Below are 72089 nucleotides of genomic sequence, written 5' to 3' on the forward strand. Positions count from 1 at the left end.
ATTTATGTCTGACTTGATTGCTGTCATATGATCTTAGTTACGATGTTTTCTATATATTATACATGTATGAATTACGCTGGACAAATATGCATTCCATGTGTTTGTTGAAATATTTGAATGAACTTGAAATTATGATTTTGTGCTTGTCATGATATCTAATATAAGATTCATGTTTGTTATATGCATTATAGCCTATGTCGCGTAGGAAATTGCTATAGTTCATGTCATAACTAATCTAGTCTATATATTTGGAAATGTGTAGGCTAAGTGTTTGATAAAATGTCTAAATGAAAAATTGTTTGATGAATTATGTTTAATAAGGGTGTTGAGATAGGATTCTCAATTATCTTAATTATATGTATGATTTCCTTTAAGTGACCTTAATTTCAACTACGCAAGTTATGGATGAATTATAATGTTCGGTAATATGTTCAATGTGTTTGATAAAATACTCAAATGAATGTTGTACTTGGATCATTGTTAAATGCTTATATGATTGTCACATGTATCTACATGCTACATTTGAGTATGATTGGGACTACAGTGTAGTCCAGGCAATCTGTAACGGTTCCCAATTAAGTGGCCGAATTAGTCTTGCCACATTGGATACGTTCGATGAATTCGAGCCGTTCAATGATTGTCGACAGTGGTTAGGCCACGTGGAGTGCTTATGCGCTCCATGTCAATTAATTCAGTGTGCGCTCGTACCAATCGAACTTGTCAAATAACCCGATTGGCTTATTGTGTGTTTACCATGTATGAACACTATCACTTGAATGTAAGGTACCACTTACCAATGTAAAATCCGTTTCAACCATGGTATCACGATCTGCTAAGACTCATGAGCTGGGCATGGTGATATGGGACATCGTGGTCGAGTTATCGGCCTACACTGGGGTGACGAGCCTCCCCATAGTATCTAGTGAGCAACCCAAACTCGTGAGCCAAATATGGTGGTATGAGACACTGTATTCGAGCTATCGGCCTACATTCAAGTGACAAGCCTCCCTTAGTGACCTCGAGTATAAACACTTGGATTTATCTATCCACTACTTTCATTAGGGGTGATGCCATACAACTTGCCTATCATATATGATTAACTAGGATTGATGACCCTAGATGGATCCCCACTTAGATTAATGATATAAAGGGAGGTACCTTAGCTTCCCAAACCTGCTGTATGAATAAGCCTAATTAAGTACTTGGTTAACACGACCATACACCGCATTGCATGTGCTTTGGCGAGGAAGCGCGCATTTCGGGAGTTTGCCATGCGCGAATGGTTGATGAAGTCGCTGAGAGAGTGTTGGCAAGGGCTTGCATGATTGATGCATATCATCCCTGCATTAACCAGAGTAGTTAGGAAATGCTTGTTGTATTGCTTTATCATTACTGCTTGATTGAATTGATAACATGTTAACCTTTGCCTTATAGTACCACTGAGTTGATCACTCACTCCCACTCTGGGACAATATTTTAAAACACCAACCGGACTTTATTTTAGTTGTAGATGACGATGAGGCTTACGTGATGGAGCCGGATTTCTTAGACGAGGAGGAGTTCTCCTACGTGCAACTCTCAGGCGGGTCTGTGTAGACCTAGAGCTGTGTCGCCGGGATTATAGGGTTATAGAATAGTTGGACAATTTATGTTTTACTATTTCATAGATTTTGAAAATAATATATGTAAACATTCAGCCCAGTTACATACTTATACTCTGAAGGTTGTAAATCGCTTACTTGTTCAAATATGCATGTTACAGTCTTCCGCTTACTTAATCAAATTATCTCTGGAGTATGATATGTCATTTTGGTGTAATCCCACTCATGTTTAATGCACTAATATGGACAACATTTAAACATCATTATCTATGTCGCATAAGTGATGCATTGGATCTCGAGAATTGAGCTTTGCTCGATCGTCGAAATCCGGGGCGTTACAAAACGTTTGACCAACGATTATATCAATCGGGTCATCAAGTGGATATGAATGCAGTGACATGTCTGCATTAGTATAACCAATATTCTCGAAAGGCACAATGGGAAGCTTGATGATGAAGTCTGATGTTCGAGCCTGTTCGGGCAAGGGAATGTCGCTTCCATTTACGTTTCTAGTGTTGGATGTTAAGGGCAAGTCTACACTTGTAAATAAAGGTGATGCCGTATATTCACTTCTGAGATTCACGTCAGCCGACGCCCTCAGTTGACTTGTTATCAGGTTTGATGTCTGAGCTGGCTCGGGTATTGGAGTGTTGCTTAGAGAAACTTGTGAAAGTGATGTCATGTCTTTATATTTTCATCCATGTTCCTCACCTAAACTTACGACAGCTGGGGCGTCATGTTCGAACACATTATAAGCCACCAGGTCTTCGAGTATTGCCTCATTAACGCGTTGCGTTGTCTCGATGAATAGAGGGATGTAGTATTCGGATGCTTCAGCTGTGCTGCTAAGAATATTCTCACATCTTCATCGTTTTCAATTATAACTAGAGGGGTTGATTCATTTGTGCAAGGGTACAATACTTTCAACCTTATATCGTAATGCTCAGGTCTAGTCTTCACAACTCGGTGCATTTTTTATACAAGTTGTTCATATGTAGTGTCAACTCCCACGACAGTAGGTTTCGAGTAACCACCCTTGTACATGTATCGATTATTTTCGCTAACTCCCCACCATATGAAGATATGATCATTACCGAAGCTATTTTTTGAAAACAAACATAATAATATAACTTGTTTAGTATTCACATGTATAAGGTGGATTTGACTAAGTAGTATGAAATCCACTATTATACCATCTCAAATATGATCAACTTAGCGGTCAAATTTTCAAAGTTCTCAAATATGCCACTCAGTTCGCTATGATTTTCCCTCGCTTCGTAGTCAATTTCACTCACTTCTAGGGGAGGTTCACTCACTTCGCATTGAATTTCACTCACTTCTCAGTCCTGAAGTGATTGAAAATGAGTGTGTGTCTGATTTTTGGGCTCAATTGTAATTACCATGTAAATGGGTAACAATAATTCACCTAGGTAATTACCACATCTTTCCTAATGCGGATGTGACAACTTACTTTTTTAACACTTAAATCGAGAAATTTACAAAATCAATGTGGGGGCCCACCGTGATGTACGTGACATATCCACATCGCTCATTTGTTATGCTAGCTAAATTTAGGGCATGAGCAAAAAAAATGGGGCAGATCCAAAGCTCAAGTGGACCACACCATTGGAAACAGCGGGAATCAAACACCTACCATTAAAAACTTTTTAGGGCCTTTAAAAGTTTTGCATATAGCTAATATTTGTGTTTTCCCCTTATCCATGTCTATGTGACCCTATGAACGGGTTAGATGATGAAAACACCCAAATGTGGGCCCAGTTAAGGAAATAACTTTCAATGGTATAAGAATTAAGGTCATTGTTTCCTTTCGTGTGAGCCATTTGAGTGTTGGATCAGCCTCGTTTTTAGTTTGATGCCTTAAAATGTTATAATAAAATAGATGGACGGTGTGGATATATCATATACATTATAGTGGGGTCCACATATTCAATTCCATGCATTTTTTTTGTGAAGGGAATTGATCGTGAAGTGAAGGGGAATCGCCGGAATTGACCATGAAATGCATGGAATTGACCGTGAAATGAAGAAAATTGACAGTAAAGTGCATGGAATTGACCATGAAGTGAAAGGAATTGACCGTGAAATGCATGGAATTGACTATGAAGTGAAGGGGGATTGACCATGAAATGAATTGAATTGACTGTGAAGTGAAAGGGATTCGCATGGAATTAACCGTAAAATGCATGGAATTGACCGTGAAATGAAGTGAATTGACCGTAAAATGCATAGAATTGACCGTGAAATGAAGTGAATTGATCGTGAAATGCATAGAATTGACCGTGAAATAAATGTTTTATTGAAATTTTAAATCGTAGTGGTAAGAAATTTGTAATTTCAAAGAAAGTAACAAATGTATTCAATATATAACATTCACAGTCATATTACAAAAAAATGCACTACAAATTTACAGTTGTATTACAAAAATGCACTACAATTTGACTGGTAAAATATGTGAAATTGACCAAGTAGTGCATGAAGTTGACCGATCAATTGAGTATATTGACCGGAACAAAGTGAAATTGACTGCGAAACTTTGTCAAATTAACTACGAACTTCTTTGAGTTTATTGGATAGCCATGTAAAATTGACTTAGCAATGCATGAAATTGACCACAAACTTCTAGGTAAATACTTAAGAATTTACCGAGAACTTAAACTTCAAGGTAATTGACCGTGAACTCCAATCACTCCCTGACACTCAGTGAAATCCATGTTTGAGGAGAAGAATAAGAGTGTGTTAATGTGAAACATGTTTTTTGGAGAAAGGTCTTCAAGATATTATGTTTATCAATGCATTGGCATCCGCTTAGATAAAGAATGCACTTAGGCTTGAGTAGAATGCAACATGAAAGATATAACCTGGCAGTATGATGGAGATTTAGTGAAGAAAATGGATGAATTTAAGAAATAGGGATGATACAGGTGAGTCTAACGTGTATTTGGGCATAAAGGAGAGAACGGAGGGAAATTGATTACACATGGGGCTTATTCTTGAGAGGTAAAAAGGAGTGGGCTTAAAAACGTAAATGGCCATAAATGGGTCGTACAGTTGTAAATTTCTCAGCTCCTATTATTTCTGGAAAGAATTATCTGGATTCTTCCTTGAGTTACTTGATACCGTGGCGTCGTAGGGTGCTCGATACGCAGGAACTCTATGTACCATACATAAACTAAAGTTAAACCGTCCAAGTAGAAGAGTCCACTGTCGCCGAGTTACGATCTAAAAATCAGATTGGCCCACCAATCCTAACTTCCGATTTGTGTCGGAGTTGTTGTTTAAAATAAGGCCATTGGGTTTTTTCAATTTTAACCGTCCAATAAATGTCCACAATTCTAGGAAAAGTAACTTTCTTTGTTCACGAAACATCTAAGCTGGTTTCCGTAATTTGGACGGTTTAGTTTGTATCACTTGTGTGCCACGTAAGCAATTCCTCAGGTATTTGGATCTGCTGCGTCTGCGTATCATCCATCACGCTCCGCCAGAGTAGCAAGGCTTTTCCTTTCTTCTTTTCACCAAGAGAGAGAGAGAGAGAGAGAGAGAGCGAGTGGGGGAAAGAAATGGATGCCTCGAAAATCACAGAGCTGAAGCTGTTCGTGGATCAATGCAAATCCAACCCTTCGATTCTCAACGATCCTTCTCTTTCTTTTTTCAAGAACTATCTCCTTAGGTACTTATTTATTTATTTATTTTTAATATATTTTAAAATATTTTGAGCTTGATCTTCCATTGCACTCGGAAATTTCATGAAAATTGCATTATTTTCATTTTTTTCAGCCTCGGCGCTCGGATTCCACAAAACCCAAAACAGGTAAGAGATGTTTCCTCCCCAAATTATCTCTCTCTCTCTCTCTCTTTAATTTTTTTTTATGTTATTTATTTATTTTAAATATTTGGGTATAGTTTTATTAAGTTGGTATTGCTTAAAAATGATTTTTTTTTTTCGTAAACCATAGATTACCAGTTTGGGTTTTGGATTAGTTTGCTCGAAAACAGATTTTTGAATATCTCCCTCACCCCCACTCGTAAACCATAGATTACCAGTTTGCTATGCTTTTGAAGTTCCTTAAGATCTCCTCTCCTCTTTCTTCTGATAAACTCACCCGTGATAGTTCACCACCATTTTGAAAATGGTGGTGACTCATCCTCCTCATATTTGACACTCATGTACGGCTATCCAGACTCGAAAGTTCCAGACCATCCAAATTGTGTACACATTGCGGATGGAACATATCTCTAAAATCACACTGATGAAGTCGTCCAAACCATTCAATTGGTGGCTATCAAATGAATGGTCAGGGAAAAATCAGATGCGTATAATCATCTAAGAGCAATTTTGGTTATACCCCATCCATATTTGGGCCAGCTATTTGGACAGCCTGGATTCCTGTATAGCCATGCTATGTGAACAGTTGAAAAGTCACCGCCATTAAAAAAATGTGGGTAAACTATCATTAGAGTTTAGGCCAAGGAAAATACAAACAACTGGGTAGACAACAGTGTATGACAGCTGTCCGCCAAAAATTAGTAAGCTGTGGCAACTCATCCACTATCCAGTGAACACATGCGATCCAGGCCGTGCAAAGTGTGGGCCACACCATGAATGCAGCATATCACACAAATCGCCTCAATCAGACATTTCCAAACATTTGATTTTACCACACTTTGGATCACTGACCACATTCTTTTTTCCCATCTGATAGACACCAATTGGATAGTTAGGGTCATCCAATCGATGTGATTTTGGTCCATCTGCAATGGGGCCCACAAATTAGACGGCCTGGATTGACATATGCATGTATGCAATGCGTCTAACCATCAATGACAATTCCAACTTAGTTTATACAGGATACAATAAAATTACTTAACAAATAAAGGCACTGTTTGGGGTCAAGAAAATGAGAATGTGAGTTTGGTAAATCCATGAAGTTGTTAAATTCATGGATTTGTATTGGATTTGGATTTAGCAAATTCCAAAGTCCATTGTTTGGGAATCAAACTACAAATCCATGGATTTAGGGAGGCATTTATTGTTATGGTAGCCGGTAGAGCATTTATTGCAAAGGAGTTAACTTTTTTTTTTTTTTTTTCCTGCCTTTAAAAGTATCTTATTTTGAGGATTTATGAAGTCTTTAGTTGTTTGGGGGATTTGGATTTTCCCGAAGTCCATGGATTTATGGAGGTATGGATTTGGGAAATCCATGGATTTGGCAAATCCCGAACAAAAGACAAATAGGGGAAATTTGAAATCCATGCATTTGACAAATCCCTGCCCTATATCCCTCAACTCAAACAGCCCCTTAGTTAAAAAATTAGCAAGCTGATCCTCATATTTTTGATATGACATTTTCATGTCTTTGAAGCACGCTTCATGAAGGAAATGAGAATCGACTACCCTTTGTTTTGGACGTTTATGACAAACCAATTGATGGAGTTATGAATTACAACCAGTGTTTGAAGTATCGGTATCACTACAAGTTTCACTGGCCGGGGATTCGGAAACAATATCAATGATGCCGATAATATCACTTATAACTAGAAATGTGGGAAAACATGGGAAAATTGTAGAATTTTCATTGAAACTTTAGGAAATGCTAAAATACACATATTTGCATATTTAGAAATAAAAAATTTGCAAAAAGAATGTATACACAATAAGTTTCCATTTAATGGGGGCTTAAAAGCATGTGTCGTCATAAGAAACAGTCTAACCATCCGATCGATCCCATCTAACTATCCAATCATCCATCCAAACATCTATTGATATTGCAGAATATCAACAACTCACAATATTTTGCCAAGAAATCATCAACAACTGGAAAGGAAATGAAAGATTGTGGTCTTGATATCGAGCATGTTGCGATAACGTTCATATTGAGATATTATCAATATTAGCAACGACAAATTGAAAATTGCATACAATAATGTACTCAAAAGCAGGGTCCCATGCTAAACTTGGGTGTGAAGGATGCTCTGGTTTGGTGCTTTAGCAAATCTAGGAACTTCTTCGTTCGGTCTCTCTTCCAATCTCTCTCTTAGTTGAGAATGAGGGAGGAACACTTTTTCACACAGTAATGGTCTTATGGGGCCCCACCTGAGATTGTAGATTTCACTTGGGTCACGGGGAGAAGGAAAATCCTTATGATCGACAATTTGCAGAAGAGGAATGATTCTACCGAATTTTGTCCACTATGTTTGGTAGCGGAAGAATCTATGGATCATTTCTTTATTCACTGTGCTTTTGCTCGTGCTGTTTGGTCTAGTATTTTCTGATCCTTGGGCATGTTTTGGGTGATGCCGGGCCTGGCATGGTGATCCGAGAGTTTGCTTGGGCTCTCAAAGGTGGAGGCTATCCTTGTTGGCTTCCTTATAGTCGATTTAGCTTGAACGAAATAATTGGGTCTATTGGAATCTCTTTGCATCCGCTGATTAGGTTTTTATTTGGGTGAGGAATTTAGTGTATGAGTGCCATTAGTGTGAGAGTTTTAGGCCAGGATTGGAGCGTTTTGGCTGCTTTTTGTTCTAGTGTAGGTTTCGTTTCTTTTGTTTTTTGCTTTTGCTTTGTTTTGTTTTCCTTTTTGGTGCTTTTGCGTTGATAATTTTGCATCATCTTTCAAAAAAAAAAAAAAAAGAAAAAAAAAGAAAAAGAAAAAAGAAAAGGTAATCTTTATCCTATTTAATATGTACTCCTCTCATTAGAATTTCTTCCTTCTTCTTTTTCTTGTGACATTTGTATTAGGGCTGAAAGTCGGGCGGGTTGGGTCGGGTTGGTGCTCAACCCTAGCCTAACCCAAGGTTCCTATACCTCAACCCTAACCCAACCCAACCTAACCTTGGGTTGGGAATTCTCAACCCAAGCGGGCTCGGTCGGGTTGGTTGGATTGGGCTGGTTGATACATGCTAATATTTTCGTTATTACATTAGTCTATTATATTTCAATACATGTCTTGTTTTTTGTACCTATAAATTTATTAATTATATATGTAGTTATTAATCATAAAAAACTTCATTTTTTCTAAACAAACATGCTAAAATATAGGACAACCACTCCTTTCAAAGTCATGTTGTGTAGCACGCAATCTATTTGGAAGAGAGAAATCCGGCATATCTTGTTAGCTCGAGTCATCAGAAATGTTTCCCATTGGTGTTGGAATTTCCTGTGCCTTCAGCACACACGATCCGCACTAATTATAATTTATAAGTAACTTGTATATATCGATCGGGTTTGGGTTGGGTCGGGCAACCCGAAACCTCAACCCGAGCCTGACCCAAGTTTTGTCTGGTTAGTGTTTATATAGCCCAAGCTCGAGACCAAACCCCATACATCCTGCCTGAGGCCACCCCAATGGCGGGTCAGTCACGGGTTGGTCGGGTTGAACCCGCCCAACTTTCAGCCCTAATCTGTATCTCACAATACAATCAAGCACTTCTGAAAGAATAGAAAATAAGGACTTGGAAAGTTGAAGCATTTGAACTAGGGTTGTTCCATATAAGATTTGATGATAACAATTTATTAATTATATTTCATTGAGAATGGAATTAGACCAAAAATATTTGGAACATTCATCTCTAAGAAGTGCACTTGCAACTTTAAGGAGATGTCTATTATTTCTCTCGGTAGCAACATTCATTGGGGTGTGTACGGACACGTTGTTTTAGATTTAATACTACTGTTCAATAATTAGTCTTTGAAATTTGAGGAAATATACTCCTTGTCATTGTTTGACCATAAGACTTGGATTTTTGCATCAAACCAAGTGGAAACTATTTTATGAAAAGTAGTAAAAATGGCCATTCAAAGAAAAAGAAGAATAAAGATGGAGAAAAACTTCATCATTTAGATTTTATAAGATAGATCACCATAAGTGCAATCGCCAATAAAGGACAGTGCTTGAAATGAAATAAGGACACTGCTAGGAACATGTCCACACATCAGTTTGAAATGAAAAAGGAATATTGAATTTTTTATTGATACTAATTGGATAACTGATTCTATAATCCTTTGCCAACTGGCATTACTTACATTGAATAGCAGTCATATCATTTGAAGCATTCAATAAAGGAAAAACCTATGAAACCCATAATTGTCATGGGTTTGTTTTGGTTGCTTGTTGTGACATTTGCATTTAACATCTAGAAGACTAGTTTGACAAGGCATGTTGTCAGACTTCCAGGTTTTATCTTTAGCAGACACATTTCTCCACTCAGATTTGGCATGCATGCATGTTGGGACTTGCCACACCTATTGATTGATAGAAAAATTTAGCTCACCTACCATTGGTTCTTCACTGCAATTAGTTCAATCCATATGGGTGTCATTGAAAGAAAAGGTGCAATTGCTAATATGCTGTTGCGCTTGATATTGTTTCCCAATTTTGTGTACTGCTACAATGTTCAGGAGTAATGTATTTGCCAGAAGCAATAACATGTATATCCGTATGACCACCCCCCTCCCGCGTTGTTCCAAGTTGAAGTATAACATGTTAATTGAGTTTCAATGAATTCTTCATTTTTGGCACTAACTTGCTTGATCACAGAGCATGTCTGATGAAGGCAACAATGACATGGTAGAAGAAGACAATGCCAAGGATCGAAAATCCAATCAATCTACTGAAAATGATGATAGTATTGTGGATGAGATTGTTGAATCTGATATTGAGTTGGAAGGTGAAGTTGTAGAACCTGATAATGATCCTCCACAAAAGGTGTGTTTTACGTTCTCGATGGATGATATGAATACCACCATCAAGTCTTAAGCTCATATATGTGGCGCTAAGGTGGTCCATGGTCCATCTGATGGGCCCTTCTTTGGACTGTCCATGCTTCAAATATCCCAATGTGACAATCCTTACCCTATAAGTGGCAGCCTAAAAATAGATCCTTAAGAAAATATACGGCAACAGCATTCATCAGAAAAACACAGAACACCGGATGGAAGGTATCTCCTGAGAGAGTTCTGGTGCATGGGTTGTCCAAGTTGGGTCCCTGTGAAGCCAAAGGTCTGGATCAATATCTGTGCTCCACTTGTTCAAACTGAAGGCCTGTGGGTGCTGTTCATAATATCAGGCTGAGGATTATGTGGTTCCTTTATAGTTAAAGGGCCAGTTTGGTAGACACCTAAAATTGATTTTGTCTCATTTAGTTTATCATAATTATGTAATTATTTTCAATCCTTACCAAAAAGATATATGATCTCTAATACATAGTTCAGATTTCCTAAAATGAGATGAACCCAATTTTAGCTGTCGACCAAACAAGCCCAAAGGCTGTTTTTGTTGTCCAGTATTACTTAGGCAAATTTGTTGAGATAATACGAGTTAATTCTGCTTTTAGATGGGAGATCCTTCTGTTGAGATTACAGAAGAAAGCTGTGATGCTGCTCAAATGTCGAAAGCAAAAGCCATGGATGTGATTTCTGAAGGCAGGCTATAGAGTTGTTCTTATGGCCATTTCTGATGTTCTTGGATAATGGTTCTGTTTTTAACTTGAGATGCATGCATATCAGGTAAGCTTGATGAAGCGATTGAACATCTAACAGAAGCTATCATTTTGAATCCAAGTTCGGCAATCCTATACGCCACTAGAGGTAAAGTTTGGTTCTGTAAATGGAGGAATTATTGGGATGCATCAGGACATGCGGTGACCTGGTGCATTGGTTTGTACTGGTGGAGCCCATTGTTTATTCATCCAGATTGTTGCACCATGCCTCCCAGTCCCAGATGGGGAGATTCTAACCCGTTTTGATGGTTAGGATTCTTGTAATTTGGATGATTTCTGGGGCATCCTCCATCCATGGTGGGGTGAGTCCACCAGATTGTTGGTATGTGTGTACTTGTGTGGTCAATATGGCCCTTCTATTGCCTCCTCCCCCCCAACCAAAAAAAAGGCCTTTCTATTTTTCTCTTGGTTTGTACTTGTATCCTCTCTTATGAAACTGTCGCACGAGATAAGGATGGAAGCTAGCATCCTGCGACTGAAAAATCAGAGATTTGAGGGCAGTTTCTCCCGGTTGTGGAACAGAAAAATCCGAACATTGAATGTCTATATATTGCAGCAAATGAGAGAATGGAAGTGTAAGAGAAGAAATAGGAAAAACTTCCATATACAACGTTTGCGAGAAATCCATCCTTGCTTGGTGATCCACAGCCTAAGGTAACAACCATTGTCTCTTCTGCATTTCAGTTATCATCTGGTCTGTGCTACTGGTTTTAGCACAGATCGACAGTTTGGATTATCAAACAAACAGTCTCTATTTGAACAGCAGCGGGCGCTATGCCGTCCTGATGCATCATAACCCAATAATTCGTCTTGTAATTTGACTGCACTGCAACACAATCAATTTTCACCATTTGTTTGTTTCTAGCTATTTTCATTCTCTTTCAATCATGCATCCCTCTGCTTATTTGCAGCCAGTGTTTTTGTCAAGATGAATAAACCAAATGCCGCAATCCGGGATGCGGATGCAGCATTGCAGGTTTGTCTCTCGCCATCCTTTCAAATGAATTTTTATGGAAATGATATCCGTCCTGTGTGAGAAACTGTCCTCATATATTACCTACTTTTATCTATCTTAGATAAATCCTGACTCAGCAAAAGGATACAAATCTCGAGGCATGGCAAGGGCCCTGTTGGGACAGTGGGAAGAGGCTGCGAGTGATCTCCACTTAGCATCGAAATTGGATTATGACGAGGAGATAAGTTCTGTGCTTAAAAAGGTAAGAATATAGACGCCTTGCATTGTGATGGATTGAAAGAAATAACATTTTCTTTAACAAGCAATGGTATAGGTGGGCCCACCATTTGGCAACTTAAGTCACTGACTCAGTGGATCCCATCATGAAATATTGCGATGAGCCATCTCCAATATCAGACATCCTTGACATCCCATGAGAATGGAAACTATAATCAGTAGTCCACATTTAGTGGGACATTGTTAGAAGGATCATCCAATGGGAGAATTGGTGTTTCTCCAATCCACCATGGGCCTAACAGGTGATAGGGTTGTCAAATAAGATCATTACATGGTTTGGGGCAAATAAGATCATTTCCATGGTCGGGGCCCACTTGATGAATGTCTTTAGATCACACATGCCTAGAATAAACAACACACACACACGCATGGATATACATGCATGCATACGTACGTATGTGTATGCATGCATGTATGTATAATATGAGGCCGAGTTCTGTATTCGCTTCGAACAGGAACTCCCCTATTTGGAGCTTACTTTGTATGTGGGGCCCATGGTTGGTCTATCCAAGCCACTGATCTGACAGTCCCTATCATGGATGGACCATTCCCCCAGAATCTCCCAAATTGGATGGTCCCAACCACTGAATCTTTGGTCTTTCTTCCATTGTATATGGTTTGTTTGTTCATGCATTTCTTTTTAACCATGTATTTGCATACCAACAATGGGAAGGTTAGAGCTGATCAATTGAGAGGATATTCTGGGAATGGTCCATCCATGATTGGGGGTGATCAGATCAATGATGTGGATATACTAACCATGGGCCCCACATCTACAAAGTCCAAAGAGGGAAGTTCCTTATTCAAATGAATAGGGAACTCGGCCTCACATTAAATATATATTGTTTATTCTAGAAATGAAATAAGGTTTTCCAAGCCCTAGGCATGTAAAGGAGACCATTTACACGCCGTGCATGTGTCACAGTGGCACATGCATGTGTGATCTAAATACATGCATCAAGTGTGCCCAACCATGTAAATGATCTTATTTAACCATAACCAACGAGAAACCTAGATCTAATGACCAATTGGGTACCCAGATCCGATCACATCCGGGTCTGGGTTTTCAAGAACGAGACCTGAACGCTGTTAGCCTGGGTATGGGTACTATAGGACCCAATCTGAACCCGACCTGAACCCGACCCGTTGACAGCCCCAACAGGTGAACGATTGGATCACCAGAAGGTGAGCCCCACATACAGTATTGGACCGAGCAAATTGCTTTACCTCATATTATTTCGAAGATAGGGCACGTGGAAGGTTTTTATTTACTAATAATGCATTAAATCTGCAGGTTGAACCTAATGCACACAAAATCGAAGAGCATCGCAGGAAATACGAACGCCTCCGCAAAGAGCAAGAACTGAGGAAAGCTGAACGTGAGAGACAACATCAGCAAGCTGAACTTAAGGTAACTGGATGTTACCTTCGTTGAAATGTGTGTCAGGGAAGTTCTCTTTTATTACCGTTATATTCTTACTGCAGGCTGCATATGAAAAGGAGAAAAAGAAAGAGCATCCTTCTGGAAATAAAGCATCCGTAGGTTTCTTACTTCGTTTTGGTTGATGTTCTTTGTCTTCCTTATCTTGTCATTCCTTTGCACAGGATAAGGTATATACAGTGCTTATGTATACCATATTTCTTTGGACTTGATGTTTTTACAAGTGGGGCTCATAGTTTAGTAATTCAAACCATTGATTTGATGGGCCTTACCACGATGGTGCACCAAAAATCCCCCAGTTTGGAAAATCTTAGCTGTCGGATATTTGGCATATTTTTTTCTCCGACTGAATTTGAACCGTTCTTGTTTTCTTATGCATCTGTTTCTTGTCCACATATTGAAGAGGTTGGATTTTTCTAATCTACGAGGAGCATTTCTAGTGGACAGACCATGGTGTGGCCTATCTTATTGAGGGTTTGGATCACTGAAGCGTGGGCCTGAATCCTGAAGATACTGTACAAACCTAAGTATTTGTAAAATACCACTTTTTTAAAAATACCTTTAGTATACACTGTTATTCTAGAATCTTTACCGAAATGTATGTAAAATTCTCTCTTCAAAGCAGGACCCCAAAGGCATGGCTGCTCTACAAGATGGTACGTGTTTTGCATGCTGTTCTTGCTTTTTGTTTCACTGCTCCCTTTTTTTGTTGACGTTTTAAATTATGAACTACTTAATTTATTCATCATAAGATAAATTAGCTTCTTTTACTGACAAGAATTTGTTACTTGGTACCATGTATTTTACCTAAATTGTTTAATGTTGCCATAATTATGGAAGTAGTTGTGGATTCAATTGGTTTGTGCCTACATTTGGGAATCTTTTGCTTCTTCCCGTGTCAAGGGTTTTTTGTGATGGCTTCAGAAATTACAGTTCGTACTTTTGACAACCTTCAAAAGAGGAATATGGTTCTTCTAAATTTTGCTTCTTGTCTAGGAAATACGTGGAGTTGGTAGATCATTTTTTCCTTAGTGTGTGGTAGCTTAGGAAATTGGGGCATATTTCTTTTACCTATCTACATCCTGGCGTCGATCTCTATCTTTTTTGGAGGATGGTTAAGGGCCAATTTAAGCTTAGAGGAAAAATCCTTTGGATGATGCTTCCACTCATGGTTATTTGGGGCATTTGGAAGGTGTGAAACAAAAGAATCTTCGAGAACCACTTATCCATTTATCAAAGGGAACGAGAAAATCAACGCTTTTATTTAGCCTTTTACTTATGAGTTGGGACCTATTGTAGAGGAATTTAAAGGGGGGAGATTAGAGTGCTTATGACATGCTTTGTGATTGATGAGCATGCATCTATGATTATCAGTGTCCGCTAGAATGTTGATATGTGACCCTCTACGTGAAGGTTAATGGCACTGTGAACACCCTTTTGCGCAAGGGTACACATTGAATGAAGCCCTCACTTTGTCGTCTTTCTTTGTTTTTCTGTTCTGGTTTGATTTGATTTGAATATGGGGTGGACTCAGAGGTAAAAGTGCGTTCGACTTGGAGTTGCTACTAGCCAAGATACGACTTCAGAATCTACGGTTGACTAGAACCCGTAGAATTGCCTAGAGGATGAGAAATCGCAAGATTCCTTAACCTGAGTGACTCTTACGTTGGTATACACTGTAGATTCTAGGTAAGGGCCTCGACTAGGGAAAAGGAAGGGGTTATGCCCCCTTTTCCGCCCATGCGATCCACAATCTATACTTTACGGGACTATACGATTTTTATGGGGATTCAGGGGAATTTCTAACGTCACTGAGTTAAGCCATACTGTGCTGGGATCTAGTGCTTGGGTAAAAGATAAAAAAAAAGTAAAAGTAATAGCAAATAAAGGGTTAAGCCATACTACACTAGGCTCTAGGACCCTAGGTAGGCGGAATAAAGAAAATGGAACTTAGCTTACTTTATAGGGTTTAAAACTCCAAGTAGGCAAGCAAAATGAAAAGCAAGTAGTTAGGAGTGTATTGCAGAAAAAAAGAAGAAAAAAAGAGTGCATGTACTGCTGGTGTTCTAGTATTTATGGAATAAAATACAGCTTGATTCGAGATGTGAGAAGGAAAATGGGAAATCAGACACTCTTTTGGGTCAAAAGGGATGATCGGATGTCCTAAATTCCGACCCTATTTGTTGACTTCAATATCTTCTTCGGCTCTGAAACCTTGATTGACAGACCAGCCTGATATAGAGAAGTCTTCAGAAATGATAGATGGTGAATAAATTCAAGTACTTGCAGTTTGAAAAGGAGAAGAGTGCTGCTTCAAAGGATTAGATAGGTCTCATGCAATGCTTCAATTCCTCGAATGCCTGTACTCTCTCTCGATGCTCTTTGTTTCTCCATTTTTTCTTTCATATAGTGAGTTGTTTTAAATAGGTTGGGGAAGACACTTGAGCAGTGACACGTAAGGGATAGAGGAGGATCAAATTACGCCGAATTGAAGTGGGCCTAAGAAAAACAATATGTTCAGATTAATTAGACCGAAGTGGTAGGGCTCGTGATTGATCCAACGCATCGTGTACCTAGAACCGGTGGACCAAGGACTGGTTTTACGTAGAATCGATCATCCTTGGACCGATTTTATGTATAGCCAGTCTATCATAGGTTCTTTACCCTTTTTTTTAATTAAAAAAAACAAAAAAAAGGATTTCACTCCCCGGGTGTGCCTAAGACGATGCTTTTTCTTTTACTTGCCACCTGTACGCCCTGGCAATGGCCGATTTGACCCGATGGTTGTTTTTAGGGCATGTCGTATGCTGTATAAGTGCTTTGATCGGGATCCAACTGAAGTTGAAGGGTGAGATTCAATCTCGTTTAAAGTGGGGTGTCTACAGAAGCCCCTCTTTGGCAGAGGTTGGGAGTACAACTGAGTGCCAAAATGAGTGGACACCCCACCTCTGGATTAGACAGCTACGATCTGGTCTATTCCTCCCTGGAGTGTCATTTGTTGAGAGGCTTGTCTGGTTAAAGCTCAACCTAGACGTCTTATGAGGGTTGGGGAAAACGTGCAATTTGTCCCTGCGCATTTTGCGGCTTTACGGGGCATCGAATTGCAACCCATTCACACCATGATCGGTATGTGTGCATCGCAGGAGTCTGTGAATTTGGATTGTGGGTAGTTAGAGCCCTTGTGCTTTTTGCGACCTTATGAGGATACACACTTTGATATGGAAAGGTAGTTTTTGATGCTGAATGTTCCCTTAGGATCGCTTGTAAGACAAATCGTTTGTAATGCATAGTTGCTTGTGCATTTCATGGCTTTACGGATCTCCCACATTACAATCCGGGTTATCCTTTTGCCATTTGAGTTCTTGAGCATTTGTAGACACCAAACTTTAAACGAGATTGAATCTCGCCCGTCGACTTCAGTTGGGTCCTGGTCAAAACACCTATATGGCATAAGGCATGCCCTAAAGATAGCCATTGTGTTAGATCGACTGTTGCCGGGGTGTATAGGTGGCAAGTCAAAGGAGGAGCATCGTATTAGGTACACTTGTAGAGCGAAATCCTTATTTAAAAAAAAGGTACAGAGCCTATACGTAAAACCAGTCCAAGGATAACTGGTTTTACGTAAAACTGGTGTGTATGGTGTGCTAGACCAATCATAAGCCTTGTCACCTCCCTCTGATTCATTTGAACATGCTATTTTTCCTGGCCTGACTTTGGTTCGACGTGGTCCGATCCTCTTTTGCCCCTTACGCATCGTTGCTCGAGTGTCTTTCCTGGCCCATTTAAAGCAGCTCGTTGTAGGAAAAGAAAAAAACGGAGAAAGGGAGAGAATCCAGAGAAAGCAGAAAGGTGTGAGAGTCCAGAGAGAGTAGAGGCGTTCGAGGAGTTGAAGCGTTGCAGGAGACTTGTTTAGCCAATCATTTGAAGAAGCACTCTTCTCATTTTCAAACTGCAAGTACTAGAATTTATTCGACTCTCCGCAATTTCTGAAGACTTCTCTCTGCCACGTTACTTTGTTAGTTAAGGTTTCAAAGCTGAAGAAGATACTGAAGTTAATGAGTAGGGTCAGAATTTGGGACATCTGGCCATCCTTTTGACCAAAAAGAGTATGATTCCTCCATTTCCTTCCCACATCTCGTGTCAAGCCGTATTTATTTCGTACATAATAGAATACTAACAGTACACACTCATTTTTTTTTAAATTTTACTGCTGCAATACTCTCTTAACTACCCGTATTTTATTTTGCTTGCCTACTTGGGATCTCAAACTTTATGAAGTAAGGCTAAGTTCCATTTTTTTAATTCCACCTACACAGATTCCTGTAACCTAGTGCAATATGGATTAATTCTTTATTCTGTTACTGCTTTTACTTTTCTTTATTTCGCCTACCTAGGCCTTGGAGCTTAGCGTAGTACGGCTTAACTCTATGATATTGGAAGTTCCCCTGAATTCCCTAAAAGCCGTATAGTCCCTTAAAGTAGAGACTGTGTATTGCACAGGTGGAAAATGGGGCCTTACCCCTTCCTTTTTCATAATCGAGGTCCTTACCCAGAATCTACAACTCGGACCAATGTAAGAGTTACTTAGGTCGAGAAATCTCGCGATTTATCGTCGTCTAGTCGATTTTACGGGTTCTAGCCAACCGTAAATTCTGAAGCCGCTTCCTGACTAGTGGCGACTCCAAGTCAAACACACTTTTATATATGAGTCAATCCTACATTCAAATCAAATCAAACAAGAACTGACTGATGAAAAGAAAGTTGAGAAAGTGAGGGCATCATTCTGCGTCTTTGTGTGCGGGAGGGCGTTCACAGACACCTAAACATTGATGGTAGCTCTATGGGAAATCCTGGTGCTTTTGAGATGGGTAGGGTGCTTTTGAGATGGGTATGGTGATAAAAGATAATGAGGCTCAATTTAATGTCATTTTTTGATCTAGTTGGAAATGTCAATTCAAATAGAGTGGAGTTATGATAATGTTTTTGGAAAGGCAATGGAGTTGTGATCATTGATCAAGCTTATTGAAGACGTTTTCAAAGCACTTCGTTGGATAATTGGATTTTTAATGGTAGAAAGTCACTTGCATAATACGATTACACGGGCGTCGAGTTCATGCACAATCACTTGAAAGAGTCATTCATGCTAATTGATTTTAGAATGACATCTTGTACGGAAATTGTGCTTAACCATGTTTCGAGGGTAGCGAACACCATATTTGACTCATAGTGTAAATAAGGGATTTTTTTTTTTTTGAAAGGCAAAAAACTTCTATTAAAAGAAATGTTAGAGGAAAGCCAAAGGTGAAAAGAGCCATTACATCACCAAAACAAAATAACTTACAAATATTGACGGGCTTTAAATGAGAGGCCCACGCCACTATATCTTGCTTCACCGTTCTCGTCACCCCTGGCATTGAGTCGCTAAGATTTTGTAAGCGTTGATTGTTCCTCTCCTCCCAAATGGCCAATAGAATAACCAATAGGACTAGTCGCCATGCCATCTTATCATCTTTCCCACCCCTCCATGCCAAGCCCAAAGGAGAGCTTCGATTTACCTAGGCATCTCCCACGAAGTGTCAAGGATTTCAGGGAATCTGTCACATAGATAGAAAATCACCAAGCCATGGGTATATATGGGGAGAGCCGAGCATGCCTTGGGAATTCCAATTGAAGTGGATTCTCACCTAACCACGCATCCTCCCAATAGCAAATCTGTTCTCCTTTCCAGTGTTAAAGGAAATCCTATCTTTAAACTTATTAGTCACTCGGGAAATCACTTTTTACAACCTCGAGGTCATATAGAGTGAGGATTCCTTAACCCACCAACCCCTTTCCTTAACCCCCTACTTATTCGCAACTCTCACCACAAATTCCCCTCCGTGCCGTACCTCCACAACCATTGCCTAGCAAAGCATGATTCATCGTGTCCAGATCTCTTATACCTGCCCCTTTCTGCAAAAGGCTTGCATACGTCTTCCCATTTCAATAGGTGGAACTTGTGATTTTCATTAGAACATTGGCACAAAAAGCCTAGTCTCAACCTTTAGCCTTATCCAAATAGACATTGGACATCTGAAAAGAGGCAAAATAGAATGACAAGTTAGATAATGCTACTTTTAGTAACGCTAATCTCCCTTCCAAGCATAGATAACCGGCTCTACTCTTTTGATCACCTTATCCCAAAAGGTGGTTCTCTGGTTTGCCAATGCATAGGGGAAGACTGATCACTCAAACACCTTCGCCAAGCTTCCCACCTCCTCTTTAGACAAAAGTAACTCCCAACCTCGCACTCTTTATGATATTAACTTTTAGACTTGAGACCACCTTGAAATATCTCACAATCTTCCTTAGTGTTCGAGTTGTTGGTATTGCTACAAGTTTCACTAGCCAGAGATAGAGATATAATATCGTTATTGCCGATAATATCGTCGATAACCGGAAATGTGGGGAAAAAGGGGGAAACATGAGGAAAATGGTGGAATTTTTCAGTGATACTTACAAACATGCCTAAATATACATATTTGGATATTTAGGAATAAAAAAATTGTAAAAAGAATGGATGAATTGTGGTGTGGTCTACTCGAGCATCTCATTTTTGGGCTCATCACCTAGAATGATTTTTCAAAATGGATGGATGGCATGGATAAAATACATACGTCATGGTGGGCCCCACAGAAGCAGCTGCAAGTGGTAACTGGCAAGTGCCAACAAAAGAGGAGCAAATTACGTCCACTTGATGTGGTCTGTGGGCCCCACAATGATGTATTTTATCCACATCGTCCATCCAATTTTCCATATCATTTTAGGGTATGATTCAAAAAATGAGGCAAATCCAAATCTCATGTGGACCACACCACAAGAAACAGTGATGATTGAATGCCCACCATTAACAATTCCTTGAGGGCTACAAAAGTTTTGGATGAAGCTGATATTTGTGGTTTCCCTTCGTCCATGTTTATGTGACCTAATCAACGAGTTGGATGACAAATAAACATTACATGGGCCCGAGGAAGTTTTTAATGATAAGCATTCAATCACCATTGTTTTCTTGTGGGGCCCACAGACCACGCCCACACATTGAGGTCGGTGGATCCCTAATTGTGGGGCCCACTTTGATGTATATCCCTTACACCCACACTGTTCATCCATTTTGAAAGCTCAGTTTAGGTCATGATCCCACAAATGAAGCATATGCAAATCTTTGGTGGACCATATTACAAGAAATTGTAATGATTGAATCCTACCATTAAAAACTCCACGGGGGCCACCGGAATGTTTATTTACAATCCAACCTGTTGATAAGGTACAAAATACCTGGATGAAGAGACCACACAAATACCAGCTTGATCCAAAACTTTTGTAGGCCATGAGAAGTTTTTAGTGGTTGATTACCAATATTTCCTATGTTATGGTCCACTTGAGATTTGAATCTGTTTCAATTTTGGGATCATGCCCTAAAATGAGTTTTCAAAACGGATGGACGACGTGGATATAAGGCACATATATTGCAGTGGGCCCCATGGTCAGGGATACCACCGGTGGATCCAGGATGTTGGATTGGGTATTACCCCAAAGACCTAGTAAGAGACCGAAGGTCCTATCAGGGGCTTTGTAGGGCCCGACATAATGTATGTGTTTTATCCACACTGTCCATCCATGTTGATAGGTCATTATAGGGCATGAGCCCAAAAAGGAGGCAGATCTGAGGGCTCAAGTGGACCACACCACATGAAGCGGTGGCGACAATAATCACTATTGAAACCTTCCTAGGGCCGATTGTGATGTTTATTTGCCATCCAAACTGTTCATAAGGTCTTGCAGACCTGGATGAATGGAAAACATAAATATTAGCTTGATCCAAAACTTGAGCCTTAGATCTATGGCCCCTAAGACATTTTCAATGGTAGGCATTCAATCCCTACTGGTTCCTATCGTGTGGTCCACTTGAGCCTTAGATTTTGCCTAATTTTTGGTCTTATGCCCTAAAATATTATGTTAAAATGGATGGACAACGTGGATAAAACACATACATCATGGTGGGCCAATAGAGCCCCTAATAGGACTGTCCATCACATTAAGAAAATCCAAATCTGAGACGGACAAACCATAGGAAAGCGTGGTGATTGAACTCTCACCACTAAGAACTTCCTAGGGCTCATCATAATGTTTATTTGCCATCCAACCCATCGATAAGGTCAACCAGACCTGGATGGAGGGAAAATACAAAAATCGGTTTCATTCAAAACTTTTAGGGCCCATAAAATAATTTATTTGTCATCCACCATTGTTTCCAATGGTATGATCCACCTGAAGTTTGGATCTACTCAAGATTTCGGATCACGTCATAAAATGAGCTGTGGAAATGTATGGACAATGAAGATATACAAAAAAAAAACTCATCAAGGTGGGCCCCACACGGTATGGGTAACACCCACTGATATTTTTGCTTTCCCTTCATCCATGGCTGTGTGATCTTATGAACAGGTTGGATGACAAATAAAAATCTTTGTGGGCCCTAGGAAGGTTTCAATGGCGGACATCATTATTCCCACTGTTTCTTGTGGTGTGGTCCACTTGAGCTTTGGATATGCTTCAATTTTGGGTTCATTCCCTAAAATGATATGAAAAAACGGATGGACGACGTGGATAAGATACATACATCCAAGGTGGCCCCCACAGTTATATTAAGCAAAGCGGCATGTAATCCGCTTGCTAAAAAAAGAAAGGAACTCCCCCCCCCCTTTTTTTCTCTATAAGATCCTCAACGAAACCAATCCCCCTTTTCTCCACAAGAGCATTTGTTTCCGAAAATCTCCTCCCTCAAATCTTAAGTTCCAATTTTTCTTCCATAAGCGAGCAAAAATCTTGATTTTTCATAACCTTAACATCACGGGCAACTCCGATCTTTCCGGAACATAGTCATCGAAGTATTTTCTCCAAAAGATCCGAAGTATTTGGGGTTTTTTCTTACATTTTTGAAGTCCGCCTATCGATCCTCGATCTGACCACCAACGAACTCCTTGGAGGGGCTGAAGTTTATTTTTACTCAAATAGATTGTAGAGAAAAAAGGTATTTTCTATATTTTTTGATTTTTTTTTTTCTATATTTGCGATTGATTTTGGATTTGATTTCCTCTTCGATATTCATGGCAGGAACAGTGAGATGTCAGCAATTATTTATTTATTTATTATTTATTATTATTATTTTTTTTTGTAATTATAGAAAAAAGTGAAAAAAATGGGCGATATTTTGCTGATATCTCGAAGAGAAATAAAATAATGGGTTTTCGGTATTGAGAGGCCAACGATATTAAAATTATTGGCTATAATTCGATAATATCGCCGATAATTTAAACACTGCCTAGACCGCACTAGAGTGGTTGAGCCCTCTACTTCTAACTATAAGAGCTCAAACCGAAACAGTCTTGGGTCTCAACTCTCCTCCTTGACTTCTAATAAAACTTGGCAATGATCAGACACTAGCTTTAGGAAGTCCCTCTGTTGGACTAAAGAAAACTTCTCAAGCTCAAACCGAAGAAACCAAGGTGTTCTGTAATGGTAATGCTGGCCATAATGGCCACCACCACTGGTACCTTTACGATACTGGTTGTAACAACCGTTACAATCTCTTTTTTTAATTGAAAGAAAAAAATAATCCAAAAAACCTATATCTGCCCCGTAACGTTGACAAAAATATGAAAAACTTGTATTTGCCGCGTAATAAACCATCATGGGCCTATTATGGCCTTTACATGGGGTGTGATGGGCCGTTGGCGGCGGTTACAACTCATTTTTTCCATAATGGTTGTTACGACGCTGCAACGTGTAACGGTTGCCACTGCTACTTTTATGTACGACCTTTACGGGCCTGTAATGGTCTTTATGACATACCACGGAAGAAACCAAAAATCTATTGAGTCTTGACATACCATGTGAACTTGGGGTCACTCAACGATAAATTCACCAAATCATTCCTATCCACCTATTAAGAAAAGTCTCTCATACTACAAGCGATGCAAACACCCTTCAAATTTGTAGGTGAAGAATCTAATGACATTAAAATCGCCCCTAGTCATCATGGACTCGACCACCTCTCCTAGATTGAGTTTAGGTCACAACAAACATCGGTGAATGGCCTAGTTCGGATCATATACGGTTGTGAACAACTATCTGAAACCCGATGCCACCTCCCTTAATGCCACTGAAATAGAGAAAGAACCAACCCATCACTCCTCTGTCACCCATTTCTTAGAATTCCAAGCAACCATAATACCCCCCGCCAAGCGAACATCCCATACTACCCAATGATTGGAATTGAGATGGAATCCATTACCTTCTGATCCACTGCTTGGAGCCTAGTTTCCTGTAGTGTAATTATTTGCACTTTAACCCTTCGATAAAGATCTATAATCTAGACTATTTTTTTCAAACACTTCATGCCCCTCACATTCCAGTTGAGGATCTTAATTGGCAATCTGATCTTGCTGGCCATTACGTAACAATAATGGTGGTGATCATTACACATTACAGGGTTGTAATGATTGTTACGGAAAAATGGCTCGTAACGGTGCCGGAACAGTTTATTATGATTATGATTATGATTATGATTATGATTATGATGATGGTGATGGTGATGGTGATGATGGTGGTGGTGGTGGTGACGATGATGACGATGATGACGCTGGCGTTGACCTCCGGTGGTGGTGGTTATTATTATTATTATTATTGTTACGGAAAAATGGCTCGTAACGGTGCTAGAACAGTTTATTATTATTATGATTATGATTATGATTATGATTATGATGGTGATGGTGATGGTGATGATGGTGGTGGTGGTGGTGACGATGATGACGCTGGCGTTGACCTCCAGTGGTGGTGGTTATTATTATTATTATTATTATTATTATTATTAATGTTAATGGTAGAGACTGAAGACTAGCCAACTTGTGCCATCCCTTTGGAGATCTCTAACCCTTCTCGTGATTAGCCTCTTGAATCTTTTGAGACTCATGTTCCTCCATGAACTTGAAGAGCGCGCCACTCGCCCGTTGGTCCAATTTTTCTAGTTGCTTTGAGTTCAAACCTACCAAAATTGTATTATGACCATTCATTCGAACTATTAACCACAAACAAGGTGGGAAGCTTCGGCAAGGTGTTAACTGCACAACCCACCGTACTCGATATAGGACCCTTATGCCTTCTACCTAATGTTTTAAATATCGACGATATTGGCTGATATATCCCACGATATATCTTGTATCCCACCTATGCGATAGAAACACACAAGTAGTGCCGATATATCCCATGTGTTCGATTTGGTGAGCATTTTCAATTTCCGATCTCTCTCTCTCTCTCTCTCTCTCTCTCGTTGAAATTATGTTAAGTTAGCGTTGAATGGTTACAAATCCATTGGTTCTTCATGTTTTGCATGAAAAATCATAGAGTTGGAGCTTTGATTTTGATATCCATTGGTTCTTCATGTTCTCTATTTTTTTTTATTTTGAAATTTTCCTTCAACCAGCTATCAATTAAGACTAATTTTGAAGTATTTAGGAGTATTTGATGAAATGATCATTACATACTCTCCAAATGAAGTATTTGAAATTTGAGTGTAGGTGGTCCAATTGGGGAAAATTGGGAAAATGTTTCCCAATTTCTCCAAAATTGCTTACAATGTCGCACTCTAAACATGAAATCAAGCATGCGTGAGGGCTGATCTACTAATTTGTTAAGTCTTTGTCAAATTTTGAAAACTTAAAATCATTTTTTAATTAATTAATTAATTAATTAATTATTATTATTTTTGAAATTTCCCTTCAACTAGCTGTCAATTGAGACTAATTTTGAAGTATTTAGGAAGGTTTGATGGAATGATCATCACATACACTCTAAATGTTATGCATTTAATTTGAATATAGTTGTATTAGCTCAATCAGACAGAGCATAACTTAGGATCCTATATAAAGGAAACTTCTTATGTGCACTTCTTTTTTGAGATCTTATGATTTAAAAGTATGCATTAAGGTCTTTTTTAACAATCCCTGAAGTTTCATTGAAAAATTCAACCATTTTCCCATTGCTTCCCAAAAAGTGGTATAAATTACCCGATGCAAACAATGTATCCCGTGCGATAACCAATACGTATTTGTGTCCCAAGGATGCAATACATAATGCGATACCGATATTTCGAACCCTGCCTATTTCATCTTCCTTAAGAGTCCCTCTCCCTTTTCATCTTCCTTAAGAGTCCCTCTCCCTTTCAATTGTGCCCTTTCTTCTCACTGGTTGAGCCCCATCCTCTCCTCCCTCCCTTGAAATCTATGGATCCTTACCATCTCCTTGCCTCTATCCCCTCTTTCAAACCCTTTCCTTCTGCGAGATCTTCCTCTCACACCCCTCTCCTCCACTCTTAGTCCTCACCTTCTTCCTATCGCCTCTCCCACCTCTCGCCTTGCGACATTCATCCTTGATCCACCTTCGAACCCCTCTTGCATCGCACCTTCGGTCCTCACTCCACCTTTGATCCTAGCCCTGTCTTCGACCCTCTCTCTGTCTTCGGCTACGATCCATCTTTGGTTGATTAAAATCGGGTTCACTTGTGCTTTGTTGCTCAAATCTAGTATGGAATAGTTGAAAACCTCCAAATCCCCTTATTACCCCAAGTGAAGGGGAAAAAAGTTAATGAGGGATTTTGAAATCTGGCATTTGTATAGCAATTACCTATCCATTACCTCGATGTATTTTTTTGTAATCCTTTTTCTCAAATCTTTTGAAAAAACAGTAATCCTTTTTCTCACTTAGTGAAAATTTCTGTTGTTGCTGATAAAAACATTTCAATTGTTGGTTGTTAAATTGGGTGGAATTTGTGGTTGCATAAACTAGAAAATAATAGTTTTTGTCGATATGGAAACCTCATTTGAAATAAAATAATAATAAGGAATTCATTTTGAAATTTGATTTTTTTTTTTTTTTTTTCTTTTTTTGTTGTACATCTATACAGTTGGTAGAGAGTAAAATGTGAACACGTATAAACCTTCTAAACACAAGACAAGCCAGACCATCTGAGAATGGTTCGACAACCCCAAACCGGACCTAGACTTGGTTTGTCTCTTTGGTCATGTTGACATGGGACTCAATGCATCAATTAAGTGGGTGAAGTATGTTTTTTGAAAATAGTTTTATTATATTAATACATACAAAATTAAGAAAAAGTGGATCTCCTTTGGCCTCATGTGAGTATTGAATGGAGGAAGGTGAGGAAGATGGTGTGTGGACTAAGGTAACCGCAAGGAGGGTCTGTGTAGCTTCTTTGTGGAACATCCCTCTCTCTCTCTCTTTCAGCTGAAGATCTGAGCGATGTTGTTAGGAAGTTTGGGGCCATTATGGATGTTTTCATCTTCGTAGACCCAAGATCTCTGTCAAGAAACATGATTTTGCGTTTGTAAGCTTCTAGAATAGGGATGAAGCTTGAAAATGATTGGATGTGATGGATGCTAGACATTTCGGCGGCAGGAAAATCAGGGTTTGTGAAGTTGCATGGAAGGATCATTTAGAACTTGTGGCTAGCCAACTAATGTAGTCCAACTTCAAGCTCAAGTGGCCTGTTTCCCACACTGCTAATGTGAAGAGTAAGGTGGGCTCTCAGAGGTTTGGCTTGGGGCGCACTTCTATTCTTAAGATGTGGAGTTGGAGGTGACTAAGATGATGTTTGTTGAGTGCAGATGATTGGACCTCCCCTTCAGCCTTGAGCCAGTGGTGTCTTTGCAAAATGTCTCCGTTTCTGAGATAGCTGAGGGGCTGAATAAGCCTTCATTCGTCTTCGTCTAATGTCTCATTTGCTAGGATTTCTTTCGAGAGCTTCCTTCTGTCTTTCCTTTCCAGGAGGAGATGGCTGTTTCTCCTCAAATCATCTGTTGCAGCATGATCTCTCCTTGTCTAGCACCAAGAACTGGTATCCATCAGATGGAGGCTCACATAGAGGGACCTGGATTTGTATGCTCGGGATTCCAGTTCATGCCTAGACAGATTTAATGTTGGTCGAGATCAGTTCTTGATTTGGGAAGGCCATTGAAATTGGCAGGTTATCTTCAGAGAAATTATTCTTATGCTTTTGCCTAGGTGGGGTTTTGCTAAACGCGAGTGGGTAATGTCATAGACATTGAGGCAGATGGCTTGGCTTTTCCGGTCATCGTTTTGCTAGAAATGGGGGCTCTCAGGGAGTCAAGCTCTACCCTGGCTTGATCAGAAGTAGTAGTGAAAGGTTTTTTTTTTTTCCTGCTTGTTCTCAGCCTCTTTGGGCGTGGACTAGGAGTTCAGAGGTGGTTGGTGGTCGTAGAGCATCTGTGCGAGAAGGTGCCTGGGGTGCTAGGTGGTGTCCCATGCGGATTGTCTGGGGACCCCATTGAGGAGATGGTCAATGATGTGAGTTTGATGCTTCGTGCCAATGGATCCTATCCCTAGGGTACACATGGAGCTAGGCTTATGGTTGGTCATGATGTCATGCCTCTCGGAGTTAATTCATTTTGAGTCCAGGCCCAACTATTATCTTGATGATGCTTATGCCTGTCTCACCACCTAGTTAAGTTAGACAAGTGTCTTTAGGTGGAGCGCTATCCAATGCTAGCTACGGTTGGGGTTACATTTAAGACAAATGGCAGCATATCCTCACCTACTCGTGCTGATTTTTTTGTCAGGTCAGCACAACCTCAGTTGTTTGTTGACATGTGCATGGTTTGATGCTTTTGAGAGACAGGTGGAGTTGATGCATCATTGTCCTATTGGAGGTTTTTTTTTTTTTTTTTGACATGCACACACACTCCCACACACTCACGCTGGTGGAATTTCACCACCTATGGGTACTCGAACCCCTGACCGGGAGTTGAAACTCCCGAGAGTCTACCACCCGAGCAAGAGTAAGGACCCTATTGGAGGTTTTCAATTTCAGGGGCTCAATGCCTCTTTTCTCCCCAAAAGCACTCTCTCACCCCTTCAATATCCATTGGTTTGCGTGGGAGCGTCTATGAAATTTTGGTGAGTGTATTAGCAGGAAGACTAATAAGGTGGTGGCTCGATGGGTGGTGTTGTATCTCCTTCTCAAAGTGCTTTTGTGCCGGGTAGAAATGCTCTCGACGGCCCTTTCGGTGCAAAGGAAGTTATCAATGATTGCATAAAAAGTGGAAGGGCTTTCTTTTTCAAGGCTGATATGGATAGGGCTTATGATTGTGTGAATTGGCATTTTATAATTTATATCTTGAGGCACATGGGTTTTAATAGGAAATGGCAGTGGTGGATGAAAACTTGCATTTCTCCTTCGGTGTGGTATGTTATTTCTGTTAAATGTCAACTTATCGGTATGGTATGCTATTTCTATTAAAAGGGAGGGAGGGTCAGAAGATGATTTAGGAGACTTTAAAAGCTCAACTCGTAGATGCTTTGAAGACACCATTTTCTCATCTTTAGTTTGCTGATGATACTATTCCCTTTTGCAACACAAATACAGGTATGATGGACAATCTAAGAAAGCTAATTAGATGCTTTGAAATGGTGCCGGGATTGAAATTCAATATTGTCAAGAGCGAAATGTTAGTCATCCGGATGTACAACGAAGAGGTTGAGCGGATGGCAGTGGCTTTTAGGTGTTGTTTGGGAGCCTTTCCTTCCACATATTGGGCGATCGATTAACTCTCATTAAAGCAGCTATGTCGAACATGCCACTGTACTTTGTCTCTATTCAGGTGCCCGAAATCTTAAAAGAGTAGATTAGAAAGATTGAAGTGCAACTTCTTATGGGAGGGTGGGAAGAAAAGAAGTTCCAACCTTTGTCTCCACCTCTTCATTCACGGCACTTTCACTCAAAAGGTGTGGACAAGCTTCTTTAATCTATTCAAGGTGCCATGGGTTATGCCGGGATCAATTGGTGACTTCCTTATGGCATGGCATGGTGTGGGGCTTGGGAAAAGAAGAAGAATGACCTGGAGACTGGTGTTGATGGCAGGCTTTTGGGCATTTTAGGGGGGAAGAAATGGTAGATGTTTTCGGGGGAGGTTTTCAACCAGGAAAATCTCCTTGTAGTGGAATGGGCATCTTGTATAAAGGCAATGGAGGACTGTAAAATTTCTCTTCTTTTGGGAATGTAATTCTTTGTGCTAGAGCAATGCTTTTCTTAATAAAATATTGTTACTTAAAAAAGAAAAGAAAAACTCTTCCTTTAAGATGCTACCAATTAGAGCTCAACTATTCCTTTGGCAACACATGCTAGGGATGAAAGCAAGACATGCTTACAAAAATGAATTCATTCAATAATCAAAATACCATTTATAGAAGAGTCTTTACATGTTTATATACTTCTTCTCAAAGAATAAGAAACACTATATAGTCCTAACCATCCATTACTTCTAAGTTCTAATCCTAACCATTTATTTACAAGAAAAATAATACTAATAAATAAATATAAATGATTAAAATATCCTTAAATCCTGTAACAAAAAAAGCATGCCTTTTGTTAACTGGCTAGAATCCACTCCAATGATATCATAATCACATGATCTTGGTCTTGTTTGAAAGCCATCTTAATAGGCTTTCAGAAAGGGCTAATTTTACATCATTCTAACATCATTTTGTACCTGAAAAGTGGTCCACATAATAAATGACATAATACTAACAAGAACCTTGTTTAATTAGTCATGATTAATTCTAACATCTAATTAAATAAAACTTATGTTATTGTGCATCCCAAAATCTAGTTGGACAGTAGACCTGATCTAGAATATAGATAATGACCGTCGATAGGGTCCTAATCTTTCATCATATCAATCTGGACTCTCAATGTAGTCTGGATATGTGGTCTGGTGGGTGGATGCCTGGATGGTCCAACTTTTCTATACGGATTGTTGGATGTTTAATCAGGATCCTCTGATGGGCTAGATTTAGATTTGATTTGCAGTCTGATGGCCTGATTGTCGATTGACCAACAACAGGTCCAGGGGTCTCCCATTGGATGATCGAACTGTCTTGAATTGATTCCTGCCAACTTGGAAAGAACATGTCCTTGAGTTTAGAGAGGACATTTATCTATCTCCATGATCTTTCCTGTGTAACACGCCATTTCCAGCTTTGACAGCAATTGACGGTGAAACCCTACGCATTGGATTGTCAACTTCACATGGGAAGGTGTTGTATTTGCCACTTCTTCCTTGTGTCTTTTGTGCCCTCCATGCCCTTGGCATTGCCTTCTGCTTGTACGCCAATGGAGTTGCTTGCCTTTGATATTGGATTGTCGATGGTAGCTTGTTGCCTTCCTCCGTCTTGCAATCAGCTTCATGGCTTGTCATGTCACTGATCTGCATACTCTGTTGTTGGCATGAGTAATGCCTCTATCTCAACTTTCACGATGTCCTTAAATTCACTAGTATGATTGTTAAGTCACCAGTCATCTCTTCTTCTATGTTGATTTTTAATTCATCTGCAGTTTAATCATCAGTTTGTTTTTTTCTTCTGTAGATCCCTAGGTCTGTATTTCTGAAGTTGTATTAATTGATCCACCATCCTTGGATCTATCAAACAATCTAATGGTGGATGCTTGGCGTTCATCATCACAGACTGTCCCGTTCCTCACAAACTGCTTGCTTTGGATTTTCAGGCATTGCTTCTTTAGATTCTACCATTTCATTTGGTTAGTTCTTCAATTATTGTCCTTTTAGAGGCTTAAAGGAGAAGCAGAACTCATAGGCATCAGCGTCAATCTTATTGCATCCATTACAAATGCACAAGTATTCTTCTTCTCGTTATGGTTGGCATTTTGATGCTATGTCCATTGCCTTTTAGATCTTAGATGACAATGGTCTATGGGCGTGACCTTGTACCATACATCCTTCAAGTACTTGTCTATGAAGGAATTAAGTCACGAAAGAAAAAAACAAAGGAAAAGGAAAAAGAAAAATTAAGAAACTCCGAAGGAATAAGTGAAATGGTAATGCCAAGTAGAGTATTCTTCGCACTTGGGAAAATATCACCACTTTGACAACTTCGTAATTCTTTGTCGGATACCAAATTCTAATGACCAGTGTTTTAAATAGTGGTAGCGTGATGCGTAGCGCTCAGCCCTCTATAGTGTGTAGCGTAAATACGTAGCGTGTAGCGTAAGCTACATGATACTTCTATTTTTTAATTTAAAAATAGGACAAATATAATAAATAGTGAAAAAAAAGGAAAAAAAATATAAAAATGCCTAAAAGATGATTCATTTTATCAATTATAAGCATGTTAAAAAAAGTTATTAGTTATCATTTATCAAAAGCCAATCCACATATACAGGCCAAATCAAATAATTATCACATCAACAACTTTGTAAGCGACCACTTTAATTAATAATGTCTAATTGAAACCATAAGTCACAATTATGAAAAGAAATAAAAATCCCATAGGTTAAAAGTATCAAGTATAATACAAGTGTCACATTCCTCAACATTAGAAACAAAGAAAACGTGAAAAAAAAAAAAAAAAAATAGTGAAAAAATACATCGTAGCTTACGCTACGGACGCTACGCGCTACGTAGCTGTAGCGTATGCTACGACCCCTGTAGCGTACGCTATAGGCGATTTACGCTATTTGGGACACTACGTAGCGCTACGGTCACGCTACGCTACATAGCGTACGCTACCGCTATGCTACGGGCGCTATTTGAAATACTGCTAATGACTTCCATAGATAATCTTTACCCCCCCTTCCATGTAGCATTACTCTTTTTCTAAATATGTCACCTTGTGACTTAGCAAGCATTTAATCTTGCCAAACATCCATGTTTTTTGTTTGAACTTGCAACATCTTCAATATCTCGCTTTGTCCTTCAGGCATCTTAAGACTAAAGAAGTCCCATTTCTAGTGGGTTATGAAATTTCGGTTGGGAAGTTGGCAGGTTTGAAGATGCTTTAGGTTCAAAAGGGATGAAAATTTCGGGTATGCGTGGACAGATTATTGACTGCAATTGTGGGACAAAACACCACTCGCATGGCAACACAATCATACCCAACATTGGACTTTAGCCTAACTATTGTGCATTATCCTAAAAGGAAAATTGGCAAATAATTAAGATCTCTAGCATGTGATGCTAGACGAGCTTTCTAGGCATGACAAAAATAGAAGAAAAACCCACCAAATGTTAATGATCACCTCTTTGTTGTTAACAACCATGTCCCAATTGATGTAAAGGTCGGATATCGCAAAAGGCAGTGGGAGGAAGCAATGTTATCTATGTGTTTAAGTAGTGTTTTTGGAGTGTGACCCACCCGGGGAGCAAAACCTGTACAACTCGCCCTGTATCGGTTTGTATCAGTTTGTTTTGGTTGGTTTTGGTCTTGTTTCGATTTGGTGATTGATATCGTTTCGGACCGAAACAGATGCGACTTGGGTGATTCCAAATTGTATGGGACATTTTTTAAAGCGATATTGTTATCTGATGAGATATGATGATATTGATAACAATAAAAATATTTCTTTGTTATCAATCCCATATCATATAGAGAACATTTTGGTGGTGTGTGCAAATTATTTCCATTGTGCCTCGAGCCAATAGTTTATTGGGCTAGACTCCTGTATTGGTTTTGCACCAATTTAAAAAATGGTGGTGACTTATCCTCACGTGGCACTGACATATAGCTATCCAAAACATCCAAATTGTGGGTCCCATTGTGGATGGAGCATATTCTAAAATCATAATAATCAAGCAATCCTAACCATCCATTTAATGGGTATCAAATGGATGGTTAAAAGTAAAGTAGCGAGTGGTACACATTTCAAGGGAAAAATCAGATGGGTAATATTATCTTCTCAGTGCAATTTATTGTTATTATGCTCCATCCATTGTTGGGTCACGATTTTGGAGGATCTGGATTGCGGTACAACTATGCCATATGTATGTTTGAAGAGTCACCACTTTTAAATAATTCAAAACTAACATTGTATTCTAGCCTAAATCCCTTGGTCTTAAAAGATTACAAATGCAACGAGGCAGTCATTGTTACTGTTGGCGGCGTGAACGTGAGTTAGTTGCATGATCCTTCTAACTAGGTGCTGCTCCAGCTCCAAATCCCACTTCAGACACGCTCCGGCTCAAGTTTCCTAGTTGTTTATACTTGCTAACTAAAACACACACTTCCCTGCTCCTGCACCTGAATCTGTTGATGTTTCGCTTCACACTTCAGTAACCACAAACTAGAGGTTGACTACAAATATTTGTTGACATTTTGTCTTCAAAAGATGAAAGACACTAGTTCCCATGTTCAACCATGGTTGATAACATGTTCTTCATTGCCAACGTTAGTGAGGAAAGGGTTGAAGCTTTATATGGAGGAAAGAGAAATGATAGGTGGTTGTCACAGTAGAGAGTGTCTGCTTGCTTATGTTTTGGGCTACATTTATGTATTAAGGGTTTAATATTTGGGATGAGTGTGTATGTAATTTTGGCGCTCCCTCTCTTGGAGCTGATTTCAAGTAACTGAGAATCTGATGCACATCATTAAGATAATGAGAGCAAGGAGACTGCATAAACTGCTTGACCATGCTTACTGTATATGCTCAGTCAAGTCGAGTAATAGTAAGTAAATCATCTTCCCAAGTGCTGTTACCTGCGTGACTCATGAAGAACCGTGGACTCTATTGGACAAAGATATTGGTTTTATTCGATAGGTATTGATATAGGTCAAGCACCAAACATTCTAGTCTCATGAAGTTCTAGTGCACTTCTGTTGAGATACAAAAATGTCACCTTTCGATTAAGCAACTTCAATCCCAAGGAAGTATTTCTTTCTTTTCTTTTGTTCTTCTTCTACGTTTTTTTTTTTTTTTCTTTTAAAGAAGTACCCCACGAAGCATTCAATCCCACAGAAGTATTTCAGTAAGCCCAATGTTGTCAAATCACACAAGCGATCCTGAGCCATGGGGCTGGGCTGATCGCATAATCGCATAAGCGATCACTCAGCCCCATTTTTTCTTGAAAAAGTTTTAAAAAAGTGGAAAAATGGAAAAATCGTAAAAATTCTAGAAAATTATGAAAATCTGTCTACAAGTGATTGGATTTGTTTTTGTTTTCCCACCTATTTCATTATAATTTGTTACATCGCATGATTATATTTACATCTAAATGATTATCAGACCATCTATAACAATCAACAAGTTAACTAACAAATAACTAATTAAAAACTACAAACATAGAAATTTTATTGGTTACTTAAGTTACAAATACAATTACAAAATAGAATTTACCAACTACAAATTAGTTAGAACTTAATGACTAACAAATTCAAGATTTAAAATTTAAAATACTATGGACATTGATCCCTAATCATTGTGGCACAACATCACCACCACCATCATTTTTATCATCATTGTAATCAAAGTCATCTCTTCCTCTTACATATACTTCATCTTCTTCTATTTCTTCATCATTGGCTTGCGCTAGTTTATCCACATCTAATGGTCAATCATTTTTTCTTGTATCTCCTCAATCTCGCCTACTTGTTGGCATTGACCATTACCAGGCCTTGTGCTACTACTCGCCTTTCTTCTCCGCCTTCGAGTTGAAGAACTTTCCCCAGGTGCCGATCTAAATGCGACATCTTCTACTTGGGCCCATGTTAGGTTTTCACTTGCGCAGACCGGATCCTCTCTCTCTCAAAGCCACTCAATGTTTGCCTCCAAATCATCTACACATATGGGATCATAGAAACCATGCTTTTCTCACCCAGTTTGGAATTGTTCTCGCAACTTTTGGTTTTGTTGGACGAATATCGGGTCATTTAGGTTCTTTTGTTCAAGATGATTCTTTTTTTGGTGGAAATCTGTATAATAGTCCAATTGGAAGTGAGTTAGTGATAGTCAATTATTTTTAAGTTTTAATATTTACTCTTTAGTCTAAATTCACCATTTGAGGCGTGAATTGAAAATCCTATTGACTCAAATGTACTCTAGTTGCGCTACAGCTGCTGGTAGAACATGTAAGGCCAATAATTTTCATGGTTAGCTTTTTTGGTGCTAGATCTTTCTTGTTCGGGTCCACTACATACATTGACCACCAGCCAGCTATGCAAATAACAGTTAAAGTTAAGTTAGACTTTGTAGATTAATAGATTGTAATAAATCATTTCTAAGCTAGAGCAACTCGCTAAGACGTTTATACTTGACAATTTCATAGTCTATGTAATGCAGGGGCATTTTCACACCGGGCTCGAGTGGGGTGGCTTGTAGGGGCACACTTGGGTGAGCGGCCCGTGTGAGGCAAGCCCCACCCGTGTGGGGCGTGTGGCTTGTGTGAGGCGGAACCCATGTGATGTGGGGCCCACGAGGGGGGTTTAGCCAAGGCTTGGCTCAAACTCATGGGATGTGGGGCCTGGGCTATGAGATAAAGGGATTGATTTGCCACGCTTTATCAGTTTGAGCTTTTAGAGCAAGTGGTTAGTTGTCCTGCATCACTATGCCTGATGATTATGTCTTTTGAGAAAATTCTCGGGCGCTTCATGTATAAGTCCAGTAAAGTAGAAAACCTATCATGTTTATCTTTAGTTGGAACTATTCTCTGCAAAACATCAAGAAAGCCTACCATATGGGTCGCTTCTATGTTACTCTAATAAATGGAAACCAAGAATACGGTCATATTAAGGATGTAGGTCGCTGAATACAATAGAAATCACATTTGTCTGCCCTATCTCTTATTTATAATATCCAATTTAGGCCTATAATCACGTTTCTGTAATTCAAGTGTCAATAAATTTGTTTATATCCATTTCCATTATATCATAGATGTAGCTCATTGGTGTCTTCTTATCATCGTTCACCAATCTTAACACACCTATTAAGGGTTCCGATGATTTCAGTGCCTTTAGCAATTGTGTCCAAAATGATTGCAAAAGGGTTGTTCATTGGACTAACTTCCCTTCGTTGTTTTTTGATCAGGGCTCATTATTCCAATTGACCGACACTACAAAACTTTTAAGTTTAGATTTAATTTTTATTTCTATATACAACCTTTGTAGAGTTAAAAAGACTGTTGTGAATAGAGTGACGGCTGTACGAAGGAAATTACAACTAATGTATTTTCTAATGTGATGGAGTGGATAAGAAGAGTTTGTTTATCCATAAAGATAATTATTCTTCTAGCCCTAGCAATCACTTTATTATATAACTTACTCACATCTTCTAACATTAAATCTAAACAATGTGCCACGCATGGAGTCTAAAGTAAACAGGGCCTATTCTCCATAAAAAGCCGACCAATGACAACATAGGAGGCTATGTTGTCCGTGATAACTTGGATAATATATTCTCTTATTTTTTCAATTACACTCTCAAATAATTTAAATAAATATTAGGCCATGTGGGAATGGGCCAATGAATTCACGGACTTTAAAAATATAGTCCCAGTTGGATTACGATAAGATCTATCGGCCATTAATGTTCCTCCATAGATTTTCCATGTATCTTTGTATTTGGCGAAAAAGTTTCTAGTAAACTTAACCTCATTTTTAGGCAAGTTTTCCTCACTTCATGATACGATCGGGGCTCAAGTCCAATTCCAAATCGACCTATTGCTTCCACTATAGCTTTGACACTTTTCAATTTAACGATGTTGGAAGCAACACCGACTTGGTATAACCACTCAACAATATATTGAGATATGGTTTTTCTATTTTTATTTTTATAGCGGTTTTCTAGTGTTGTTTGTGCGAGTCCTTTACCTTTATACCTTTGGTCAACCACATCCTTGGAATGTGTTTACACAACCTATCCATTGGCCCATGCCCATGAGGTCTTTTGGGTGCTGGTGGTCTAGATTGCCCCATGAATGCAAGTGTGGTATCATCCACATTAATAACATTGACACCAATATCCTCATAGGCTTCAAATTCTATAAATTCTTCTCGAAGAACCAAATTGTCATGCCTTTTTCTAGCATGTTTGTCCATATACTCCATGATTTTCTTTCTGACTCTGGAGTAACATGAGGACATGCTCTTGCATTTGATTCTGGATATTGTCTAAGGTGTTGTGTATGCCAGACAATGCCATTGGCACTTATAAATATGTAAAAATCGCATACTATATATGATTTTTTTTTGGAAGCGTTTTGGTAATGCCCGTACTTCCATCTTGGCTCATTAGACTTGGGTTTCAAAGAAGAAGATTGGGAAGAAAGACATGATGACTTGATGGGAGATGAAGATCAGATTAGAGAGTCTTAACTCTAGTATGCCAAATGTGTGTGTGTCTGGTTTTGACCATGTTTATGATGATGTAGCGGTCCACTTTTTGGTGAGAATGTTGACTCAACCATATGAGGAAAGGGGCCTATGGCTCGGTTGGACCTCACCCTAATATTTATGTGAAATCTGCCTTGGCCACAAGGTGTGTCACCCCCTATTAGGCCTAGGGCCCAAAACTTAGATCCATTCGTGATTTAGGTGGACTATATGATTGGAAATAATGTACAGGGCAATGCTCACCCCCAAATTGTTTCCTTTGGTGTGGCCTACTTGAATCATGGATGAGCCTGATTTTTGGGTCCTAACCCTAAATTTCGATGTGGCAACTAATGGTTGGAATGGATTTCATATAATCATCACGGTGGGCCCTGTAAAAATCAAGGGTGGACATCTCTCTCCCAACTGTTTTCCTTTGGTGTGGCCCACTTGAATCACAGGTTGGCTTGAGTTTTTTGGCCATGGACCTAACCTGGGATTGCACATGGTAATTGGAGTGGATTTCACAAACACATCGCGGTAGGCCCTGTGAAAAATAAGTTCTAACAACTGTTCCAAAAAAAGAAGATATTTCCACTGATATACTAAAAAAAGGGAATTTCATGGGACACCCTCCCTTGATTTTTGATGGGGCCTACCAGGTTGTATATGTAAGATCCAATTCTACCATTAGATGTGTACTCCTACGATGCTGACTTGTGATTCAGGTGGGCTATACCAAAGGAAACAATTGAGAGAGAGAGACATCCACTCTTGTTTTTTATAGGGCCCATTGTGATGATTATATGAAACCCACTGCAACCATTATATGCCACACCAAAATTTAGGCCCGGGGCCCAAAAGTTAGGCCCATCCATGATTCAGGTGGGCCACACCAAGGGAAACAATTTGGAGGGTGAGCGTTGCCCTATACACTGTTTCCAATCGTGTGGTCCACTTGAATCACAGATGGAGTTGAGTTTTGGGCCTTGGGCCTAACAAGGGTTGACACACTTGTTGGTCATGGTGGATTTTATAGAAACATCAAGGTGGGGCCCACCCGAGCCACTGGCCCCTTTGCTCACATGGCCAACTTGAGCCGCCGTTAATATATCTAATGGAACGCACCTTTAGGATAATTACTTAGATTAGTGAGGTAGCATATTGAAAACCTTTTTGCAAAAGGTACTGGAATATAAATTCTATATTAAGTTGGTAGGTTTTTTTTTTTGTAAAATTCCCTTTATATAACTACCATGGATAATGTGTTAAAATTCAGAAGAATGTACATTTTTAGGGGATTTTTCATCATAGTTACTGTATTTTTGTAGATCAGCCGAAAATAAAATAAATACAAAAGAAAAAAGAGATATAATTCCTAATCCATTACATGAATATATAAATGTATTCGTCCTACTATTCTAGCAATATATATATTGGACATTTTTTTTTTTTTTTTTGGGATATTTCATTAGTCACTGTTCATGTGTTAGATCATGAGAAAATAGAATTAAAAAAAATGCAAAGATTGATTAAAATGCCTAATCTATTGCATGAATATGTAAATGTATTCATCCTATATCTATTCTAGCAAGAAACAATCAATATTGAATAAAAAAAGGTTTTATTTATTTATTTATTTATTTATTTTTTTTTGGGATTTTTCATTATAGTCATGGTTCATGCATAAATCAGTAGAAAATTTAAAAATAAAAATAAAATACAAAACTACTAAAATGCCTAATCTACCGCATGAATTTGTAAATGTAATCATCGTAGATCTATTCATGCAAGAATATCAATATTGACAAAAAAATTAATAATTTTTTAAAGAATTTTTTCATTATAGTCACTGTTCATGTGTAAATCAACAGAAAATGGAAAACAAATATAAAAACCAATTAAAATGCCTAATTGACTTTAGGAATTTTTCATTATATTCACTATTCATGTGCAAATCAACAGAAAATAGAAAACAAATACAAAAACTGATTGAAATTCCTAATCTACTTCATGAATCTATAAATGTATCCATCTTACATCTAATCTACCAAGAAATTTAAAAAAATTGAAACTAACCTCTTTCTTCGTATTTTTCTCCAAAATGATCCCATAGAGATTTGGTTTGATTTCGAATTGCGTAAATCAAGTGTTTAAATCCACAAAGCGTGGAAAGAGTGTCAGAATTTATCTTAGGAAAGCTCTAAGAACTGTAAAAATTGAAGAAAATGGAGGGAAAAAAATGGAAAAGGAGGCGTTTTAACTGGTTTTATGAAGAAATAAGAAAGAAAAAACTAGTTGTTTATGACCGCTATGGGGGTAATGGCAATAATAGCACAATTTTTTTACGGGTGTCCACTCCTTCCCTGTATTATATAATGGGCACCACCCAAGGTATTCCATGTCAATAACGGGTGTCGTAACCGTCACCACCTTTAGTGATACATGTATTGGCTGCCTATAATAGTCGATATGAGGGCGTAACGACTGTTTCAATTCCCCTGTCACGGTTGATTTTTTTTTTTTTTTTTGCTTGTAAAATTCTTAGAAAAATATTTAGAAAATCCAAAATAATGTGAATATTCCTTATAGTCAAAACATATATATATATATATATATATATATATATATATATTTATTTATTTATGTTTTGAATATGTTTAAGGTAGAGTAACGGTCCACTTTTTGGTGTGGGTGTTGTATCTGGTTGTCTGGTGAATTTATGAACATGGTTATGTATCTCTAATATTTACACATCACAATCAAGCATTATAACTAGAAATTAAAAAAAGAGGCATAAATACCACTTTTTCAATTTTTTGAGAAAGTGGACTTTGAAGCTTCTATTCGCCCAAATCACTTTATTCTATGGTTTTAATCCTAAAAAATATATTAAGAGTGGTCAAAATTTGCTATAGAACAATCTAGGAAGTTTTTGAAGTGAAAAAAGTGAAAAAATGAGGAGAAATATATTTAAATAGAAAAGAATAGCCGTTTTAAGATTGTTATGGGGGAAACTGTCGTTATGTCCCGTAACTGCTGATACTGTCCCAAAAAATCAATTGCCCCATTTCACCCCGTATCGCATTATGGTCGTGACTGTTATTTATAAGTATCATCAGTTACAGCCGTATCGTAATGGATACGGAACACCTTGCAATCACCAAAACCATTATGTAATGGTTGTTGCCTGTTACATAACTGCTTTGGCACACCTTGTAGAAACTACTACACTTTTGCAATCCTACTTTCACTATCCCAAGTGAGAACAATATCATCAACATAAATGGCCAAGATAGTGGAGTGGTGATGCGGGACAATTAACCACTTGCTCTAAAAGCTTGAATTGATAGAGCATGACAAATTAATCCCTTTATCTCATAGCCCAGGACCCACATCGCATGGGTTAGGACCTTGGTCAAACCCCCCTCGTGGGCCCCACTTCATATGGGTTCCACTTCACATGAGCCACCTGCCTCAAGAGCTGTACATGAACTGAGTTAGCTCGGTTAACTTGCTCGACTCGACTCGAAAAAGCTCGATTCGACTTGGTTTGAAACTGAGTTTGAGCTGAGTTGAGCAGATTTTTGGAGCTCGAAAAAATTTCGAGCCGAGTTTGAGCTTGGCCGAGCTTGAATCGACTTGGATCGAACCTCAACTCGAATCAAACTAATTCGGTGACTTGGTTATTTTGATATTGATGTTGCTCACCAAGTGTTTGATGAAATGACTCAACGAAGTGTTGTTTTGGCTGGATACATTCTCTGTGGGATTGGCCGGTGGCAAGGAAGGTATGGATATGAAACAAATCACTACAAAAAAAAAAAAAAAATTACATGATAAAACTACGCTTGAATCTTGATTTTGATGTCGCCTACTAAGTGTTTGATGAAATTCTTGTAAATTGCTGCTGCTGTTTTGCAAACTAACAGAGATTGAAGGTGCACTTCATGTGTTTGAGAAAATGCTGCACAGTCTCGCACTCGGCTCGAACTGGCTTGAGCTGCTGACCGAACTAAGCCGAGCCGAGCCGAGCCGAGTTGAGCTATGCCAAGCTCAAGTCAGTTCGACTCGTGTACAACTCTACCCACCTTACACGGGCCACTCATCTCGAGTGTGTCCCCACATCCCATAGGCTACCCCACTAATTTTTTTTTTTTTTTCAAACATTACATGATAAAACTACGCTTGAATCTTGATTTTGATGTCGCCTATTGAGTGTTTGATGAAATACTTGTAAACTGCTACTGCTGTTTTGCAAACTATCAGAGATTGAAGGTGCACTTCATGTGTTTGAGAAAATGCTGCATAGTCTTGAACTCGGCTCGAACTGGCTTGAGCTGCTGACCGAACCAAGCCGAGCTGGCCAGTCAGGCTCGAGGATTGAGCCGAGCTAAGTCGTGCTGTGCCAAGCTCAAGTCAGTTCGACTCGTGTACAACTCTACCCACCTCACACAGGCCGCTCATCCTGAGTGTGTCCCCGCATCCCACAGGCTACCCCAATAGAGCTCGGTGTGAAAATGCCCCTGCATAAATCGCCCCCGGTGAGGAGTCTCAAACACAAGACCTCCCGCTTTGATACTACTTTGATGCAGGACAATTAACCACTTGCTCTAAAAGTTCGAACTGATAGAGCATGGCAAATTAATCCATTTTATCTCATAGCCTAGGCCCCACATCCCATGGGTTAGGACCTCAGTCGAACCCCCCTCGTGGGCCCTACATCACATGGGTACTGCCTCACACGAGCCACCTGCCTCATACAGGTGAGTCCTGCCTCACATGGGCTGCCCACCTTGAGTCTGCCCCTGCATCTCAAAGGCCACCCCACTTAAGCCCGGTGTGGAAATGCCCCTGCATTAAGTGGCTTAAGACCTTGATAAAGACAAGTGTTCGAAATATCGGTATCGCGTTACATATCGCAACCTTGGGATATGGATACATATCAGTTATTGCATGGGATATATCGGTTGTATCACATAATGTATCATTGTTGTTGGAATCATGGGGAAACATTAGGAAGTTGGTCGGATTTTTCAACAAAACTTTAGTGATTGTTAAAAAAAACATCAATACACAGTTATAAATCAAAACATTATAAAAAACAAGTGCACATAATAAGTTTTCTTTGTATGAGGTCCTAAACTATGCAATGTCTAGCTGAATTGATGCAAGTATATTCAAAGTTTATTCATATAATTTATAATAATTTATAAATGCAAGAAGACATGTGGAAACACAAGCAATACATTCAAAAGGAAAAAAAATAAAATCACTAATCAAGTTACATTCATGTTTGATTTTATGTTTGGACACAAAGATTGCAACTGATTTGCGAGAAATTAGAAAGTTTTATTTTTACAATTTTCCGCAACTCGGCCCATCTCCTCCAAATCTCAAAATAATGATTCGACACAAATTTAACATGATTTATAGAAAAAAGGATTGAAAATTGAAAATGCTTACCGAATTGAACATGTAAGATATATCACACTACTTGTGCATTTTGTATTGCACTGGTGAGATACAAGATATATAGTGGGATATATCGTTCGATATCGTTGATACTTAAAACACTGATAAAGACAATGATCCCATCCACTCTCTCTAAAAAATATTGTTGAGAACGAGTCGACTCCACCCAGTTTACTTAGTATTGGTGAAGAAAGAAATTAGTTATCCCATGAAATTAGTATTGGTTTCAGTTCACCAGCAAGTCGCACTACAATGTACAGAACCACATTAGTATTGGGTGAAACCAATGAATTAAAACCCGGATTGGACACCCTCTCATTTCTGTTGGCATTTGGGTCCAAAACAGGTTCAACTGGTGATTTGACGGGTTAAACTCAGCACACATATAAATAAATAAAATAGTAGGAATTAAATAACCAAGGCCCATTGCATAGTTGGTATAAGGTGGTTTTTGGTTTGCATGGACTTGGTGGTGGGTTCAACCTCACATATGTCATTTTGAATGTCCAACTCTTAAACAGTCGAACAAATGCGCAACAAGGACGTTTGCACCAGTTGGACTGGATGGTCTGGATGATTTCTTGCCGAAAGAGTCAAATCTCAAGAGAGATTTTGATGAGAGGAAAAACATTGCTGTAAACAATGTGCAAATGCGATTATACTCTGGATCGCTTCATATATGGATTGATCAAATGTCTTTTCTATCTTGATAACTTTTCGTACTATCCAAAACTTCGACTAAGGCTGTATTTGGAAGTCCCAACTTTTTCAGCCAGGCAGGATTTCTTCTCCTGTTTTTTTTTTTTTTTCCTAAATCAATATTGAGAACATTTGAGGTTAGACTTGGAATCTTCCAAATATCTCAATTTGCTATCAAATCTTCCTTCCTTTATGTCGCTTTTTAAGTGTCCGGTGTCGGTGCTCTTGAGGCTTGAAAAGTTAAGGGGTGATTTCTTGTGGCAAGGGGCAGAGGATAAAAATTGATTTCACTTGGTGGGGTGGAATGAAGTTTGCAAGGCATATGAAGATGGTGGTGCAGGTATAAAAGATCTTAAATTTATGAATATGACGTTGCTTGGAAAGTGGCTTTGGAGGTTTGGGGATGAAGATGGGGTGCTTTGTAAGGAAGTCATTATGATGTTGCTTGGAAAGTGGCTTTGGAGTTTCAACACCCAGTCAAGGGTTCGAGTATCCATTGGTGGTGAAATCCCATTGCGGCATGAGTGTGTGGGGTGTGTGTGCGTGTGTTAATATAGTGCTCAGAGGAAGGTTGGTGGACTAGGGAATTCTCTAATTATAGAGCATTGGCTTGGTGGAGAGGGTTGTCCTCTGTGAAGTCAGTGTTTTTAGGTGGTGTTGGGTTCTCCCTACGGAATGGAGAGAGAATTCGGTTTTGGGAAAATGTTTGGGTGGGGTCCTCCCCCTTGAAAGTTGATTTTCCCCATAACTTCTATCTTACTCCAAATCCTTCCGTGGTAGTGGCCGGCTGCTTCTCTACTATCGGGGATGTGGTGATATGGGAACCCCCATGTAGGCAGTTTCTTTGGATGAGGAGGTAGAAGAATTCGTGGCCCTTTTGGATTGCATTCATCTTTGCTTCTCAGTAGCTCCCTCCGTGGATATAATGGTTTGGAGACTTGAAAAGTCTGGCTCTTTCTCCGTTTGGTCTTTTTACTCCTGCTTTTGTGTGGATTGAAGGTGTGGGGAGGTGGTGCATACCAACTTCGTCTAGCATTATGAAGTCCCTCCAAAGATAGCTGCTTTTGGGCGGGTGGTTGGAAGAAAAAAGGTCTTGATTGTTGATAACCTTTGGAAAAGAGCGATAATTATTCCAAATATTCGTTTATGTTGATCATCTCTTTGTGCATTGCTCGTGTATTGTGTTGATTTCGTCAGATATCCTAGCTTGCTTCAAAGTTTCTTGGTTGTTCACGATGGTGGTGGGCGATATCTTGCTTGCTTGGCATGGAGTGGGCTTAGGGAAGGCTAAGAAGTTGCTGTAGAGAATGTCGTTGCTTGCAGTTTGGTGGGCCGTGTGGGAAGAAAGAAACGCAGGATGCTTTAGGAATGAAAGCAAATCGGCGGAGGTATTTCACAAAGGGCTAGGTTTCTTGTCGTTCAATGGGCTTCTAATGTTTCTAAGCTTAAGGGATGTAATCTTGATTTTCTTGGGATGTAGCCAGGTTGCGTCGGCAGCTTTGCGTTGCTGCTGCTGTTTTTCTTTTGTTTTGGTTTAATAAAGTTCTCTCTCTCTCTCTCTCTCTCTCTCTCTCTCTCTCTCTCTCTCCAAAAAAAAAAAAAAAAAAAAGAAAAAAGAAAAAAAAGGCAGCTAGCAGTTATATACTTGTTTCTGTGCTGCCCCAAATAAAGAGAGGGATGGCTTCCTATTCCTGCTGAGGTATTGGTTTTGATAATGATACATCCAAGCGAATTGATCTGCATCTGATCTGTCTATGAGATTATTACCTTCCTTTCGATAATATGCTTGCCCGTGGAGTATATGTTTGAAATTGCAACTTCTCACATTCTATGAAGTTTTGGATTTTTATTTTTTCGTCCTCTTTGTGCTGCTGCAAATGCACCTGCGTTCATGGGTATGACAGCATTGTGCCTGAAGCTTTTAGATGACAAACTGGATAGTTCAATCATCAATTTGCACTGTCCGATCATTCTGCACAACCAGTGGCAGCCCATGATGGAAAATCACACAGGAGAATTCTAACTCTTTTTGACTGTTTGGTCATTTAAAAAAAAACTTTCCATCCATCTTACTAGCCATATCAGTGGTTAGCACCATCTGACTGACTTATGCTCTGGAACCATAAGCGACCATAGGTGGGGCCCATTGTACGATCCCTCCAGTTGATGAAGGGAACTATATTTCTTCACTCAACCTTACCTGTCTGTTTTCCATATGCTATTGATCGGATGGCGGATCATCAGCTAGTGTGAATTTTGCGTCATGGCCTTCCTATAATTGTATAGAATGAATGAACAGTCCAGATTATTGATTGCTCTGCCCCACACATCATACAGAAGCTAATTTGAGATTGGATAATTTAATTTCTTATGTCATTGATGTTGACAGGAACTGTTCTTAGCATCCACTCTGCCAGCGAGTTTGAAACCAAGCTCAATGCCGCATCTAAGTCATCCCGACTGGCAATCCTGTATTTCACAGCATCATGGTGTGGTCCCTGCCGCTTCATTTCTCCTCTTTATACGAACCTAGCTGGAAAATACCCAAAAGTCGTATTCATAAAAATCGACATCGACGAGGTGCGGGATGTGGCCGCACGTTGGAATATCAACAGTGTGCCCACCTTTTTCTTCATAAAAGATGGAAAAGAGATTGACAAGGTGGTTGGGGCTGATAAGGGCAGCCTTGAAAGGAAGATTACACAATACGCGGGCCTTTCATGAGTGGGTCCGTGGATGAATGGCCCCATCAACCAATGGCTGATCTTTGTTGTGATCTGAAGTATCCTGAGTAGGCCCCTTTTGTACTTTTAACTCTTCACTGGGCTTTTATAGTGTGTAGTAACCTTCCAACTTTTCTTTTGCATGGCTAGGATTTTACCAGTTTTACGTGGAGTTGTAGGGACTGTCAATCAATAATGTGTATTTTACTAAAGGACATGATTTTGTACATGTGGTTCGGATGTTTTGGGGTTCAAAAACGTTCATCTGATGGGTCCCACCATTAGTAACGTATGCTTCTGAAATCTCCAAGATTTGAGCTTGGATCTCTGGCCTTATTTCAGTTGAAGGTAGACTCCTATGCTAGTTTCGCACCGTTAAGAAAATTAAGAAAATGGTGGTGACTCTTCAACAGTACATATTGGGTAGCATTTGGCAATCGGACGGCCAAAATGGCTCACCCAACTGTGGATGGAGCATGACCTAAAAATACACCTGATTTTCCCTTTGAATTTGGATGACTAGCTATTTTAGTTTTAACTGTCTATTTGATGCTCATTAATTGGATGCATAGCATTGCTTGACTGGTGTGATTTAGATATCTACATTTACTTTTAACCGTCTATTCGATTCCCATTAATCGGATGCATAGCATTGGTTGACTGGTGTGATTTAGAGATCTACATCCGCAATGGGTCCCACAATTTGGATAGTTTGGATAGTTGTACATAGAGCCATGTGGGTATGATGTGTCACCACCATTTTCAAAACGATGCCCAAACCATTGTTAAGGTGGTCGAGGGTGTAAACGGGCTGTGCCTATTTTGATTTCTGAGTAAGGGAATTTAAGTAAAGAAAACGTAATTATTATTATTATTATTATTTGTAACATTCAATATGAATTTATCCAATGAGCGGTTACACATATATAACTTGAATTTTGATTGGAAGTGAAGTTGAGACTTATTTTTTCAGGAATATTTAAAAAAAAAAAAAATTAATTAAAGCATCATTCTCCTTTCTAAATAGTTTCAATGCATCAATTCTATTTGTATTTCTTCAAAATTTTGAAAACTGGGGGTAAATGAAATTCGAACCATTTGATGGAATACTGTCTCACGCCATGGGCCGTGCTTGGCAGCGTAACAAGCCATGCTTCGTGCCATGCTGCAGGCTAGGATATTGAAGCCCCATGGCTCACTATTTTACCGTGCCATGCTGTGCCGGGCCTGACAGCTGTGCATGGCCGTGCCGCAGGCCAGTTTTACCATGCCAGGCCATGCCATGCCATGCCGTGGGCCGGCGGGCCAGATTTACAGCCCTAGCCCAGGCCGTGCTGGACCATAAAAATAGGCACGTCCACCCATCAGGGCAATGGATGTACACTGAATGTGGACCACTGGCAATAATTTACAGACCATCCATATGTTTTTATACCATGTGGTCCACTTGATAAGCAGACGGGTCTCAATGCCATGGTATCTGTATGCTGTGCTAGCCTGCGAATCGGTGCTTTGGTGTGTGATTAAGCATGAGTGGGAACTGGGCTGGGCTGAACTGTTTTCAAGTGTTAAATAAGTGGGCCGGATCTAATTTGATGGGCCTCAAGAAAAGGTCAAGCCCTGCGTTTGATCAGTTACTGGGTCTAATCCACTCTGGTGGGGATGTGATGGCATGTCATGATTTATAAGTGGATAGGAGGTTGAGAAACGGCTGAGATGGTTCCTTCTCGTACATAACAATCATCAAAGGTGACGAGTGCTGTTGATCAGGTGGGCCTTACAGTGGAATTTCTTAAGAGCAACAGAGAGAAACGTCACCTACCAACATATCCTAGAAATCATCAGATTTGATATCCAATCTACACCGCACGGTTGGTCGGACATTGCTAGCTATTTGTGGTTGTCAATGCACTTGTTGAGTAATGGGCTTTCAATACCGATCATTTGTTGGGCCTCTATGGGATTAAAAACCCAAAAAATGGAAGTTAAGGTGGGCCTTAGTCCCACCAAAAATACAGAAGCAAATCTTTGGAATACTTTCTTTCTTTCTTTTTTTTTTTTTTTTTTTTTTTAATTTATTTTAAGGCATTGTATTCTTTGTATGTAGTTTATACGAGAAAGGGTAAATTTATAATTTTACCTCTTAATTACACACAGACAAACCTTGATTAGAGCATCTTGCTCTTCCCACAAAACAGCATATGGCATGGGAAATGGCTGTGTTTAATTCGGTCTTGATTGTTAAAAAGACACTCAAAGAAATGAAAACACAATTTAGAGAAAGAAAAGTTTTAAGTTTAATACAGTCTGGACTTGAAAAAAAGAGACAAAATGGCTAGATATGTTTGTATATATACGTGTATCAATTTCATATAAATAAGGTTAAAATAGAGAATTTCAATTAAAATATTTTAAGTTTTATATGTATGAGTAATAATTACTAAATGGTATTTTTCACCTCTTTGATTATTTATTTATTTATTTATTTATAACACATGCACCCTCACACCCACACATAGGGGTGCACATGGAACCGGTAGAACCGGTAAACCGACCAAACCATACAGTTTGGTCTGGTTCTAAAGTGCACCGGTTCCAAATATCCAAGAACGGATTAGTTCGGTTCGGTTCTCGGTATGGGGTTATGTAGAACTAAACCGAACTGTAGAACCGAAACCTGGAACCAAACTGTGGAACCAAACCGTGGAACCGATCTTGGAACTGAACCTGAAATCGGACCATATATTAAAAAAAAACCCCTAACTCTCCATTCTCTTCACGCCACCCCTGCTACCGTGCTTGCCCCATTCCATTCTTCTTCTTCTTCTCTCTCTCTCTCTCTCTCTCTCTCTCTCTCTCTCTCTCTCTCTCTCTCTCATGACAGCCACCTTCCGCCCACTATTCACCCACCGGCCACCGCCTGACGCTCCTCTCTCTCGCTCGCTGGTTCACTCACTCTCTCTCTCTAATTAGTTATCTTTCTCTGGTTCTCTCTCTCTCTCTCTCTCTCTGTCTCTCTCTCTCTCTCCCCCTTTGATTGTTTCTGTAAATATATTTTTGCACACCTTACATTGTATCTAAACCATTCATCAAATGGATCACAACACGAATGGATATGAGCTAGATTATAAAAAAAAAACATGCAATTGGGCTGGATTATAAAAATGCATAGAACCGTAGAACCGATCCAGAATCGAACTGGTTTTTACAGTCCGGTTCCGATTTGGTTTTAGGGTACAAACGGTCCGGTTCTGGTTCCGATTTTCTTGGAACCGTTAGGAATGATTCGGTTTTTGGCTTCTCCCAAGAACCAGACCGAACCGACCCATGTGCACCCCTACCCACACACCACATGGGTATTCGAAACCATGACCTCAGTGTTGAAACTCATAGAATTTATCATTCTAAAATTCTTCATATTCAAATAACTCTTGTATAAATCGATCTATCTCTACTAGATTTTTTCACATTTTGCTAAATTCTATCCATGGCCACTAACCATCAACATCTATATCAAATCGTTCAAAGTTTTAATTTTTAAAAAAAAGTAAACATAATTTTTTTTTAAAAAAATATGTTTAATTTAGTTTATTAAAAAATAACTTTTTTCATATTAAGTCTGTCATGCCCCAAAATCAGAGCCCGGCTCATGACTATGCTTTTAGAATGTGACTTGGAGATTATTAATTGTTTTGTCCATCTTCTAAAGTATACAGAATTCTAAATATTTCATCAATTATATGAGAATTTTTAAAATGAAATTTTGTTAACAATGATCCAACCCAACAAGATAAGTTCCATATTTTATACTTCCATATATTAGTATATAATGTGACAAACCGAATACCTATATGTCCATACGCATCCTTGAGATATACTGAAACGACTACCGTTATTGGTACCGACAAAAAATTATGGGAAATTGGTACGTATTGGGTTCAGAAGTTCATATCTGTTGAATACAGATTTCCACGAGCTGTATACATTCGATGATTAGACATGCAAATCGAAGAAAAAATACTATGAAGGAAAAACTACTCTCCTATCTCACTCAAATGAATTGGTTTCCAGAGCATTTTTCGAAGTGACTTTCACTTTCAACTCGATTCGCCGTGATATAGGGACCTCCCATTTTAATGAAGTATTCACATGTATGGCCCATGGTCTGAATTTCGTATCCATCAAATGTTTCTAACCATCCAATCATAATCCAAAAAGTGGATGGTTGAGATGATCGGATGGTTAGGATTGTTTGATCACACTGGGAAATTTATTTTTATACTTTGAGAAAGAGAACATCACAAAAGTAATCTTACATCGTGACGGTGTCTCTTGACTTTTTTCGTTTTTTGTTTTTTGGTTTTTTGATAGGGAGAGATTTTTATTAAAATGAAAATGGAGGTGTTTTTTGTTGTAATAGTTGAACACAGGAGTGTTGTGTCATTTTTGAAAACACTCTGAATGATGGATGGTTTTACTATGATTGTATGTGAAGCTAGCTCCCCACTGAGAAGTTCCATGGCTTCTCATTCGTTTTTTAATGATTGATTTTCCACACTGTCCAATGGCAAGATGAAAGAGTTGGATAAGGTGGCCCACCTTCTCATCATTGTGACAAATGTCACTACATGAGACGTAGATCATGTGCTCCGAATGACCTGGAAAGAGTGAATTAGCATTGTTCAGCCGCCCGTATTTGGGAGGTTGGTTGTATGCCAAACCTGTCATGATATCATTATTTTACTACCATAGCAGTGCAACATACTTATTTTACACTTTGCAATTATTCACTACAGTCAGGACCGTTGATTTGATGGGCCTATATATATATATATATATATATATTCCAACGCCCAGTTGTACACCTGTTCTCATGAATTTTGGTGAGAAATCATTGTACAACGTAGTGTGAGCCCAAAATCAGAACAGTCCATGTGATGCAGCACCGAAGAAAATGTTTTAGGTCCCAACTTTTACACTGATCCAAAACATTGGTGGACTAAGGAAAAAGAGTTGCCATGGCCACCAAAGTTTTGGATCAAGATAAATGTTGGCCGGTTTTTATGGGGTGCTGCATCATATGGATGATTCAAATTTAGGCTCATATCATGGGAGATGAGCTTTCAAAAAGTTCTCACGAATTTCCTTGAGAACCAGTGCACAGGTGACCATTCCTATATATATATATATATATATATATATATATATATATATATATATTGAAAAAAAACCCTAAAAAGAATCTCGTACTAGTTTGTAAGAAACTTGCCCTATTTTTTGAGTTGACTCGACTCAACTGGATCTCAAGTCGAGTTTTTTTAAGCTCTAGTACCATGGATTTGGATTGCGTTATTGCCTTCATCAGTGTCTCTTAAGGGAAAATGTCCCACAACTGGATGGAGAGCTGTCCAATCATTACAACTTTGGCTTATAGACCATACAAATCGCAGCCCAACAGTTCCCTATCATCACACACGCTTGGCTTGCCACATGTATGCTGGAGGATAAAGCTGAACAGGAGTAGCATTTCTCTACTATTATTTAATTAATGTGTACCACCTACATCAATTTTCTCATTGACTTAGTACATCATTGCAGAATGTTGAGTCCTAATCATTTTTAGATGATAAAAGAGATGGGGACACGTGATCAAGGGGCCATATTGAAAGCAAACATTCCATAATACATGACAACTTGGCATGAGTAGAAGAGTGTAGAAGGAATTGTGGGAGTGGTGGAGGATAAGGTGTCATATATGAAGAGACATGCGTATGAAAAACAATATAAAAGCCATCATGAAAAGTGTTGGGCACTGAAAAATGGAAGATGCTATGTCAGATGCTCCCTTTCTCTCATGGTGGGGCCCATTCTCCTGTGGTGGGGCCCTCTTTCTTGTGGTGGCATGTCTGACTAGCTGGTTTGGTAGAGAAACCGCGTGCTAGGTAGAGCTGTAGAAATTAAATAGAGCAATGTATTTTTTTTCCGTGGGGGTCAGATCCTCCCTTTCTCTCATGGTGGGGCCCATTCTCCTGTGGTGAGGCCCTCTTTCTTGTGGTGGCATGTCTGACTAGCTGGTTTGGTAGGGAAACCGCGTGCTAGGTAGAGCTGTAGAAATTAAATAGAGCAATGTATTTTCTTTCCGGGGAATGATCACATACAGTTCAGTCGTACGGTAGACTACTATACGTTTGAGCTGTGTGGAGTCAACCATGATATGTAAGTGCCATCCAACCCGTCTATCAAATCCAAATCCACATGTTAGACTTAGATACCAAAATCCTGGATGACCCAATTCTCAGGTGAACCACACCAAAAGGAAAAATGGTAAGGGAATGCTTATCATAGATACTTCCAGATGGAATGTGGGGACCACAGTATTGTGTATATCTCATCCAATCGATTCATCAGGTGTCTCCCACCAAGATGAAGGGATAAACCAAAAGGCTAAATAATTACAAAACTCAGGTAAGCCATAATCGAACATTTAGGTTTTAGCCGTGATTGTGCATTGCTGTCCGATGGTGTGCCCCACCTGATTTTTGGATAGGGATGATTTTCGGAATGTATGGTGAGCACTACTTGAATTACACATACAAATCACGGATGGGCCCCACGCTACTCGAACGTATTCAAATGTATAATCATTCTCCCTTCATTTACTACTCCTTGGGACCTCCACACACATGGGGCCCTTCCTCAGCGATCAGAACCTGTGGATCAATGGTCCCACCACTGTTCATGGTATAAAAACAAAAGTCCACCAATCAGACTCGGTTTGGTGGATTCAAACAGGAGCTTGTGAATTTGGAAGTAACTAAAAAAAAAAAAAAAAAAAAAAAAAAGAAGAAGAAAAAGAAAAGAAGACTACTTTCATGCCACCAGAAAAACTACACTAATCAGATGGCTAGGATTGTCCGATAGGTGTTATTTTTGCACGGTAGGCGATCAGTGTCAGACGGACATAATGAATGGTTCCGATCAGTAGTTAGACGGTCACATTAGCTTCTTTCTTTCAATTAGCATTTTACTAAGAAAAAAAGAAAAAAAGAAAAATGGAAGTTTTTCAATAAAATATTTCAGTTATCCAACGAATATATTTTAGGTACCAACCAACAGTTCCAACAGTTCTACGTCAGTCGCTTTTGTACTCGAGCTTTTTTCTGTATCCCAATCAATTGCTCTAACTGCTAAGTGGAGAAGTGGGGTCCATCATTATCCACTGAGAAGCCAATTAGGATGATGGGAGTGGCCAGAACGGCCTATGATTCCTTCAACCGCCCCAATAACTTGTGCCGAGCATACTGAATAACGGACGTCCATCTGTCAGTCTGCCACATGGCCTACTATCCTCAAAAGGAAAGTAATTCGAATATCCAAGAATTCTAGTCCCCTCCATCTGTCCCATCCAATTCCTAGAATAAACATTCTATAGCTTCACCATCTCCCACTAATCTTAGGGCCGTGTGGGCGCATCTCCTAATTGGGTCTTTTTATTATTAACAGATAAATACAGTTAAATAGTTAATTAATATATACTTTTTAAATATGTTTGTTTAATTATGCCCAAAAAACAGCGCCATAAAGCATGAATTTGAATATCGGTACCGTACTGTCAAAATTTACAGTTCCCAAAGTAACGTATATATGTGATCTACACAATCCACCCATTACCAAATCATTATAAGGCATGAGTTCATAATTGCGATAGATTTGAAGCTCAAGTGCGCCGCACCACAGGAAATAAGGGTGTTAGAGACATCCACCGTTTGAAATTGAAACCTTAGTTGATCCCATAAGAATATGTATTTATTATCTAACCTATCTGTAAGATCACACTAACATGTATGAAGGGTACACATAAATAGTTTGATTCATATGTTCCATCACACCATTCTACTATAGTGTATGCTTGACTTGTTGTGCCTCACAATCCCGCATACTCATAAAAATGATTGAATTCATTTGAAGTAAATTCTTCACCATTGTTCATCTTCAGAACTTTTAACTGCCATCCTGATTGTTTTTCAACTATGATCTTCCAAGACTTGAAAGTGGCAAACAAGTTGGATTTATTCTTCATGAAATAAACCTATACCTTTTTAGAGAAATTGTTAATGCATGTTACAAAGAATGACGACCCTTCTCTAAAAACCATAGGCTACGGCCTCCACATGTCAGAGTGTACATAATTCAACGATCCCTTGCTATTATGTTTCAAAGTTTTAAATCACAATTTTGATCGTTTACCATTATGCAATGCTCACATGCATTCAAATAATTTTTTTAGAGGTATAAATTAAACCATGATCTACGAGTACCTTCATATCGCGCTCGCTCATGTGGCCTAGGCGCGCATGTCACATATGTGCTGATGTAGACTCCTCTATAGACGCTGCAACTCCACCTGATATTGTATTCCTAATCAAATTGTAGAGATTGCCATTCCTTTGTAATTTCATAATGGTGAGTTTCCCTTTGAAACTTTTAGAACACCATCATGGTTGGTGAACTTGCATCCTCATGCATCAAAAGCACCCAGAGAAATCAGATTTTTCTTCAAATCTGGAACGTGCTTCACATCGGTTAGAGTACTCCCCATCTTATCAAACATTCTAATGCGAACAGATCAAATTCCAATAACCTTATATGCATGATCATTGCTCATAAGAACCAGGTCACCATCATACTCGTGGTATGTGGTGAACCAACTCCGATGAGGGGTCTTGTGGTACGAAGCCCCTTTATTTAAAATCCACTCATGGTATAAGCGACCCATTTTGGACACTTATAATACATCGTAACTATCCGAACCTTCACGAGATTTCGCTGAATTAGCCTCCCTTGTAGAATTATCTGAATTCTCACCCATTTAAGTTTTAAGAGACTGACAATCATTTTTCATATGTCCATTTTTCCCACAATTCCAGCCCTTCATCTTGCCATTGCCCTTAGATTTGGACCTCGATTGTGAATTTTCTTTCTCTCACTCAGAACTTCTTCCTCTAACAACCAATACATCCATAGAGGAACCATCGCCACCGTTCTTCTTTTTCAACTTCTTCGAATGAAGGCCTAAGATAACGATTTTGATGTTAATAGTCTTCCTACTGTGGCACAAAGTATTTACGAGGTTCTCATAAGACTTTGGAAGAGAGTTTGTTTACACCTCAAGTATAGGGCTGCGATGTAGTAATAAACTCGGTAAGACTGAGGTTGAATCCATAGGGATTATATCTTGTACGTAATCTAAAAATAACTCGAACTAAAACTAAGTAAAGATGTAATCTAAATCAGGTAAAATTTAGGGAATAATTGTGAATTATTAAAAAAAAATTTGAGAAATTCAAAGGTAGGAAATTAGGGCTTTCAGAGGATCCACCTATAGAGATCAGGGAGATCGGAGATCTATGCCTTATTCAAGAATACATCTGGACTCAGAGTCCTATCTTCATCTAGATGGAAGATCAAATATGAACTTCCTTTGATTCAGTTTTCAAGAGATGAGAGGCATGAGAATTAGACTGATTCCACCACAAGACCATGCTCAGGTGACAAAGTAAATAACGGAATTTAACCAATCCACAACCAATCTGAGAGAGTTATGAATGTAAGGAAAGGTTCCATCATCCAACCATGCCCATGAGACGATGGTGAACAACAGGATTCCCACGATCATAACCTTTATGTATGTATAGAAAATGCTAGAAGATATCGCAGATCCATTGTAATTTAAGTTATAACAAACCATTAAAAACTAAAGGCATTTCTTATAATCAAATGAGAATCAAAATCAGTTCATAAAACAACTTTAAATCAAAGGCATAAAGGAAAGTTTCCCATCTCACTACAAGCTTCACCTCTTGGCCCTAGTTAAGAGGTTTAACCAGACATGATGAGGCTATAATCTCTAAAAAAATTCATAAAAGAAAAGAACTAAAGAAGAAGAGTCTCTGCCGTCGCGTCTCTCTCTCTCTCTCTCTCTCTCTCTCTCTCTCTCTCTTCTTGCTCCACATCTAAAGATGAGATGCCTCTTTCTCTTTCTTCTCTTTCTTTTATAGCAGGGAAGGACGGTGGATGGAGCTTCTGCATAAAGAGGTGGTGCGTAGATAACAAAGAGGCGGTTGGAGTTGTTTTTAAGAAACTGCCTGTGAAGACAGCAAGACCGGCCCTGTTTTTGCATCCTGGTTGAGATGATCTTGGCCCGGATTTCTTGGAGCACGTCCTCCATCCGAATCATCCAAATTGTTGGTTGTAGGATGATCCCTTAATGGGTCATCTTTTCTTCCTTAATAGTCCCAGCAGTCGGTCTTCAATCAGCAGCCGATTTTCTATTTTTAACAGCAATTTGGTTCCCAGCACTTTTTGTATTCGATCTGTTCTTTCGAACGGTTCGGATTGTCGGTCACTGATTCCTGGCCCATCGAGACCTTCATACAAAGCCCCTACTTCACTGCCAGCTCATTCTACGTAACCGGAACCAAAGGGAATTTGCTGGCTTGATGCATGTATAACAGTGCAATTCCAAAAAGGGAGAACGTCCCTTTGGTCGGTTCTGGATGGCCAAGCATATGGACGGTTTGGTTTGTTCGGAAATCCACTCATAGAGGTCCATAACTCCTTTAAACAGCTTCTCTCCCTTAATTTTATTGTGCAGAGGCCCTCCTTTGGACAAGAATTGTGTGTACGTTTATATACAAGAACGTATGATGCTTACAGAATTTTAAACTTCGGTTGACCCTCTGTATGATGGACGGATCAGATTGATCATGTGGGCCATGATGGTGGCCCACCGGCTTCCACAAAAGACCCCACACAAACCGTTTGCATTACAGGGAAATGGCGGTTGCCGTTTTGGATACGGGTCCAAGCCATGTAGACTAATGTGGAGTTGTCGTGCACAGCGCGTGCACTTGTGCATGGTGCACACACCACTCAGGTGGGATCCACTGTGATGTTTATGGGAAATCTCATCCATCCATCTGTCTTGTCTCCTCATATAATGGGTTGAGACCAAATTTGAGGTATATCCAAATCTCAGGTGGGCCCAAAATCAATGTTTTATGGGATGATCTATTCATTGGGACACTTTCACAGGGATCCAATGGATGAAATTCGACTCGTATGGTTAATTTATTCTCCTCAGGCCATATACAGTGTTTCGAGCCAAACGGATGGTGTGAACCCTGTGATTTTGCATTTTAGCCGACTTTAAAGCCCATTTAAACCAAATCACTTGATTTTCTCGGATCTTTGGTATGTAAATTCTTCGATCTTGGTCCCCTAGGGTCTTTCCCTTGTCTTGGTGACTTCGGAGCATTAAATCCATGCTTTTAATATAATTTCTCAGTTCAAGTTCCTAAATTCACATTGTAAGACAAACACAATTAAAATAGGCCGTTAAACAGTATCATGATCGCAAAATCGAGTAATAATTGGGGTCTAATATGTAATATTTGACCCTCAACAGAGTTCAATAGGATTATGGCTTGATCTCCCTATCAATCTTTACCTCCACACTCATCAATTTGCAAAGTACCTTATTGAAGTTGCTGATGTATTCATTGAGATTTATCTTTTCTTCCATCTTCAGATTATAGAATTGCTTCTTAAAAAATAAATGATTAGAGAGTGATCTCATCATGCAGAGACTCTCCAACTTTGACTATAATCCAGTGGTAATCGTCTCGCTGATAACATTATATAGGACCTCATCAGTCAAACACAATTGGATTGTGCTAATTGCCTTTCGATCTAGTTGATCATACTCTTCATCGGTCATAATATTAGGACTCTTCGCTTTCCCAAGGAGTACTTGTTGTAACCTTTATTGAATTAGAAAGCCTTTGATCTGCACCCTACATAGTTCAAAATTATTTTTACTTGTAAATTTTTGTCTCAAACTTGACATTTGTTCCCTTCAATGCTATGGCTTCAGATTCAATCTAAAACCTCAACTTGATAACCTGATCACTCTGATACCACTTGTTGATGATGTAGAGCGGGTTGCGGACACTTTCATGTCCAAGATGGACAAGAAAAGGCCCGATAGAAACCAGAAGTCATTAAGATTGTTAAAACCTTTAAACAGGCATATCTTGCAAATCGGAATGAGTTACTCGATGTACCATACATAATTTTGGGGTAGGACAAGCTACTTTAAACCTAGCTATGCCGGGTTGCCCATGCCGAATTTGCAAGATTCCATCATATCGACAGTCGAATTCCATATTTATTTCCATTTTTATTATTTTTTTTAATAAGTTTTAGTTTGATTATAACTCTTCATCCGTGGGGCTTTAGGAGTTGCATCCAACATGAAAAGTGTTTAGAAAAATTATGAGAATAACATGGTTAAGCCACATAGGACACTTACTATAAATAGAAAATTTACTATTTATAGTAAGTTGCGAATTCTATGAGTTTTAGTTGTAGTTTGATTTTGAAATTTCTCCCATTGCTTAGTATCCTTTTTTAAAGGGTTGCGAACTCGTTTATTTCATTCATCAATCAAATTACAAAATTATTGAAGTTATTTATATTTTCTTACTTTTTCCTTGTAGATTTGAGAAGTCACTGTGAGGAGTCCAAAGAAGCTCCATGGATTCGGAGTAGTTATCCTTAAGGAAGATGGTGATCGACCTTATCACATTCATCCCTATGTCAATTGGTATCAAAGTGAATACCCTCCTTAGACCGATGGCAAACAACGAATGTATGAACCAAAATCCTATGGACGGTGATCCATGGATTTGTTATCTTTCGGAAAGAATGAAAGCTTTCCACCGGAAGAGTTAGTTGACCATGCAAGAGCTGTAGGCAACCCTCAACCGTATTGTGAATGCGCTAATTCCGCCTCGAGCTCAATGCTCGTGGTGGCTGTACAACACAACCTCGATTTCTGCAGAGCACCATTAGATGATGGTAAATTGTAGGCCACCACTTTGATCGTGAGGAGGTCGTTATACATGCCAAAGGTGGAAATAGATTTACAACGAGACAACATCTTTCGAACGAGGTGCACTATAAGCCAAAAGTCTGTAATGTGATCATCGATGTCAGTAGCAATGAGAATCTCGTGTCGAAAATAATGGTTGAAAAGCTATAACTGAAAACAGAAAACTATTCATCTTCATACACGATTGGATGAATCAAGGAAGTCAACAAAACAGAGGTAACCGAGCAATGCACTGTCTCATTTTCAATTGGTATAAATTATAAGGATCAAGTACTTTGTAACGTAGTTGACATGGAAGTTTGTCATATGTTACTTGGTCTACCATGACAAAATAATATTGATGTTATTGCTACGCATAAAGGTCGGGATAACGTATTTGTATTTACTAAAGATGGTAGAAAGATTGGCCTCATTCCTATGGGAATGAAGAACCAACCCAAGACTTCTAAAGTTGAGGAACAATCTCTCATATCCAAACAGGATTTCGTAAAATAATTTGAGAAAATAGTAGATGAAGATGCATTAGTAGAAAATGAAAAATATATGAAGCCTGTGAACATCCCAGAGGATTTGGAACCAATGTTGTAAGAGTTTAAGGCGGTTGTGCTCAATGAACTTCCTAATAAATTGCCTCCCATATGAGATATAAAAAACCATATTGATCCCGTCTTAAGGGAAAGTCTACCTAATTGCCCACATTATTAGAAAGAATGTGAGATCTTGAAGGCAGAATTGAAGGAACTGATCGATACTAGTCAAGTCAAGGAAAGCATGAGTATATGTATTGTGTCAGCTCAAGAGCCAAATGCCAAGTACAAGAAAATGACCAATAAACATCGGCATCGGAAGTTATCTTAGAATCATGAGCCAAGTTCCTTGAGTAACTTAAGGACGAGTTTTTTTTTTAAGTGGAGGGGTTTGATGTAAAACGTGTCATAGATACATTCCTAGCATGGTTGGACCAAAAGAAGGTGAACCGTAAATTGATCATAACTTTTGATTTGGGTATTGTTACGGCGCACCAGACCAAGTATCAAGAACCGAAGCAGCACGAGAACTCGAGGATGAGTTCTTTTGAAGTGGAGGGGACTGATGTAGAGTGGGTCGCAGACACTTTCATGTCCAAGATGGACCAGAAAAGGCCCAATAGAAAGCAGAAGTCATCAAGACGTCATAACCTTAAAATAGGCATATCTCACAAATTGGAATGAGTTGCTCAACATACCATACATGATTTTGGGGTAGAAAGAGCTACTTTAGCCAACCAACCCGGCTATGCCGGGTTACCCATACCGAATTTGTGAGATTCCAGCATATCAATGGTCGAATTCCATATTTATTTCCATTTTTACTATTTTTTAAATAAGTTTTAGTTTGATTATAACTCTTCATCCGTTGGGCTTTAGGAGTTGCGTCGTCCAACATGAAAATTGTTTAGAAAAATTATGAGAATAACGTGGTTAAGCCACCTAAGACACATACTATAAATAGAAAATTTATTATTTATAGTAAGTTTCGAATTCTATGAGTTTTATATGTAGTTTGATTCTGAAATTTCTCCCATTGCTTAGTATCCCTATTTAAGGGGTTGTGAACTCATTTATTTCATTAATCAATCAAATTACAAATTTTATAGAATTTATTTATATTTTTCTTACTTTTTCCTCATGGATTTGAGAAGTCTCCGTAAGGAGTCCAGAGAAGCTCCGTGGAGTTGGAGTAGTTATCCTTGAGGAAGATGGTGATCGACGTCATCTCGTTCATCCCTGCGTCAGTTAGGTGTAGAAACATCACCCAACGTGACCAGATATGAATCAAACAAGCACACAGATAGAAAATTCGAGCATGCACAGTGAGCACAATGATTTATGTGAAAAAACTCTTCAAGAAAAGAACCATGGCACAAGGTGACAAGCAATCCACTATAAAAAAATGAAATTACAACAGATGGACAACTTACAATCCAAACCCTAGAGTATAAAACTTTAGATCCACTTTCTCCAAACCTTAACTCTCTTTAAAACAAGTTTCCCAATACCCTAATCCCGTATTACACCCATTTATATACTCTAGAACCAGAATTAGAAATAAACTGTGCACTTACGTAGAAGCTAAGCGCATCGTCGATCGAACCTTTAATCAATTGACTTCGATTGAGCATCCTTCGATTAATCGACACCATAATGTTTGATCAATTGAACATGCTTAAAAGTATCCAGAGAGCTAACATGATTTTTTGGAATTATCTCGATCGATTGACAATATCCAAAACTGTCCAGAGACAAAACTGGAAAAATCGGGATTTTCTCAATTCAATGGAAGTGATCGAGGCTTCCATTGATCAATCAAAATCCCCTATTTTAGCGTAGATTGAAGACACCAAATTCAACAACAGGTTATAAATGATTTTTACCTTTTAAACAATTTACAAGCATCCAAATAACCCATTATGGAAACCCCTTTCGCTAATTTTTATTTATTTATTTATTTATTATTATTACTACAGAGTTGTGTCTAAACAGGCCCTTGCTACTCTTCTCCTAGGGCATGAGCCACCCTGCTTGGATCACAGTGTGTCAAGGTTTCGTATAGGAGGCCTTGGTGATCGAGCTATTGATCTAATGGGCCGCACCATGGATAGTACTTCTCCAAAATTCTCATAGATCTAAAGATTCTAGGCTACTCATCTATATATGGGTAAAGATGGTACTAAGAAAATATGTCACCATCGTCTTAGTCTTATAACAATTAATTAGGTTGACTACATGAATCATGTGTTGTCATTTTAATCTATCAAGACCGTATCTATAGGAAATCAAAATAGACCAATTGCTTCATTGTCATCATCATCTATGCACTTATCTCAACTATACTTCAGTTGATCATAGGTCATCAAAATGCTTCAATGGTCCATTTCACACAAACAGCACAATGACCACGTTCCATGGAAAATGGATCATTATTGAATGGTTAGAATCTTCTGATCTGGGAGATCTTTGGATTGCTGTCCATCCAGGGTGGGACCCATCAAACCAATGATCTAGATCACCTAAAAATGGACCCCAGATGTGCACAATCCCATGACCCAATAAACAATACATCTTTGGGGCCCTATAATTCTCTCATGGGCCCTCTCATCCATATCTAATCCCTATTTGCTTCTTTGTAGCAATCATTTCAAAGGTGGGAAATCTTCCCTTTTTTTTCTACGTGGATGCATTTGTTTACACATGTCGGTTTCAGTTTCAATAAATTTGTAAGAAGAAAGGTTCGTATTTTCTTCTATCTTATTCTATGTTTGGTGAGTGTTTGATTTTACTATATTGCATGTGGACTTCATGGCGTGAGAGCTGTTTGCTACCCACAAAAGGTTCCTTCCTTTTTTGGCCTTTCTTACTGATTTGTTCCTGGATTAAAAAATAAAGCCCTAATCACCATTCCAAGTTCATGTGGTCCCTACTTACTGACTATGCATCCAGAACTTTGCCATCCTGACTCTATTTTTATATGTTTTTATTTCTTTATTTTTTCTCTCCTTGTTTTTTTTTTTTCATTGGAATATTGTTTATATATTCTGGTTATGCCGATGCGGTATCGGCATGTTTTTCATGCCGCATCGCTACACATGTCGCTTGTATTTGGATTCCAAGATAATGGGAAGCTCCGAACAGTGATTAGGACCGTTCAAACAAGATTGGGTGGTGATGGAAAAGTGGGCTCCACTCGAAGTTAAAATGAGTGTGGCGCGCCCACTTTTTTCATGTCCACTTTCACAAGTGTAAGTAAATTTCATCTAGAGAGCACATTTTTTTTTTTTTTTTTTTTTTGGTACATTTGATCGATTGAAAGAATTAGTTTGGGACCTTTGGAAAAAGACATTGAGATATAAAATATATGTGAACATTGTTATATCATTACAACCATGTCAACTTTGGATCTCTCTTAGGATATGATTGTTTTTTCTACCACATGAAAAGGATATCCATTTTCCATTTACAAGCTAAAACATAAAAATGAGAAAAATCAATGTCATCTAAAATAGTTGATAAACCCATTTCTTTTTATTTAAAGAAAATAAAGTGACCATTTGGTTGGTATTTTTTTTTTTTTTCCACATTTCTACATTAATGCATGTAAAATTGCATTGCAAACCAAGCATACTAGTTCTTCATTTCTTACATATCATATGTTTATACCCCACATCCAAGAATTGATTTCAACAAAAAACAAGCGTGCCCTTAGCCGATAGAAAACCAAAATATTTTATGAAATGTGATGAAACTAAATGCATTCTAAATTTTATCCACAAAGTTATTTCAACTAGCCATAAATAGCCTTGTCAAAAACGTATATTTACACAGTGGGTGCATGGACAAAGAAGATGTTATTGTCTTCTTCTTAAGAATAGCTCTTGAATACATAAAGAGGGGAAAAAATAGAGATGGAATTGATATTACTGATGAAAGTGCTACTTATGATATACCTGATGACCTTATATAAGCAAAAAATAAAAATAAAAATCTTAAACTTTCTCAAAACAGGAAAGTACTTAAAATAGTAAAAAGATGTCTAATTACACTAAACTCATAAACAACCTTTAAATGACCAAAATAAGGACTTTGGACCACAATCAAACTTTTAAAATTATAAAAATAGTTAAGACGAAACTTATTAAAAATAGTAAGCTTTAACTTAAAATCTTAATTTGACTTCTAAAATAACTAAGTTTTATAAAGTTATTTTCGAGCCAACTAATCATAGGTGATTGGCCAAGGACTAGAGCTCATCGATAGCTTTTATACAGTATATCATATACATGGAAGGGATAACTGATCGCAAAGTTTTGGCTGTCGGAAGCTATAGTGCACGTTTAACCCTTTTTTTTTTTTTTTTTTTTTACTTCAAGTGTTTTGGCCTTATTTCTTTTTATCTTGGCTGTTCATGAAGTCATCCACCACGATTAGACATCATATCTTAATGCGAGAGAGATCATGGACAATTTCATGGAGCTTTAGGACCAATAAAAATTAGACAAAAGTGTAAAATACAGCTTGAACCTGTACTATATCTTCTGATGGCCATACACTGAGACCGGTTCTTAGATTCGCGCATACAATGTATTGTTGGAAAATTATTGAAGATTCCTACAACATACCAATAACGGAAACTTCTAGCCTTTGCAAATTTTAAGAAAGGCTGTTTTTATGGTCAAAATTTGCATTAGTTGAAAAGTTACTATTTTTAATAAGTTTTGTAATCTATAATTGTAATCATCTAGGCCTTATCCCAATTACTAGTTTACAAGACTTACTATTTTGTAATTGCTTTCTTTATTTGTTTTCAAGCTTTAAGAGTCACTTCTTGTCTCAAAATCCTTGTTTTGGGTTAACTAAGTTTGGTTTAAGAGTTTGAGTTGGTTTAAACATATTCAATGCCATCTAAATCCTACGATTTGATATTTATGATTTATAATTTAAGTTGAATCTTTAGTACAACTATTTGAGTCACACCTTTGAATCCTTTTTATATGTATCCTACGATTTTATGATTTAAATCATATGATTTTCTATTCAAATCTCATCTTATGATTCAAATTAAACTTGTTTTATTTTCTTTTAAACTTCACTTGGTCTTCATTTTATGTTTTTAAACTGGTGGGGGCTTTCAGAATTATTTAGGAAAAAACTTTAAAAAAATAAGAATCATAAAAGGTAAATTATTTCATTTTATTCTTTATAAGTGATTAAATGATATATATGCTCTTCGATATTATATTTTATAGCTTTTTATTTATTTATTATGATTTCTTACTAATTTCTTACTTCTTTACTGGTCAAAACATCAAATTGATGTATGACTTATCTGGAATTATTATTATTATTATTATTATTTTTAATGGATGGTTCTGATCATGTTAACTTATATGTATTGTAAAATGATGATTATGAATCAAAGTATTTTTTTCACCAGTCTATAGAATCAAATGCCATTTTTTCCAATATGATTCTATATTCAAAAAAAGTAACAAGAACATAAATTATTAAAGGATCCTCATATGTTTTTTTCTTAAAAAAATTCTTGAAAGATTAAAAAAGAAGGAAAGATTAGAATCATTTAATTTTTAAGTAATACCATGTCATGAAACTATTACAGTTTTAATTTTTTTAATTTATATTTTCATATTTTAAGAAATCATGAAAAATCTTATGATTTATGATACGATTTTCAATTCGATATGATTCAACCCCTATTATGATTTGCAATACAATAACGATTTTGACAACATTGGACATATTTACTATTTAGAGTAAGTTTTACTATTTCTATAAAGTTTTCTATTTTGAGTTTATAAATTAGGATTTTTGTGCGTCTTTGCTTCTATAGGCATAATAAATATGTTTTTAATTACAATTTATTCAATAATATCAGCTTTATTCTCTCTCTCTCTCTCTCTCTCTCTCTCTCTCTCTCTCACACACACACACACACACACACACACACACACACACACACACACACTCTTTTCTTTGAGATTTTCTCTCCTTATGGATTAAGGATTATTATCATAGGAAAGAAGATGTGATGTGTCGTTTTTTCTTCGCACATCCATTGCGTTATATATTTACCATGATATACTTTCATGGACCAAGACAGATGGAAATGTAAAAAAAAAGTAAAAGTAGAAACACTAACCATGCACTAAAAGTATATAAAAAAAAACTCTAAGTGGCTTTTTATTAGCATTTTGACATTACTATAATAAAAAAGTTTCAGTATGGATATAAAGATCCATTTGACAACTACCAATTAGATGTTTAAAACAACATCATTGCAATGATTTTAGAGATATACTCCATCCGAACATGAGTTACAATTTTATGGTCTTAAATTTGAAGAGACGAGTCACTAACAAATTTAAAATGATAGTAAGTTAATTGCAGGAGTGTGCCATTCTTATTGTAAATAGAGGTGTGAATTTATCTAGTGCACGACCACATCTTCTAATTGCCTAAATGCCCTTCAATTATATTTAAAACCCCTTTCTATGTCCATCGATAAAGTAAAGTTTTAGCGATGGAAAATTAATTGAAGGGAAAATTTTTCCCATGACTACTTTTGTTATATATTATTAGACTATTTTTTTGTTGAATTAAATTTACTATTAGTATATTACATGTTAAAATTGTGACACCACAATCACTATTAGGTCTATTCACTTTTTTGAGCCCATATGACCTATTTATGTTTCACCTGCCAACAAAGCCTGAGTGTTAGCGGACCATTGAAGAGGTATTTTTGACATTTCCTTCATAGAAGGGTCAATTTTAGGTGTTGAGGTTAAAGTGAGTTACAATTTTTGGTTATTTTTTGAGAGCCTCTGAGAGAGAGAGAGAGAGAGAGAGAGAGAGAGAGAGAGATGTAAGTTCTCTCCATCTTTCTAATCTTTTCTTAATAGTAGATTAATTGTTGCCTTGTGTCGTGGTTTTTTCTCGTAAGGGTTTTTCATGTAAAAATCGTGTGTTATCTGTGTATTTACTTCGATTTTCATTTTCTCTTGTTTGTTTCAATCGAGATTAATGTGCTTCTATAGAGCTGGATCTCCAACGAGTGGAATTGGAGCAAAGTTAATTTGTTAGTTTGGTTTTGAAATATGTGTTCATATCCCAAGTATAGGATTGCGATGTAGTAATAATCTTGGTAAGACCGAGGTCAAATCCACAAGGACTGAACCTTGTACGTATTCTGAAAGTAATTAGAACTAGAATTAGAAGAAGATGTAATTTAATCAAGAAAATTAAGAGAGCAATGGTGAATAGATTAATTAAATACTAATAAATTTAAAGGTGGAAAACTAGGGTGCCAAGGATCCGCTTGTAGAGATCAGGGAGATCTATGCTTGATTCATAAACACAACTGGGTTTGGAGTCCCATATTCATCCAGTTGGAAGATATATCATTAAAAACTAAATTTGAACTTCCTTTAATCCAGTTTTTAAGAGATGAGAGGTATGAGAATTAGAATTGATTCCATCACAAAACCATGCCCATGAGACAGCAAACAACAGAATTTAACCAATCCACTACCAATCTAAGAGAGTTACGAACGTTAGGAAAGGTTTCATCATCCAACCATGCCCAGGAGATGATGGTGAACAACAGGGTTCCCAAATTTACAAACCCTATAATGAAAAAAACATACTCAAAGCTATCGCAGATCTATTGTAATTTAAGTCACAACAAACCATTAAAAATTATGAATATTCCTTATAATCAAACTTAAATCAAAGAGAGTTAAACAACCATGAATCAAAGCAATAGAAAACCGCCCATCACGCTACAAGCTTCACCTCTTAGCCCTAGCTAAGAGGTTTAGCTAACCATAGTCATGGTTAACCAAAAGCTCTTAAAGAAAGAGGAAAATAACAAAGAAGAAAAGGAATAGAAGAGGAAGAAGCCTGGCTGTCTGTCCTTCACACTCTTGATTTGGTGCCTCCACGGCTGCCCACTACCTGGCTAATTCCCCTTCTCTCTCTCTCTCTCTCTCTCTCTCTCTCTCTCTCTCTCTCTCTCCCCCTTCTCTTTTATAGGCACTAGGAGTCGATGCTGTGTTGCCAGAGGCGGTGGAGAAGGCGTGCGCAGTAAGAAGAATTTTGCAGTCGGTGCAAAACAAAAAACACAAGGTGTCTTGCATTTGTGGTTGGATTTTTGGGACGGTGAACATCCTTGGCTTGGATCTAGCCTTATGGTTGGGGTCAATAGCCCCTTTTTGAGCTTCTGGACAGTCCGGATTGGCCAGCTGATCATAGCTATGATCGCATTATGGCCCGCAATTTCTGGACGTACGGTTACGCACGTACTTGTGTTTGAAACTACGCTGACATGCTCGGTGGGCCCCCATAATGATGTTTTTGGTGAAATCTACCCCGTCCACTGGATTCTTGACGAAAAACTAGTTGGGAATGAGTAGTTTTGGTCGAGTTTAGTGCGGGCACGTGTATCCTATGTACACCTGATGTACATGTAGGGTTCATTGTGATGTATATGCAAAATCCGCTTCGTCCATTTGTTCTGCCACCCCACTTAAGGGGTTGAGACCAAAATTGAAGCATTTCCAAATATCCGGTGAGCCCTACATTAGAGTATTGTGGGTTGATATGTCCCTTAGGCCACTTCCACAAGGATCCGATGACTGAAAGTCAACACATACGGTTAATTTATGGTCCTCGGGCCAAATATAAAGTTTCAAGCTGAACGGATGGTGTGAACCCTGTGATCTTGCATTCTGAACGATTTTCAAGCCTCTTGGACTTTAATTACCGAATTTTCTCGGATCTTTGGCGTGTAAATTCCTCGATCTTGGTCCCCTGGGGTCCGTCCCTTACCTTGGTGACTTCTGTTTACTCCCTAAGTATAGGGTTGTGATGTAGTAATAAACCCAGTGAGACTGAGGTCGAATCCCAAGGGACTGAAACTTGTACGTAATCTGAAACTAAGTAGAAATTGAACTAGACCAAGATGAAATCTAAATCGATTGAATTTGAGGGAATAATAATGAATTATTAATATAAAATTTAGAGAAATCAGAGATAGGAAACTAGGGTGTCAAGGATCCACTTGTAGCGATCAGGGAGATCTACAGTTAATTCATGAACTCAACTGGACTTTGAGTCCCATCTTCATCAAGTTGGAAGATATAACCTGAAAATCAATTCTGAACATCATTTAATCTAGTTTTCAAGAGATCAGACAGGTGTAAATTAGAATGGATTCCATCACAAAATCATGCCCATGAGACAAAGCAAACAACAGAATTAAACCAATTCACAGCCAATTTGAGTGATGTATGAGTGTCAGGAAGAGTTCCGTCATTCCACCATGTCCAAGGGGCAATGGTGAACAACGGGGCATCCTGGCTTCATAATCACAAGAAAGGAAAAGAAAATACTCAAGCCATCACAGATCTACTATAATGTAAGTCACAATAAACCATTAAAAACTAAAGCATTCTTTCATCTAACTAGAATCAAATATAGTTCATCACATGCATCCAAGCCATAGTATCAACCCCATCACGCCACAAGCTTCACCTCTTAGCCCTAACTAAGAGGTTCAGCCCTAGCTAAGAGGTTCAGCCCAACATGAATGGGCTGGATCCCTTAAATAAAAAACAAAATAAAAAGAAAAAGAAAAAAATTAACTACTATCTTTCTCTCTCTCTCTCTCATGTTTAAACCAAAAAAGATCCTCTAACTCTCTCTTCTCTCTTCTCTTTATAGCTGCTAGAGTCGGTCGGTGAGGGCTTTCGCACCACAAAGGAGGTGAGGAGGTGCAGACGGTGGATAAGGAGGTCGGCTGGCGAATTCCACAATACCTTACGCAACAACAGAGGCTTGCGCAGGCCGTGTTTGCTTCACCCGATCGGACAGCCGTGAGAGGTGGATCGGGTGAGAAACTTGAGTCTGACCCACCTCATCCATTAGCTGACCTTCTGGTCGGTTTTGAATCTTCATCTGATGGTCTTGGCCCACGAATCTGTGGCCAGTAGAATTCTACAAGCACCCATCTGCACTATATAAAACTGCAGGCGGTGTGATATATTCACGGAGAAAACTTCGGTGAGGAAGATTCCTCATTTTGGACGACGTGGTGGCGAACGGATCTGCCTCTGTCTTGATTTGGAAAGTCTGGATTGAAGGAAAACTCCGGCCGTTGGTCGCACTGCAAGCAGAAGTCGGACTCTGTCCATTTTATTGTTTTCTGTTTGGATGGCAGAGGAAGTGGGCAGAAATCGCTCCTCTTCTTGCTTTGATTCGGGATTGAAAAACGTGGGGTTTGGACGATTTTCTCCTGCGGACATGTGGACGGTTCAGATCAAACTGAAAACTCATGATGGTGGGCCACATCCTTCCTTCAAGTGGACTTTCTGTCCGCTGCACGCGTTGAAGAAACGGAAATTTCCGTTTTGGATACGGGTCCAAGCTCTGTTGACCAATTTAGAGTTGCTGTGCATAGCGCGTGCACTCATGCAAGGTGCACACATCACTTAAGTGAGGTCCATGGTGATGGGTATGAGAAATCCAATCCATCCATCCCTTTTCTCAGCTAGTTTAAGGAGTTGAGCCAACATTTGAAACATTTCTAGATTGTAGGTAGGCCCAGAATTAACGATTTATGGGCTGATCTATTATTTGGGCTACTTCCACAGGGTTCTGAGGGCTGAAATTTGATGTGTACGGTTCATTTATGGTCCTCAGGCCAGATATAGAGTTTCGAGCCAAACGGATGGTGGGAACACTGTGATCTTGTATTCAGGACACTTTTTAGGCCTCTTTAACATGAACGGCATGACTTTCTTGGACCCCTGGAGTCCCGTCCATTGCCTTGGTGATTCCTAAGCGTTAAATCTATGCTTTTAACATCCTTTTCGGTCCAGGCTCCGAACTTCACCTTGCACCACAAACACGATTAAAATAGACCATTAAGCAGTATCATGTTCATAAACCCAGGCAATAACTGGGGTCTAATATGCAATATTCGACCCTCAACACAACCCCCAACCAGTATTTTACTAGTCCCGAGCAAAGTATGTGAAAAATAAGTTGAGAATTACAGGATAATTTCTATAAACTCGAGTGATTTTTGAAAAAAAACAATCTAGATACCAGAATTCTAAGATTCATGAATGTTGGGCATTACTTTCTCCTGGAATCAAGCTCACAGTTAACTTCATAATCAAGTTCAAATATTAATCCATTAATTAGAACAATTCTAAACATTGAGTTCCATGAGTGTATAATGTAATCTCGGCTTATCATAATTAAGAGGTCCAATCGTCAATTTCATGATATCATTGGTAACTAATAAAGGAATTTATGACAACTAGCCTAAACCAAAACTTGCCTCACAGATCAACTTTTCATTCTACCAGCCTTTGATTTTTCCATAAATAGTAACGCCAAGGAGGGAAATCAAATCCTCACCTATAGGGAGCAAACCTATGGTGAAAACTAGTCGCCTAACTCTTTCCAAATGTCAACCATGGGGAATCGAATCTGTACCTATAGGGAGCAAACCTATGGTGAAGTTCGTTCGCCCAACCCTTTCCGCAGGCAGCTATTTTGTAACTGGGTATTTTCTTTTTCTTTCATTCTTCTTATTGAACATGATGGACAAATTCCCCAGGTTGGTTCCTTTCATA

The 72089-nt window shown here is 38.6% G+C and overlaps 1 protein-coding gene across 3 annotated transcripts; it reads left to right on the plus strand.

Annotated features, from left to right (window-relative positions):
• The first annotated feature begins 5095 nt into the window (after positions 1 to 5095).
• On the plus strand, positions 5096 to 47259 carry LOC131251488 (TPR repeat-containing thioredoxin TDX-like). Of its 3 annotated transcripts, none has more exons than XM_058252230.1 (11): positions 5101 to 5289; positions 5397 to 5430; positions 10157 to 10324; positions 10953 to 11040; positions 11125 to 11205; positions 12029 to 12093; positions 12194 to 12334; positions 13664 to 13780; positions 13855 to 13908; positions 14433 to 14466; positions 46602 to 47259. In XM_058252230.1, the coding sequence occupies exons 1-11, from the start codon at positions 5180 to 5182 to the stop codon at positions 46934 to 46936; spliced, it is 1227 nt and encodes a 408-aa protein (XP_058108213.1). In that variant the 5' UTR covers positions 5101 to 5179; the 3' UTR covers positions 46937 to 47259. The 3 variants fall into 3 exon arrangements, with proteins under 3 accessions (XP_058108216.1, XP_058108213.1, XP_058108215.1); XM_058252232.1 differs by having other exon boundaries at positions 5106 to 5289; positions 14436 to 14466; XM_058252233.1 differs by lacking the exon at positions 14433 to 14466 and having other exon boundaries at positions 5096 to 5289; positions 46602 to 46884.
• The last annotated feature ends 24830 nt before the right edge of the window (positions 47260 to 72089 follow it).

This window comes from Magnolia sinica, chromosome 7, assembly GCF_029962835.1.
Source record: "Magnolia sinica isolate HGM2019 chromosome 7, MsV1, whole genome shotgun sequence".
Classification (NCBI taxonomy): domain Eukaryota; kingdom Viridiplantae; phylum Streptophyta; class Magnoliopsida; order Magnoliales; family Magnoliaceae; genus Magnolia; species Magnolia sinica.

Coding starts and splice junctions, on each gene's coding strand:
- LOC131251488 (XM_058252230.1), top strand. CDS start 5,180: ATGGATGCCTCGAAAATCACAGAGCTGAAGCTGTTCGTGGATCAATGC. Junction 13,909..14,432: donor CTTCTGGAAATAAAGCATCC/GTAGGTTTCTTA, acceptor CTCTCTTCAAAG/CAGGACCCCAAAGGCATGGC. Junction 14,467..46,601: donor CATGGCTGCTCTACAAGATG/GTACGTGTTTTG, acceptor TGATGTTGACAG/GAACTGTTCTTAGCATCCAC.